The following is a 71,893-nucleotide window of genomic DNA, read 5'->3' as shown; positions in this document are numbered from 1 at the left end:
TAAAGGACGTATGGGGGGGGGGGGGTGGGATCTGTGTGTGTGTGTGTGAGCAGGGTTCCGGTACACGTCTGTGCGCGGTGACAAGGTGGACATCCTCTACAACAACATCAAGCACGCGCTCTTCCAGCCGTGCGACGGCGAGATGATTATCGTGCTACACTTCCACCTCAAGGTGCTGACCCCCCCCCCCCGCACCCCCCACGACCCACTCAGGGCACCGAGGCCTCGGTCTCCCCCCCCCCCCCCCCCCCCCCATATCACGAGCGTTGCCACACTCGCCACACAACACTCACTGCCGCCTCCCTTGTCACACCATACCACGCGGCACCGATCTCTCGCTGTCCCCCATATCACGAGCGTTGCCACTTGGCATACTCGCCACACTACACTACCACTCACGGCACGCGTTACCACCGCATTTACTATTCACCGCCCTCACAACCACCTCCTCTACACTCGCCACCTTCACCACCTCTACACTCGCTACCACTTCCTTCACTGCATCACGCGCTTTCAAATGCGATTCTCCAGCCATCTGAAACGCTCTGCCTTCCGATATTAGGAAGCCACTGGAGCTATGGACTTTGAAATCATGCAGATTAAAAATTGATTTATTCCGTATTTAATTTCTTATCCTTTCCCCGCAACTCCGATTAACACGGTTGGCTTTGCATGGTGCGAAAGAAGTTCTACACATACATACTTTCCACCGTCATTACCACCTCACCCCACCCCACCCAACGTAGCGGGTAGTCATGATCGTCTTCGCGTTATTGTCGCGCGTTGCTCGAGTCTACCGTCACCCCTCGTGTTTGCGCAGAACGCCATCATGTTCGGCAAGAAGCGGCACACGGATGTGCAGTTCTACACGGAGGTGGGAGAGGTCACCACGGATTTGGGCAAGCACCACCACATGCACGACCGCGACGACCTCTACGCCGAGCAGGTGAGACCGTCACACGCTCTCCTCCTCCTCCTCCTCGCCTTGCGCTCTGACGGCCGCCAGGGTGGAGCTTGCTGGCTCCCTCGCCCCCTCTCCGTCGCGCTTGTGCTAACGCGGGCGCCGCGGCGGTGTGTCCGCCGCTCAGATGGAGCGCGAGCTGCGCCACAAGCTCAAGACGGCGTTCAAGAGCTTCATCGAGAAGGTCGAGAACATCACCAAAGAGAGCCTGGAATTTGAGGTGCCCTTCCGGGAACTCGGGTCAGTGGATGCACACCCCCTCCCATCACCTGGTCGCTGTGGTGTCTGTATGGTAGCTGTGGCTTTGTGGTAGCTATGCAAGTGAGTGTAGGTAGCTGTGTGTGTGTTGTTGGTGGCGGTAGCCGTGAGCGTGTGTTGTTGTTGGTATCCGCAACGGAGGATTGTGTGCCCTGTCCACGTGCAGGTTCCAAGGCGCCCCCTACCGCAGCACCACCCTGCTGCAGCCTACGAGCAGCTCCCTGGTGAACGTCACCGAATGGGTAAGCCCCTGCACCGCATGCGTCCGCACTGCACCGCACCCGTCGTTCCGTACCCTCGGATCGCGCCGGTCGGCTACGTACGGTGCGAAAGATGTTCAGCATACATGCACACGTGTACCGTGCTGCGCACGTATCATTGACCCTGTTCCCCGTTCCGCGACTTCTGCAAGTTGCAGGGTGGGTGTCCCGTTCACTGCAGGGCGGGTGGTCCCGTTCTCCGTTGAATCTCGAAACGCGGGAGTGGTTTGCGTTAATGTTATTTAGCGAGGCGTAGCGCCACTGTTTTTAAAGACGTTGTTTCTCGCGATGCGGAACGACTGCCGCAGTCTACGATAGCTGGTGCCAAACTGTGCCACACGCCCCTCCCGCACGACTTTTTAAATTCCGATTCCGGAAGAAAAACTGATGACGTACACGTATGTCTTAGGAACCGGTTAGAGTTTGTGTTTAACGCGCTGATTATTGCTTTGCAAATCCTAGTAGCTTGATCGATCGTTCTAATTATCCGTGTGTTTTTTGGCTGTTGCTGAAGCTTCTGTTTATCTGACGGACCTTGTTGTACTCCCTCTCTCCCTCCCTCTCGCCTGCTTGGCGGTGGCGGCGCTCAGCCCCCGTTTGTGGTGACGTTGGACGAGCTGGAGCTCGTGCACTTTGAGCGCGTGCAGTTCCACCTCAAGAACTTCGACATGGTCATCGTGTACAAGGACTACAGCCACAAGGTCACCATGGTCAACGCCATCCCCACCAACTCGCTCGACCCCATCAAGGAGTGGCTCAAGTGCGTAAAGCCGTTGGCCAGCTCGCCCAACAGCGGTCTGTTAACGGCGATACGGAGAAAGTGGTGGTAGGGGGTGTGGGGGGGTAACGATTTTGTTTGTGTGGCAGTGGCCGGCACGTGAAGGTTTATTTTTTGACCGGTGTGGGGGGGGGGGCGGTTGTGTTGCCCGCGTGCGTGTCCCGACAGTTCGTGCGACATCAAGTACACGGAGGGGGTGCAGTCGCTCAACTGGACCAAGATCATGAAGACCATCACGGATGACCCTGAGGGATTCTTTGATCAGGGCGGCTGGTCCTTCCTGGACCCCGAGAGCGACGTGAGTGGTCGTGTCAGCCGCACACTGTGGGGTGGGTGGTGGGGATTGGGGGCATGCCCCTCGCTCGCCCCCCACCCCACAACCCCTCCCCTTCCTTCTAGATTTGAAGCTTTCGTGACTGCAAGGATTCATACTCTTAGTTCTTTCGGTAAAGTCACGTAGGTAAAAAATTAAATAAAAATTAATAAAAATAAAACAATAAAAAATAAAAATCACGACGTTTCGGAGGCAACACAAGTGTCCGTCATCAGGTGGGACCGTCACAGCCCCTTCCATCTACCAACCCTCTTTCTCTCTCCTGGTGTCATAACCCTTTAGCTGTTTAAGCTGTTTATTCATTTCAAGACGTTGGCCAGGTGGTGCAGTGGTCAGAGCGTGCGATTTTTCACGTGAGTTTGTGTTCCGCTTTGTGCGTGATGTTGACGTGTAAAGGGGGTTTTCCTTTTGCAGTACGCTGAGATGGTCCCGTGGTTATGTGCTTTGCAGATCCTAAGTAGCTTGATCGTTTGATATAATGATCCATCTGCGTTTTTGGTTGCTGCTGAAGCTTCTGTCTTCACATTGAGCCACTCTGTAGGATGTTGGTGCGGTTGTGACCCCCCCCCCCCCCCGGTTGTGTTGGCGTGGAGTTTGTATCGGAGCCGTGGTCGATATGTGAACCGCAAAAGATTTGTTTGCGGATCTCGGGAAAAATTGTAAGGAACACGTGAGCCCAAGGCTATGTTCGTTCCAGCTGATGGCAAAAATAAAAATCCCCAACCTAATAATTCGTACTTAAAAAATTATATCTAGATGGCACGTTTACTTGGTATTGTCTATCCAGGTAGTTGTTGGTCAGTGCTGTGTTTAACACGTAGGCTTTTCGTGACCAATATTATTCATAATCAACGTTTTTGGGTTTAGATCGCGTTATTTATAAATGTGTCGTAACCCTCCACCACCCGACACGGCCAATCAGCAAAAAAGTGTCACGTTGACAAAAGAGAAATAGTTCAATTCTGGCGAATTGCCCGATGATGCTGGATGCAATTACGAGCGAAACGTCGTACTATTCAAAAATTGTAAATGTTGTGGTTTCACGCTTCAACACACCGGTGAGCTAAAGCAGTGAACTAATTGTCTTTTTTCAACGTGACACTTTTTTACTGATTGGCCGTGTCGGGTTACGACACATTTATAAAACAGGTCCCTGCGGGGTGGGCTGGTAGGAACGAATAACCAAAGAATATAAACATAATGTATGATTACACTTGTTTAGCCAGGAAAGCCTGACTGAGTGTAAAGGTTTTTGTAGGGTCCTGCCAAGTGTTTGCAGTAGGGGGCGATGTTGCTACACCTAATCGGACATCGGGCGGACGGACGATATAATCTATTGTAGGCTGGTTCACTTCGTTCCTACCAGTATAACGCGATCTAAACCCAAAAACGTTGATCGTTGCTGTGTTGATGAATCCACTCTGCCGGAGCCCGTTGAGTTCCTGCAGAGTGGACCGCAGTGATGGTGGATTGGCTAGCGCTGTTCTAACGCGAGGAGGGCGGAAACATCTGCAGGGCAGCGGCGGTGGCTCGGACCAGGATTCTGACGAGGCGGAGGACGAGGACTTCAACCCCTCCGAGAACGAAGATGACGAGGAAGAGGAGGTGGACGACAGTGACGAAGACTACTCGTCGGAGATCGAGGAATCTGGTCAGATGCTGCTGCGCATTCCCCTCCCCCGACTCTCCCCCCCAGCCCCCCGTCCACGCCCCCCATCCCTCTGCGCACGGCAGTGCCAAGCTCGGCCCTTGTTAACGCAAGCGCCCGGCCGCGGTTTATTTGAGCGAATGCTTTTACACGTGACTTTGACACAGTTGGAGCAGCACCGGATCCACGAGGGAAATAACGAATTGACTGAATGCATGTGGACGTCGATGTTACGCGCGAGTGGACGTCAGCCCACGCAGCCACACCTCCGATTGGCACGGTTGGCTACGTACTGTGCGAAAGAAGTTCTACATAATGATAATTGTTTTTTTACCCTTCTATCTGGCAACAAAACTGACACCTTGTTTACGAGGAGTCGTGTTTGCATAGACCACAATACCTGCAGTCATAATGCAAACAAAAACATAACTCTGATAATGTATGCACTGTCTACATACCTACATGGCAACAAGTCCGCCCAGGCTTGCCCTGACGGACTTCACAGGCGGAGACGATGTGCGTCTCGTTCTCCCAGTTACACCTGCTGGCCGCTGTGAGCGGTTTGCGCTAACGCCGTTACCCCATCCGGCTGGTTTCTTGGCTCAGGCTCGGAGTTCTCGATTGGCAGCGAGGAGGAGAGCGGCAAGGACTGGGATGAGCTGGAGGAGGAGGCGCGGCGAGGTGAGTGGTGGTGGTAACGCACGTGTGCGCGTGTGACCTTGTGGTCTCGTGTTCTCTCGTTTCCTCATGTCTCGGTGTGCTCGGGGGACACGTGTCCGTGTTCTCACATTCCCTTCTCCTGTCTCCCTGTGTCCCGTTGTCTCCGTGTCCTCATGTGTCTACGTCCCTCTGTTTCTTGTCTCTCCATATCCCCATTTCCCCACTGTCCCCCGTGTTCTCGTTGCTATGTCTTTAAGTCCCAGGGTTTGGCGCCCGTGTCCTCCTCTGTCCCCATATCGGTGTGTCCTCCTGTTCCTGTTTCCTGCCTCTGTGTGCCCTGTGCTTCCCGTGTCTCTGTGTATTCCCTTGTGCCCGTGGTTCTGTCCCTTTGCCAATGGGCGAGTGACCCTGTGACCCCCCCTCGCCCTGCTGCGCCGACGCGTGTCTCCGCAGCCGACAAGCAGATCCTGGAGAAGGAGGAGGAGGACCAGCGGACGGCACCAGTTTCTCGCAAGCGCAAGAGCTCCGGCGGCCGCGACTCGAGGAGCAAGAACAAGCGGCGCCGCAAGTGAGACGGGGACAATAGCCCTCCCGCCGGCTCCAAGAGCCAGCTCGCCAATTGCAGCCATCCACATCTACCTACTACCCCTTGCCTCGCCCAGTTTCCACGAATATCACAGCCACGGAATGGCGGCAATGGCGGCGACGCGGAAATGAACACGTGGAGCGCTTGGGCCCCCGTGCCCAGCCGCATCGTGTCGCGGCCCAAGGGGGTGCCAGCCTCAACACCAGCTCACCACGCTCCTCCCCAGCACGGCGCCATCAGGCGACTCCACGCGACTCGTTCCCGCAGGACAACGTGATCGGGCCCGACCGCTCGTGCCAGCCTCTAGCATGGAACCGGTTCCTAGCGGGGCTCGCTGTGGGCAGTGGGTTCCTTGATGGAGGGCAGCAGAAGCACTGCCCGTGGGCCCCCCCCCCCCCCCCTTTGGTCACCGTGATGGACGCCCCTCCCAAGAGCATCGTGCCCGGCATAGTCCCCCCCTCCGCCCCACCTCACCACCAGTCCGTGCGTTAGGTCAGCAGTGCTGGCTTGCGCAATCTCTCCCAGGGTCGACCCAGGAGCTGTGACCTCTGCACCGTTGCAGAGTCTCAGAGTTGAGCACCGCGCAGCAGTTGCTGGTGAATTGGCTGTGCCGCTGAGGTCAGCCCACGCGAGCTCTCCTTTTCAAGAAGATCGGAGCCAGGAGCGTCTTTGGCAATTGCCAGGCCAGAGAGCGTTTGGCAGGGTGATGGCCGATGCCGAGGTTGAGAGCGTGACGGTGGGGAGAGTTTCCCTTGTGCCCTCCACTTCACGCTCTTCGACTGCTTTGTAGGTTGTTGCGGTTTGTTTTTTACTAAAGAATTGGCGCCCATGCTGGTGTTTAGTGGAGGCTCTCTCTCCTTCACGATGTCACTGCGGACGTGACCCAGAGTTTTGAGTCGAACGTTAAATAAACCCCTCCACTTTGACTCGTTTTGCGCGCGCGTGTGTAGGCTTTGCCATAGTTGGTCAGTCGCAGTAGTTGCCGGCGTTTGTTGATAAGTTCCTTGTTGGTCATTCTGTCCGGTCGCCTGAATCCATGTGTGTGGGGGGGGAAGGGGGTGGGGTAGATGGAGGGAATGGGGAAGGGGTCCACCAGGGGTCGGGTTCTCACCGGAACGTGGCGGTGGGGGTTCTTGTAGTTCAGAAAGCAATCTTGGCAGCCCGTGGCAATTCCACTAAATCCTTAGCCCCAACAGCTTCAATCCTGCTGCTTTGTCCACCGCCGTCACTGTTGATATGGCGGTCGTCGCTGTCGGTCGCAAGTTGACAAACGGAGGTTAAGTGTTGGCGGAAACACTTAAGGCGTGGGTCGAAGGAGCCGTGGCCGAAGGGGCCGTGGGCCAAATGCCCCGCGGGGGGTTGGGGGGGGCCGACTCAGAGGTCAGTCACGGCGCTGCCGGGCCACGTTTGACCCCGGTGGTTGTGGGAACCCCCCCGACCAATCTCAGGTTGTTTGTGTGCCACGTGGTCCCCCTCCTCCATGGTTGTCTGGGCCATCGCCTTCCTCCATTCCTATCGATTTTTTAAGTCGGGGAGGTCGTGAGATGCCACCTTTCTCTCTTTTTTACGCATTGAATCGTGGTTCATGTCGTGCTGCAGTGTATTGTAGTTATTGTGGGGGAAATAAAGCTTCGTCGTTTGTTTTTGCTGTCGGGTGTCTGTGTATGTGGGGAGCTGAGGGTGTAGTGGTTGGCGCACTGCGCTATGAACCCGACGGCCCGAGTGATTCCCGCTCACGGCCAACACCAGTGACGATTATTTGAACCGATCCTGGGCCTCCCCTAGGTCGACTCAATCTCATTAGTGTACCTGGTGCGATGTGTATCAGCACTGGGGAGCCAAGGGTGTGGTGCTGGGCACCCACCCCCCCTCGTATGCCGTGCCAGCCTTCTGCCTTCATAGGTGCTGCTCGCTAACAGCACTTGCCCCTGTCTGTTGAGAATATTTGTGTATGGGGAGCATTGATTGCGGTGGTTTGTGCTGTGAAGAAACCTGGTTACCCAAGTTCTCCGGGCCAACATCATTGGCGAGTGAAACAAGAGTGTGTTCTGGGCCTCCCCTAGGTCGATTCGGCCTTAAATTCGTACTGGGTGTCGATGTCGGCAAGGGGAGATGGACAGCTGACCACACAGTATCCTTGCGTGCTGTGGCAGGCCTTAATAACGTCACTTGTATTAAACGGTCTGCTCAGAATATAAACTGTAGCCTGTGTGAGCACACCCGTAATTACACTAACTCAATTTTTGTTCCTGGGTAGTGTTATTTCGTAATTGCTTATGCCTAAAAAGTATAGAAAGTGGCTATTATTACCCACACACTTTACTTTTGTGACCAGGACGGTGATATTTAAAAATTTACCTATTTTCAGTGGGAAAACGGGAGAATTTGTGTCTTTTTGTTCACAAAGTCAGAAAAAAACATGAATCAAAATTAACATGTATTTATACTAAAGTAATACAAAAATGACTACAAAAGATTTAGAAGTGAATAGTTTTTTGAGATTTACGATTATACTGTAAATCACTCACGAATCAGCCCCCAAATGTAGTCTCCCTTCATGTTCTCGTTTTACTGTCCTTGGTAGCTGAATTCAAAGTCCAGTCTATCCTGGTTGAAGCGCTCGCCTGCTGCTCCGAGTACGCTCCCATGTTCTCCTTGAATTTATCAAGATGAGTATCAAGGATATGGACTTTGAGGGACATCCTACAGCCCATTGTGCCGTAGTTCTTCACCTGTCTCAACCAGCTCCACAGTTTTCGACGTTGTGATTGCCCAGGAAGCCACGAATCACTGCGACAAAGCTGTTCCAAGCAGCATTATCCTTACTAGTGAGCTAATTCTGTCTAGATCTTACGTTTTCGTGACTGCAATGATCCATCCTCGTTAGTTCTTTGGGTAAAGTCACGTAGGTATAAAATAAAATAAATTAAAAATAAAACAAGAAAAATACTCTTTTTTCGGTAAAGTCCCCTTTTAAAAAAAATAAACTAAATAAAAAATGAAAACAACTAAATTAAATCATGACGTTTCGGGCGCAACACAAACGTCCGTCTCCAGGTGCGGACAACGCAGCGAAAGCACAACCGCTTCAGTGTGTCGGAAGCGACACAAGCTTCCGTCATGGCTGTCCCACCTGATGATGGAAGCTTGTGTTGCTTCCGAAACGTGATTTTATTTACGTTATACCTACGTGACTTTGCCGAAAGAACTAAAGAGTATACAGCTAATTCTGCTCTTCGGCAAGTCCACTCAGCTCCACATCCTCCTGCACCGCATCAGCTCCATCTCTTCCCCAGCCCGTGCCACGCCCGTTTAAGCCCCCTCTGTCTGGCCGGCCATGCGGTTATGTGGCGCAACGGTGGCGAGATGTTATCTTTCTCTCCTGGTATACAGGAGGGGGTGGTGGGTTAGAACTCTTGACGCCTGCTGTATACGTTATAGCAAAAACGTGGTCTGCACCTGCTGCATCGAGATGGGATAGTGTGTTTCCCCCCTCCCACGCGTGGATTTCCTCACATAGAGACACTCATTCTTTGGCTGACACCTAATGTACTGGGTGGCCCAAAAGTCAGGACACACAGGGTTATTCTATTTATTTTAAACAAATGTTCAAACGGACTTCCATGAACAATAATGCACGCACGAAAATTTTCTGTTGAAATTAGTGTAGGATTTTTTTTTTAAGATTACGGGTGTAACCTTTGAACATCCATCAATACGACTTTGTCGTTTCAATACATTCCGAGCTCTTGGTCGCGTTTTGTTAAACGGTGGATTTGATACAATGTGAACTTAAAGAATATACGATCAACATGTTTTAATGCCTGGGGCAGCGAGTTCGTTCAACAATCTTTCTCTCTTCCCCGCGTTTTATAAACCGGTTTAGTTTGTGGTGACGACTTGTTGCCTCAATGAAATATAAAAAAATTTAAATGCCAGAGTGGTCAAGACTGAGACGATAGATGGAGTCCTATAACAGGTCGCAAACGGGTTTTGATTCCTTACCCGTACCCGGCCGCACCAGGGTCGCAAACGGGTACCCGTACCCGGCCGTACCCTACCCGTACCCGGCCGGGTACGGGTATCGGGTACCTGATTGCGACCTCTGGGATGAAGCCATGTTGCAGGCGCGGGTGGGTTGATTCTAGGAACTTGAATTGTGAGAAGAGACAAGACGTTGGGAAATGAGTGACAAACGGTGACTCACCAGTGACTCACGGCCTACCCGTACCCGGCCGCACCAGGGTCGCAAACGGGTACCAGTACCCGGCTGGGTACGGGTAGCCGGGTATCGGGTACGGGTATCACTATGAGATCTCTTTTACCAGTGCCAAAATATAGTAGGTTGCCACTGGTAAAAGAGATCTCATAGTGTAAATGCTTACCCCGAGCTCTCAATACTCTGATATTGCACTGTGTTTGAGTTGTACGCCTCCTGGTATCATCTGGTCCAACACCAATTGGGACTAGGCTCTAAAGAAAGCCGTCTCGGGTGTGGACCAATCAACTTCAAGGACAGTGCATATCATTATCAGAGTTGCTTCTTTTTGTTTGCTTTTTTGACTACTTGTGTTGTGGTTATTGCAAACATGATGCCTTGAATAAAGGTGTCAGTTTTGTACCAGTTTAAAAGGGTAAAAACCTACTACTACGACGGAATCATCGCGCGCCACGACGGCGAGCGTCGTGCCGACTGGTCATCCAGCAGTGGACAAAACAGTTGCAACGGCCATAGAGCACCAAGGAGCCAGCCGCCAGCGCACGAGTGCACGAGCAGCACCAAGCCCTGGGCGCCATCAAGCGCCAAGCGACAGAGCCTCTTCAAGGACCGCATCGTGCCGACGCCACTCATCTAGCAGTGGAGAGAGGGAGCCAAAGGCTGCAGACACGCCCGCGCGAGCAAGCAGGGAGTGAACCCGCTGTGTGTAAGCCCCTCCACCCCCCCGCAAGCTCACCACACAACTCCCGGCTCTAAAAATAATCATAATTATCTTCTTGGTTCTTTCGGTAAAGTCACGTAGAAGGGAAATAATACAATAATAAAAATAAAATAATAAAATAAATCTCACGACGTTTCGGCCACAACGCAAGCAGCCGTCTTCAGGTGAAGAACAGGTCTGTCGGAAAGACAGCGTCTGACAGACCTGTTCTTCACCTGAGGACGGCTGCTTGCGTTGTGGCCGAAACGTCGTGAGAATTATTTAGTTATATTTTTATTATTTTATTATTTCCCTTCTACGTGACTTTACCGGAATAACCAAGAAGATGAATCCCTGCAGTCACGAAAGCTTTAAATCGAAATTTAATATGAATTAATTCACCAAGGGGACAACGCGCACACAACACGCACATCGAATAAGACTTAAAAAAAGTTATCTTTGTGTTTCGAAAAGGGTTGCCAATTCAAGGTGGTGCGTTCAATATCAACTGATCGTGCAAAGCAGTTGCTGCCGTCGAGTTACATGAATAAGAAGTGTTTCAGTCATTTATTTTCGTTAATTGCATAATCTTGCCGATGAATCTATTGACGTATACTTTTGCCCTCGGGATATAATTTGCTTATTGCCTTTCGTATGAATATCATAGTAGAGTGTCATATGTTTATTTAGAATTAAAATTGCTTAACATAGAAGTGTTTGAGTGTTTCTTTCCAAGTCCATGCAAAACTCTTATTTATAAGAACTATATCCTGCGTTGAGATATGAATTTGGAGACCTAACATAACATAAACACTAAGATAATCAATACATGTTTAATCCAAGATAATTGTTTTATCCCGATTGATACAACTCTGGATAACGAAGCTAAGCCTAATTATCATAACTGCCAACATTAACATTGTAAGCACTCGCATAAATTAATACGATTATCTCCGTGATGATCATAATTCATGCATATAATTACATACATTAGCATAATTTCCGTGATTTACGCATTTTTAATTTTTTTTTGATCAAAATTTAATAATCCGACATATACAACACCTCTTAGCCCTCTCTCCACTCTGAAGGACCAGTGCTCGGAACATCATCAGCCGACTGTAGATTCGCCTGCTGCGATGGCTGCCGTTTGTGACAAATGTGAGACTTTTGGAGCTGTGACAGTCGGCCACTGCCAAGGGAAGCCCCCGTTCCTTAAATCTCGCGATGCCGAAAGTCACCCTTCCCTGGTGAAGGTCTTACTCGCCAAAAACAAATAAGGCTATGTTGTTGCCGTGCAACATTCATGCCTCCGGCCAACCCCCTTGTATGTGTTCAGGATTAAAGTCTTCTGGACTGCCAAATCTGTGGATCTTAGCACGGGGATTTATACGGCTCTTGGAAGCATACAGGAACGCTGCTACTTGCGCACATTCGACTTAACGAGAGATACATCTGCAGAACGTGAAGAACCAGTGGCATCTACATCTGCAGAACGTGAAGAACCAGTGGCATCTTCATCTGCAGAACGTGAAGAACCAGTGGCATCTACATCTGCAGAACGTGAAGAACCAGTGACATCTACATCTGCAGAACGTGAAGAACCAGTGGCATCTTCATCTGCAGAACGTGAAGAACCAGTGGCATCTACATCTGCAGAACGTGAAGAACCAGTGGCATCTTCATCTGCAGAACGTGAAGAACCAGTGGAATCTACATCTACAGAATATGAAGAACCAGTGACATCTACATCTGCAGAACGTGAAGAACCAGTGGCATCTACATCTGCAGAACGTGAAGAACCAGTGGCATCTACATCTGCAGAACGTGAAGAACCAGTGGCATCTACATCTACAGAATATGAAGAACCAGTGACATCTACATCTGCAGAACGTGAAGAACCAGTGGCATCTACATCTGCAGAACGTGAAGAACCAGTGGCATCTACATCTGCAGAACGTGAAGAACCAGTGGCATCTACATCTGCAGAATGATGAACCAGTGGCATCTACATCTGCAGAATGATGAACCAGTGGCATCTACAGGAGATTGTGCAACTTTTTAATCCATTCCTCGTGTTTAGTGTACACGCCGTACATGATTGCAATCGACACGAGTTAAGTTGAACTTACCAACAAATCGACTTACGAACAGACCTCTAACTCGTCCCTGTATTTGGTTTGCTATCACCGGTGTCTGATCCCAGGCATCGCAGTGGGTACACTGTGGACAGTGGCTGGCGTTCCAAGGGCAAGAGGCTCTCTGTCATTCTTGAACCTAATTTATCTGCCCAGAGACGATGATGGTTTCACATCGCACTTCCAGTGTGCTTGGGTCTTGCCTCGGAATTCCAAGTTCCCTCCACAAGTTACCAACATGCTCAAGAAACGTCAGGTTAAATATGCCACGCAGAATTGAACGAAAGAAAGCCAAGTGGTGGGGTTTCGTGATGTTGATTTAGAAGAAATATACATTTGTGTTTTATTAAGTCAATTCTGCTTAAGAGGGATTAAACATAATTTTATAAAGAGAAATGTACATTTGAATCTCAAACACTGCTTGACATTGTGGCGGACAGGCCTGTTCAGAGATGCATCACCGGGCCACTGAGTTTGGGAGACACAGATGCAGCTTCTTGGTTCTTTCGGTAAAGTCACGTAGAAGGGAAATAATAAAATAAAACATAAAATAATTCTCACGACGTTTCGGCCACAACGCAAGCAGCCGTCCTCGAAACGTCGTGAGAATTATTTTATTATGTTTTATTTTTATTATTTTATTATTTCCCTTCTACGTGACTTTACCGAAAGAACCAAGAAGATGAATCCCTGCCGTCACGAAAGCTTTACATCGAGACACAGATGCAGTTCACTCTTTACCGAGGGCTCATCGGTGAGCCGAAGTGAGCTGCAGACTGCCACAGAATATGCAAAATGTACAGCCGTGTTGTCAACCTACCACTGAACCACTGCTCTCCTGATGCCTGCGCGAGGTTGTGCACATTTACACTTTGCGTACCGTTGAAGTAAATTGCGAGCAGCTGGACATCTGCGAAAACGAGCTTCATAGCTCATCGGATTCCTCCAGTACAAATAAATATTCCGAGTGTGATGATTGGGGAGTGAACAAGACGGCACAAAAAGCAAACAACGCAAAGTTGACGGCAACCCACGAAACCTAAAAACCAGCGCCTTTGTTGAAGTGAACAATCGCGCGAGCACGCTTCACCGCCCTGGTCACCGACAGTTGCTGCTGATGGTGGTGGTGGGGAAAGCGCAGAGTTGGGGACGTGGCGGAACAGGTCAAGGGATGTCTGCACTGCCCCGTGTAACCCCCGCAACAATCCGTTGTCAACTCCGTGGTCTGTGGAAGAAGACAGCCATTCAGACTTGCCTTCCTTTTCATTGATGACATCTTTATTTACCGATTACCTTTAGGCTATCCATTGTGCTCGGTTGCCAAGTTACTTTGCTCGGAGTCAGCCGCTGAGGTCGTGACGGGTTTCCATTTCATTTCTCTGGCTCCATCGCCCCCTGTACCGTTCCCGTTCTGCTGCAATGTGCGACGACGATGCCCATTTTATCGACGGCGTGGTGGCACGTAAAATTAGAGGGTTGAATATACTCTTGGTTCTTTCGGTAAAGTCACGTAGGTAAAGAAAATAAAATAAATAAAATAAATCACAACATTTCAGGCGCAACACAAGCGTCCGTCATCAGGTGGTGACAACCACAGCAAGAAACAACTGCTGAAGTAATTAATCCCTTGTCACAATCAGCTCTTCTGCCGGCTTCAGCAATTGTTTCTTGCTGTGGTTGTCACCACCTGATGACGGACGCTTGTGTTGCACCCGAAACGTCGTGAGTTAATTAATTACATTTTTACATTTGTATTTTCTTCACCTACGTGACTTTACCGAAAGAACCAAGGGTATGGATCCTTGCAGTCACGAAAACTTCAAATCTAGAGGGTTGAATGAACGCGGGCCCGCGAGCCCTTGCGACAAACCGCTGTTTGTGCCGCGTCGGTCACCATCACCCAAGCAAAAACCCCGGGGGCTCAACTCCCGCTTGGGACCGAGCCGTGACGAGGTTGGGCGCTGGGGACACGTAGGGAGGCCCACGAAGCGACTGCGCCCTGCCGGGTCTGGGTGCGCTCCCACGCATGCCCCGTGGCTGTTCTCCGGACACTTTCCCAATTTCCTTGCACGTGCCGTGAGAACGCTCTCAAATGAACGCGCTGGTCAAACACCCCCCCCCCCCTCGCAGTTGGTAGCCGTCTGGGAAGGGAAAACAATAATCGCGACGCTCAGGCGAAGTTTTCCTTGGCGAAACAAATTCAATTTAGTGACCGCTCAAGACGCACGCGCACGTCACGGCGCGTGACGCCCTTCGCACGGCGAGCCCCAAGCTTCAGCGGCAACGTCGAGCGACGTTGGAGGGGAAATCTTTCCCGAGGGCCAAATAGGATTTACGCGTTGACACACGCAGCCTGGCGCTATCCAATAACGCAACGTGCACGTCAACCGGGCGTAAAGGAGACAGAGACAGGCAGTGACCGAGCGTGATGTGGCCAGGTCAAAGATTCATCTTCTTGGTTCTTTCGGTAAAGTCACGTAGAATGGAAATAATAAAATAATAAAAATAAAACATAATAAAATAATTTTCACGACGTTTCGGCCACAACGCAAGCAGCCGTCCTCAGGTGAAGAACAGGTCTGTCGATAAGACAGAGTCTGTTTAATTTTTATTATTGTATTATTTCCATTCTACATGACTTTACCGAAAGAACCAAGAAGATGAATCCCTGCAGTCACGAAAGCTTTAAATATAAAGTATGTTTTATTTTTTAAATTTTATTATTTCCATTCTACGTGACTTTACCGAAAGAACCAAGAAGATGAATCCCTGCAGTCACGAAAGCTTTAAATCGACAGGTCAAAAGATATTTTCCCCTCGAGTACCCCATTTATTAGTGCGGCTAAACTGCTTGCAGCGACGGATCACTATCGTCCCTGCGGGCTGTACATGACCACGAGTCTCGTGAAATTAAGTTGTGGGTCACATCAGGCCCGTGGGCCAATGGTTCCTCAGCCCTGAGCTAGAACAACAGCTGGTGGGCAGAGAGACGAGGGAGGGGGGGTCGCCGTGTGGGGGGCCGCTGTTGGTTTGTTTCATGGTCCACCGAGCGAGGGTCGGTGTGGGTCGCGACGAAGGCTGACGGAGGGATGCAGGCCGGCGATTTGAAGGGAGACGTGAAGACGGGGGGGGGGGGGCTCTGGCAGGCGACGTCAAGGCCCCCCTCCCCGCCATCCCCGGAGAGGTTCAGAGGCGCAGCGTGAGCGAAGTCTGCGCCATCGCGTTGTAGATGAACGTGTCGTTGAACGGCACGAACTGGTGCGTGATCACTTTGATGGCCTCCTGCGCGGCCGTTCCTGCGAAGGTGGGGGGGCAGGGGTGGGGGACGAGCGAGACGGTCGCTTTGGTTGCTCCGCGCACCGGACTACGCATACATTTCGATGTAAAGCTTTCGTGACTGCAGGGATTCATCTTCTTGGTTCTTTCGGTAAAGTCACGTAGAATGGAAATAATAAAGTAAAACATAATAAAATAATTCTCACGACGTTTTGGCCACAACGCAAGCAGGTGAAGACCAGGTCTGTCGGGGAGACGCTGAAAGAACCAAGAAGAAGGACTACGCAGTTGAGGACTCGGCAGTTTTCCACCGCGCAGCCGACCCGTGCCGCGACCGCGTCTAGCCGTGCCCGGCGCGGGTCCGGAGTCGCCAGTGTTTACTCTACATTCTGCTAAAATCTGAAAATGATTAACCCTGACCCCTAACCTTTAGATTTCAGTCGGGTATGTTCTGGTAAGAGAACTGAGAAGCATTTTTGCATCCGGCACGGCACATCCATTACACTGGTCAACACACTTTTTCTGGCATAAGCTATTCCAAATCTGGCATCAGTTTTTGTCTATCACATCAGGTGTTTGAGATATCAAATAATGCATTTTCAATAAAAACTGCAGAAGAAAAATATTAAATGAATGTGGATATCTACATAATATGATATTATAAACACACTATCCAAAAAATACAGCACCATATTTTAACACTAAAGCAGTCACTGACTCGCAACAACTTGCAACCATAAGTGACAGAGTTAATTTTGGGTTAAAATCAATGAAAATGGGGTATGCCGATAGCATAAAAATGAGATGTGATAGAGCAAATCTGAGATCAGATTTGGAATCAGCACCCTGAAATTAGTCTAAAACAGCTGCAAAAGTCCAGGCCAGAAAAAAATGTTTTTTTTTGTTGACCATTGTTGGAAGTGCCGTTAGCATCCGCCACTTACTCCAGTCTACCAGCGACTGAATGAAACATTTTCAGTCACCATCCGTCACACGCTCCTGCGACTTACACTCCAACTAGCACCTGCACGTCAGCTACTCTCATTGCTCCATAACCACGGCAGATTTCCCATTTTGAGGCCGCTCCCTCCCTTTGCCTGCAACTCTGTCGTCAGTCTCGACCACCGACCATCATCCCCGCTCGCGACCGGTCCTGGGCAAAGCCCACTAACTTTTCATTACAATCAACACGATTCCTCTAACTTGCGTGGTCTCTCTCTCTCTCTCTAATACGAGCGTTGCTCTCCCTCGTCTGTCAGTGCAATTCCCCGGGCCGAAGTGCATTGGTGGTTCAAGCTGCGATGAAGTCTCGGCTGCTGCGCGCGCAGCACACACGAGTTGAAATCGTTCGTCTCAATCGCTCGCACCTCCGATGAAGGAGGCGACGGTGTGAGGCTCCGCCGCTCCGTAACGACAGCTGCAAGACAACAGCAGAGACACGCGGCAGCTTGCTCAGACACCCGTGGTTAAACAGGTGGTTAAACACGTGGTTAAACAGGTGGTTAAACACGTGTTTAAACACGTGTTTAAAGACATGGTTAAACAGGTGGTTAAACACGTGGTTAAAGACGTGGTTAAACACGTGGTTAAAGACGTGGTTAAACACGTGGTTAAAGACGTGGTTAAACAGGTGGTTAAACAGGTGGTTAAACAGGTGGTTAAACAGATGGTGAAACAGATGGTGAAACATGCAACCCGGGGGACAGGGGAGGGGGGGGCAAATGGGCAGTTGACCCCCCACCCCCTGCAATGTCACAGAGGATGTTTGAGATTCATCATGAATGTAAAATTGTTGCACATAACGTAAAAGGAGAGTGTGCGTGGAGGGGAGTGGAGTGAGATGAGAGGGTAGAGGGAAGAGAGTGCGTATAGGGGAGCGGAGTGAGCTGAGCGGGGCGAGGTAGGCAGGGGCGAGTCTACGGAGCATCTAGAAGGTGATGAGCGGGAACTCCGGAGCTCGGCTCGTGCGACCGTAGGATGGGAACCGAGGGACGTCGGACGGCGAGACGCTGCACGTACAACTCGTGCAGGTACTCGTCCTTGACGGTACAGCGGAGCCCCCACTCCTGCAGCAGGCCGGCCACGCACGCCCGCAGCTCGGCCACATCCCGGTCCACGTCCTCGGCACGCACACCTAGCCAGGGACAGCGGTCGTGAGCGCTGCAGGTGGGTGACATGGTAACTACCTCGCCTGGTATGCAGGAGGTAGTGGGTTCGATCCCGACACTGACCCCTGTATATTTGAAGTTTGCGTGTCTCTCTGCCCGTGGATTTTTCTTCGGGTCCTCTGGTTTTTTCCCTCCAGGTTTAGGAATACGCGTTTAGAGTATTTGTCTTGCGATAAATTTCCACGTGATAAGCCACGCAGTTGAGCTACCATTTGTGGCCAGGTCACTTCTGAAAAAGAGCTACGTAGCTCAGTAAGCCTTAACTTGGTAAAATAAAAATAGTTTATATTTTTTTATAGTATATTAGTTTCAAATGAGTACCTGGTGTGGTGTGTAAACACAGCCACCGGGGAGACAAATGGGTGGTGCTGGCCACTCACCCCCTGGTGTGCCATGCCGGCCTTCATAGGTGCACATTAACAGCACTTGCCCAAACAGTCTGGCTATACGGGGGGGTCTTTGTACACATGCGGCACGTTGGCATAGTAGGGGGTACAGCTGATGCATCTGCCAGTCACATCAGTCAGTCAACCCCATAGCACTTGGGTCTGCCCCGTGACCTCCAGCCAGCCGGCATTCGACACTTTACGTGCCTCAAAGTGCACATAGCCTGGCACAGGCGCCGTGGTGACGTCACGGCCACTTAGTGGCGAACGGCTGTGGTTTGTGTGGACACGCGGTACGCGCGCTCAGACCTGGGTAGCGGCTGTACTGCTGGTAAAAGCGGTCCACTGCCCGCAGCATGACGTACAGCACCGCCTCGCCTTCCGCCGACTCCAGCTGACTGCCTGTACAAACGCGCACAACAAAGATCCCCCCCCCCGTATAGCCTTAACAGAATGTTGTGGCGAGTGCTGTTTGCGACATGCCACCTATGAAGGCCGGAACAGCACACGAGGGGGGTGGGTGGCCAGCACCACGCCCGGCCCACTTTGTCTACCAAGTGGCGATGCTTACACATCCCACCAGGTATAGTTCTCGTTTGAGGCCGAGTCGACCTGGGGGAGGCCCAGGATTAGCTTAGATATCGTCACTGGTGTTGGCCCGGGAACGGGAATCCAACTCGGATCGCCGGGTTCGTAGCGCAGTGATGCGCGCACACACACACAGCAACAAACATGGGTAAGATCAGCTTGGCCAGGGGTACGATATGACCAGGCCGTGCCCTCCCCTCCCTCCAACTAAAGTTGAAAGTATTATCACGCAAACTCTGTCGCTCTACGCTCAGCATCGTCCAATATGAACGATATTTGACTGTAAATCTGCGTTGCTATATAGAAAACCGGTCACGTTGATCAAAGCGCTTTTATTAACACTTTGCGATAAACACGGCCAGCACCAAAAGGAGAAGCCTTGTCGGCCAGTGCGACGACATCACACGCCGTGCGACTCCCTCCCTCCCACCCACCCTCCCTCCTCCCACCCCACCCACCCCCACCCTCCCTCCCACCCACCCTCCCTCCCTCCCACCCACCCCCTCCCTCCCACCCACCCTCCCGCCCCACCCACCCCCACCCTCCCACCCTCCCTCCACCTCCCCACCCACCCTCCCCTCCCTCCCACCCACCCTCCCTCCCCCACCCTCCCTCCCTCCCTCCCCTCCCTCCCTCCCTCCCTCCCACCCACCCTCCCTCCCACCCTCCCTCCCTCCCACCCCACCCCCCTCCCGCCCTCCCTCCCTCCCCCACCCACCCTCCCTCCCACCCCTCCCTCCCTCCCACCCTCCCCTCCCCACTCCACCCACCCACCCTCCCTCCCTCCCCCGCACCCTCCCACCCTCCCTCCCCCCACCACCCTCCCTCCCTCCCCTCCCTCCCACCCACCCACCCTCCCCCTCCCTCCTTCCTCCCTCCCACCCACCCTCCCTCCCACCCACCTCCCTCCCCTCCCCACCCTCGCTCCCCACCCACCCTCCCCCTCCCTCCCACCCACCCACCCCCTCCCTCCCTCCCTCCCCACCCTCCCTCCCTCCCTCCCCCCCACCCTCCCTCCCTTCCTCCCACCCTCCTCCCACCCTCCCTCCCCACACCCCTCCCTCCCACCCTCCCTCCCTCCCTCCCACCCACCCTCCCACCCACCCTCCCTCCCTCCCACCCTCCCACCCTCCCTCCCCCCCTCCCACCCCTCCCACCTCCCTCCCACCCACCCTCCCACCTCCCACCCTCCCACCCACCCACCCTCCCACCCACCTCCCCCCCCCCCCTCCCACCCACCACCCACCCCCACCCTCCCTCCCACCCACCCACACCCTCCCACCCACCCACCCTCCCACCCACCCACCCTCCCACCCACCCACCCACCCCACCCACCCACCCACCCACCCCCCACCTCCTCCCTACCCTCCCTCCCTCCCTCCCTCTCCACCCCACCCTCCCTCCCTCCCTCCCTCTCTCCCACCCTTCCACTCCACTGCACTCCCCTCTCCGCGCGCACTGCAGATGAACAGCCAGTCAACCCGCGGCGCTGCAGACGAAACAACCGCGTGAACACGGAGAATGTCCAGTCGTGGGTTAGCAACTCGCGGCAGGTCACCTATGTCGGCGGTGAGGGCGGTCTCAGCGTCGTACTCCTCGGCCAGCGAGCGACACCTCACCACGCGCAGGAAGGCCGCGTGCTTGCCTGCGAGAGGAGCAACACGACAACAATCTCCACGTTAAATGTGCTGGGTGGGTGGGGGGGGGGGCGGTGGGGCCTCCACGTCTCACTGAATATTTGTTGAGGTCACTGCTATCACTCGCTGGACAAAGTAGCAGGTGACACGTGGCTAGTAGCCATAGCCGTAGTAGCGAGAGTTTTGTTGGATGTGGATATAATGAGTTAAGCCATGGATATAACGCTTTGTACCCTGTGTAGGGTTAGCACAAATTGTGGAAGGTATATTGCATATCAACAATAATAATATTTATATTTATTATAACAGTGTAATGGAATCAATATACTTTTCCGGGAGTGTGCTGCCAAGTTTCTGTAGTGGGGGTGATGTTGCTGCTGGGTCGAGTAAGATGCAGGCTACTTATTTATCAGCATTGGCATAAACTTAATTTGGAACTTTCGTGACTGCAGGAATTACTTTTTGGTTCTTTCGGTAAAGTGACGTATAAAGATAAAATAATAAATAAAATAATAGCATACGACGTTTCGATTGCCTATGTGTGTCTCTCTCTATGTATCTCTGTGATATCTGTCTGCTTATATGTCTGTCTATATGTCTCTGGTTCTGTGTTTCTATATCTCTCTCAAATTTAGCATTCTCAGGAAGAACGTAATCAACCAGATAGGGTGCTGACTGTTATGTTATCCGACTCTCTGTTGAATTACATTACATTTCTAAGTATACTAGATTTGTGTTTCCATTTCATTTATACCTGATGATGATTGCTTGTGTTGCAATCGAAACGTCGTATGCTAGTATTTAATTTATTATTTTATCTTTATACGTCACTTTACCGAAAGAACCAAAGAGCATTTGGCATATTTTGCGTGAATGTACGTCGCCCTTCCTTGGCACCGTACGTAGCCAAGCGTGCAAATCGGATGTTGGGTTTTTATTTATTTTTAGCCCGAGGAAGAAACCGGAGCACTTGGGAGGAAACCCATGCTGAACAGGGTGTGTGAAAGAGAGAGAGAGAACGCACCAACTACACACGCAGAAAGGCACCCTAGTCGGGATTCTAACCCGAGCCCCCCTCCCTTCTTCGCCGTGTTATCCATTAGATAAAAGGGTCGGCTTCAGCGCACCCAAGCGGTGGCCGAGCACGGCTACGGATGCTGTGCCACGTGACGTTACTCACAAAACAGCCTCACGTCTCCCTCCGATATGCCGTCCGCCGGCTGCGAAACACACAAGCGGCGGCCGCGTTAGTCCTCCGTGCTCGGCAATGCGAACCTCAAGACACGTTCACCGTCCATTCATAACAACTCATCACAACTGAGCACGTTCGGTATCTGTGCCACGCGCCTCACCCGCCCCAGAGATTGCAGCAACGAAGCAGTGAGCTTCCCAACAGCATCAGCGTCTTGCTTCGCTTTTTCCCGGTACCTGCAACAGCAAAATGTCGTCACACTGATGACCTATTCACACTGATGGAGTACAGGAGGTATCGATGTGGCCCAACAATGCTGATGAGTTTGGGGAGACATATTTCTGAAGGCTTTACAATTAAATTTGAAAGCATTATCAACGTACGCTCTGTCGCTCTACGCTCAAGCGTCGTCCACTATGAGCAATACTCGATTGTAAATCTACGTTGCTATTGGTGACCTACCCTGCAGAAAAATGGGTCACGTTGATCAAAGGGCTTTCCCAACACTTGGCGATAAAACGTCGAGCACCAGGCGATAAAAGGTCCAGGATTAAGAGGGTAAAAGCCTTCATAATAAAGGTTTTTTGGGTTAGATCGCGTTATTTATAAATGTGTTGTAACCCTCCACCACCCGGCATGGCCAAATAGTAAAAAATGTGTCACGTTGACAAAAGACAAATAGTTTACTACTTTAGCCCACCGGTGTGTTGAAGAGTGAATCAACATCATTTAAAATTCAACACACCGGTGGCCTAAAGTAGTGAACTATTTAGTCCTTTGTAAACGTGACACATCTTTTACTGTTTGGCCGTGTCGAGCGGTGGAGGGTTACGACACATTTATAAATAACGCGATCTAACCCAAAAAACTTCATTATTAATAATATTGTTCGCGAAAGCCTACGTGTTAAACAGGGTAAGCCTTGTCGGCCAATGGGATAGCATCGCGTGCGCCGTGCTACGTGGTCTCTCTCCGCGCGGCTCGGAACGTAACGTCGCCGCTAAATAACCGCCTGCCAGGACAAACGCACATTGCGGAGTGTTTCGGAATCCGTCCAAACGCACGACTCCTTCTTCCTAGCTTACGTTGATCCCGAGGCGGCTCGGTGAAAAGACAAACCAGGACACGGCACGTCTGTCTAAGGGGCGGGGGTCAAAGGTCAGCGACGGGCGCCCCAGGGCGGAGGGGCTCGGGGGTCACGCACACGTTCTGGAGGCGCACGAACTTGTCCGAGTCGGCGATCATGTCCGGGATGGAGCCACGCAGCGGCAACGCGCCCTCCGCCCCCTCTGCCTCCACGAAGTCTCGCAGCGCTCGCACGAGCACCCAGAAGTCGGCGCTCTGGCGGCGGGAACGTCAGAGCGGGAAGAGACCGTTACATGGCGGTGGCCGGGGGAGCTGTGGGCGCGAGAGAGTTTGGGTGTGGGCGAGCGGCAGGTTGGGTGTGGGCGAGCGGGAGGTTGGGTGTGGGCGAGCGGGAGGTGTGGGTGAACGGGAGGTGAGTGTGGGCGAGCGGGAGGTGAGTGTGGGCGAGTGGGAGGTTGGGTGTGGGTGAGCGTGAGGTTGAGTGTGGGCGAGCGGGAGGTTGAGTGAGTGAGCAGGAACTGAAGCGCAAGTGAGCAGGTTGAGTGTGAGTATGAGGTTGAGTGTGGGTGACCAGCAGGTTGAGTGAGTGAGCAGGAGGTTGAGTGTGGGTGAGTGTGGGTGAGTATGAAGTTGAGTGAGTGAGCAGGAGGTTGAGTGTGGGTGAGTGTGGGTGAGTATGAAGTTGAGTGAGTGAGCAGGAGGTTGAGTGTGGATGAGTATGAGGTTGAGTGTGTGTGACCAGCAGGTTGAGTGTGGGTGAATTAGGTGAGTAGGAAGTTGAGTTAATGAGCAGGTGAGTGTGGGTGAGTATGAGGTTGAGTGAGTGAACAGGAAGTTGAGTGAGCACTCGGCTGACATTTCCGCTCACCTTGGCCGAGAGGCTTTGACAGCTGGGGTCACTGAAGAGTTGCCGAATACCATCAGGAATCTGGACAAAGCGCAGTCGAAAAAAATAAAAAATGTGATTGTGCGTGCGATTTAAACGCCACACACGCAATCCATATTTTGATTGCGGAAGGCACCCGGATACGGAGCTCACGGTGGGCTAAGTTGCGCGCTGGTCGCAGGAAGGGGATAGCCCCTCACCAACTACGATCGACGCCTGCGATCAGCACGGTTGGCTACGTATGGCGCGCAAGAAGTTCAACATACATATGTAGTGACACAGCGCCGACTGCTGTCCAGCAGCGGCAACTGCGGTGGACAGTAAGCGCACACGCCGTGGAGCGTGTCTACGGCGTGTGTGCCCCGGCAGGGCAGAGGAACTGGGGCAAGGGTCACGGAAGACCTCATCGGGAGGCACCTGGAGCCCGCTAGTAGGTTCGTGAAGGGAGGCGCGGCCAGGGCAGAGCCAGGCTGCGCCGAGGGGAATAAAAGCTGCGGAGAGCGGGAGCTCCGGGCTGCCGGTTCTGGGAGTGGACTCGTCTCGTCTCGTCGTCTTTGCCGCCTTTGTCGCTGCCGCCTTCATCGCTGCCGCCTTCGCCCAATAATTGTACGGCCGGAGAGTATTTGGCTGTCTCGGTCGACGCCGTCGGTGCAACGCGGTCAGGGTTGTGTCTAGGCCGGGCTGTACGGCAACGTGGTCGAGAGAGGAGGCGATCCGTGCGAGTGTGAACGGCCGGAGTGGTGTAACGGAAATAAAAGAGAAGGTGCCTGCTGCAACTACCTCGTCTCCGACTGCGTGCGCTACACACACACACTGAGGAGGACACTACACATATGTAATAAAAGACTTCGTCACACACTGCTGGTCTCCGTTGCTCTTTTTATTTAGCTTCTTGCTCGCACCCCGCTGGTCCTGACAGCGGACCAGCGTCTCCTCACGCGCGCCCCGCACGCGCTCCCTCGTCAGCTCTTCCACTCCCGCAGTCCGCACACCGCTGGCCGACGGTGTGCCGAAGCTCCTCCAGCCACGTGGCCGATGGCGCGGATCCCCTCCGGCCACCCAACGTGGTCCAGCTTCTTCACTCCAACTGACCCGGAGCCCTTCCGGGCTCCCACCTATATCCCCTCTACCACGTGATCCTGTCTCCTCCCCTTCCAGACCATCAGATCCGGCCTTCCCATAGCGCCCTGCTGGCTCCACCCCCCGTTTACCTCGCTTCCGATTGGACCCGAGGTGAACGGCGGGCCCTCCCATATGCCCCCATACTGGGCTCCGCCCCCCAATACCCCGGGCCGTATGATTGGGCCAGAGCCCAGCAGCGAACCCCATTTACGCTCGCATTACACATACATACACGCAGACGCAGGGAGCAGCCCTCGCTCACCCGTGTTGGGTTGAGAGCGGTCGTCGTGTTCTTGATGGCCTCCTCAAAGTTCTCCTCGACAGACGACGCTCCGTGCTCGTTCTTGATCATCCCTGCAAGAACGCTCCGCACAATCAGCCGCTAGCAGGGGGCGTCTATCCATATGTAATGTGAGGATATATCCGGGTTGCTGATTGATCACACCTCGTTACGATGATTGGCTCTACCGGTCCTGGCCCATAGCCAATGGGGTGAAGTCTAGGGGCGTGGCCCTGACGTCATGGGAAGGTGACATCTGTAAGTAGAGGATTGGTTCTGCTGGCTTTAGCCACAGCCAATGGGGGGACGAGTCAGGGGCGCGGTCCGGGAGCGTACGATGGAGTCTAGAAGATTCCATAGAGGGTAACTAGGATTGGCGGAAAGGTACCACGTGACCCGGGTATTAAAAGGGGTGGAGACGAACAACACGTGGTCAGATCTGGAACGAACGGAGGGTGAGGCCACGCTGGAGCGGGGTCCAGGCAGCCACGTGGCCATGCGTGTCTCTCTCCCTCTCACGCTGTCTGTCAGCAGCGTGAAGGAGTAAGATGGGAGTCTTGTGAACGAAAGACAAATAAAGACCGGATTCCAGAAGTCGCTTCCACGACCTTTATTACACACACACAACAAAAACTCACAGCTCACTGCATTCGGGATGTAAACTTACGGATAACACAAAAGGGGATTTTCCCAGAACAGCTGCATCCAACCTCAAGGCAGCAGTATTCTGTCCGGAGATGTCTATCCAATGGGGTGCTGCGGTGGCGAGATGTTAACTGCCTTGCCTGGTATACAGGTCATGGATTTGATCCTAACCCTGACACCAATACTCTTAGGTTTTTTCGGTAAAGTCACGTAGGTAAAATAATAACAATAAATTAATAAATAATAGAACAATTTATCGAAAATAAATAAAAGTATTTCTATTTTTTTTATTCTATTATTTTCTATTATTTGTATTATTGATTTTTATTATTTATGTTTTACCTACGTGACTTTACCGAAAAAACCTAAGAGTATGAATACTTGCAGTCACGAAAGCTTCAAATCTAGAACCGACACCAATATACATGGAGTTTGCATGTGTGATCGTGTGGATTTTTTAAATCCTTTATATTAAGTTCACTTGCTTGCTTGCTTGCGCGCTTACGACCGTGCAAATCTTTCGGTCGTTTTTTAACCCACTTCCCGTGATCCAATCGAGCTGACATTTTGCACACAGACTCGTTGTGCGTGACAATTTATTTTCGTGACAATTTTTTTCCAAAATTTTACACGTTTTAGGAAAAAATAAATTATATTTAATTACCAATTGCTTAATGGTGGCAGCCATTCATCTGACCCATAGGTGGCAGCCATCTCAAGCCAGAGGACGAGAGGACTCTAGCCGCCACGCATATAAAGGATTTATAGTGAAAAACTTTGTTTTTACGGGTTAATTTTCTCCGCGTCTTCCCTATTTTTCTCTCCACAGTTACAAACGTGCATTTAGAGTATATGGCTGCTCATACATTTCCACATGATAAGCAACCTCTTTGAGCTATCATTTGCGATAGCCAGGTTACTCCCTGAAAAAAAGAACCCGTAAAAACAAATTTTTCACTATAAATCCATTATATGCGTGGCATCGGTTTTATTTTATTATTCATTTCTGTTTTCCTTAAGTAAGAGTTTTATTTTTATCACATTGGTATTTTAAATTAAATATGAATTTTTTTTTCCTAAAAAGTGGAAAAATTTGGAAAAAAAATTTCACGAAAATAAATTGTCACGCACAACGAGTCTGTGTGCAAAATGACAGCTCGATTGGATCACGGGAAGTGGGTTAAAAAACGACCGAAAGATTTGCACGGTCGTAAGCGCGCAAGCAAGCAAGTGAACTTAATATAAAGGATTTAAAAATATCTACGTAGCTCAGTGGGCCTTAGCCTGGTGAAATAAAACAAATAGTTCACTCTGCAGTAGCAGGAGGAAAACCCAGAGCTAAACCAGCTTTTATAAGAGTGGACACCACACGGAGGTGTGCAAGGACCGGTAATTACAGGTAGTCTTCTACTTACGATGTGGATGCGTTACGACGACCCTATCGTAAGTCGAAAATATCGTAAGTCGAAGATGGCCTAGCCTACCCAGGAGTCTTAAAAAATGGTGATAATTTAGCAAAACAGCAATTTACAGTACCGTACTGTATAAACTCTATGTATTTATTAATTACAATACTGTAAAATGTAAAGTAAAAAAAGCAAGGTAAATTCTTAGCCTACCTTTGTGAACTGCAATTTAATAGAAAGTTTTTTTCAGGAAACAATCCTATCTGCTGTAAAAACTTTAAACATGCATTGAACGTATCGTATCGTGGTAACCCTAAAATGAAATCGCTAAAGCTACGTATCACACCATGCATTGAACGTATCGTTACGTATCACATTGTACCATACTCACCAAGATTCTGTCCGTCGTCTGCACACTTGAACGATGTTAAGGTTGTCGATGGCAATTTTTTCGCATCGCTATCGCCATCGTAAGATCGAAATATCGTAAGTCGGACCCCATCGTAACTCGGGGACTACCTGTATTATAAAATCCGCGTGATGCGTTGCCATGCTCTCTAAGTTTGGGAGTGTTGTAGTGGGGTCACCAGCCGTACTGGGAACGAAGCCCCCCCACCCTCCCCACCCCCAAGGCATCACAATCTAATTCTAGATTTGAAGCTTTCGTGAGTGCAAGGATTCAAACTCTTAGGTTTTTTCGGTATGTTAGTTTTTTATCTAACCCCCTCCATCTCTCTGCCACCGCCCCCTCTGCCTATTTAAGGCGACCCCACAGAGACGATCCCCCTCTCTGTACCTGTGTCACTCTCTCTCTATGTATCTTGGTGATATCTGTCTGCTTATATGTCTGTCTATAGTTTTTCTGGTTAGAATTTTTTGTTGCTATTTCATTTATACCTGATGATGATTGCTTGTGTTGCAATCGAAACGTCGTGATTTTTATTTTACTTTTATTAATTTTAATTTTTTACCTACGTGACTTTACTGAAAAAACCTAAGAATATAAAGTCACGTTATTATACAGTATTATACAGTCAATTCAGCTGTGACGGTCCCACCTGATGACGGAGACTTGTGTTGCCTCTGAAACGCCGTGATTTATTATTTAATTTCGATTATTTTCACTATTTATTATTTATTTTTACCTACGTGACTTTACCGAAAAAACCTAAGAGTGTGCATCGCAATCTGTGATGGTAGCAACTCCACCAGACACCTACACACGGAGCTGGCACGGACGAGGAGAAGCGCTCAAGCGATTGCCATACCTTGCCTGATCAGCTCCTTAAACTGGTCCTTCTCCTTGTAGTTCTTGGGCAGACTGCCATCGTGCTGCAAGAACACGCACAGGGTCACAGTGTAAGAGAACGACACGGGCACAGGAGAAAGAGAGAGCGAGAGAGAGACGGGGTAACGTTTAAGAAACAAGCAGCGAGCACGGTGACGGGAGGGAACCGGGCGAAGGACGACCATCACCTGCGACCTCCACACGTCCAGATACTTGGCTACCACCACCAGCCATGGCGTATGACTGTGCTCCTGTTGATCACACACGCACACACACACAGAAAGACAATGATCACAAGCGTATTCTAAACAGTCTATTGGTGGCAAATGCAAGTGACAATCTACTGAGATCAGAAGTATAATTTTTTTCAAGAGACCTGCGTACTCAATTAGCAAATTACTCATTTAAGGCTGAATCAACCTAGGGGCGGATCAGGACACGGTTCAAATGCCACAAGCTACTGATACTATCCATGACTGCTGAACAAACTTCGGCCATCGGGAGCGTAACACGGTGCCACAAGCCATCAATGCTTGTGTACACGTACAAACACACGCGCACGCAAAAAATAACAACCGCTTAACACGTAGGCTTTCGCGACCAATATTATTCATAATCAACGTTTTTGGGTTAAAACGCGTTATTTATAAATGATTTCACGCTTCAACACACCGGTGGGCTAAAGCAGTGAACTATTTGTCTTTTGTCAACGTGACACTTTTTTGCTGATTGGCCGTGTCGGGTGGTGGAGGGTTACGACACATTTATAAATAACGCGATCTAAGCCAAAAACGTTCATTATGAATAACAACCGCCATTCGCTACGCACAAAGACACGCACACACATGCACACGTAATTCTGCCACGTGGGATAAGACGACGAAGGCGGTCGTGAAGCTCTTATAGCGGGAGATGGGGCGCAGCGGTGGCCAGATGTTAACTCCCTGGCCTGGTGTGCAGGAGGACGTGGGTTCGAGTTTGCGTCCTTCCACATTGAGAATCAACATCCGTGTTTAAGAGTATTTGGCAGAATTTTTTTTTTGTCAAGGCTCCCTCCTCTAACCCAGCTTAAATATACGCTGCCAAGCTTGGTGGTGTTTCATTCAGACGCTGTCTTTCCGACAGACCTGTTCTTCACCTGAGGACGGCTGCTTGCGTTGTGGCTGAAACGTCGTGAGAATTGTATTTGATTATGTTTGATTTTTATTATTTTATTATTTCCCTTCTACGTGACTTTACCGAAAGAACCAAGAAGAGGAGTATTTGGCTGCTATAAATATCCACGTGATGATAAGCCACCTCGTTGAGCTATCATTTGTGGCCAGGTCGCTTCCGAAAAAGAGCTAGACAGCTCAAATTAGTCAAGAGTTTACACCATTGGAACCTCATTTGCCAGTAAAAAATATGATAATTGGTTTTTTACCCTTCTATCTGGCAACAAAACTGACACCTTTTTTTACAAGGAGTCATGTTTGCATAGACCACAATACCTGCAGTTATAATGCATTATGACTGCTGGTATTGTGGTCTATGCAAACATGACTCCTTGTAAAAAAAGGTGTCAGTTTTGTTGCCAGAGAGTTATAATGCATTATGACTGCAGGTATTGTGGTCTATGCAAACATGACTCCTTGTAAAAAAAGGTGTCAGTTTTGTTGCCAGATAGAAGGGTAAAAAACCAATTATCTTAGTCAAGAGTTATTTTTTTAGTTTTGGCCATAATCTAGCCTCTGCTGGGATGAAGGCCTCCCCAAAGCCCACTCCATCTCGCACAGCAAGGCAGCCCCATCATCCATCCACCTCCTGCGCACGACGTCCAATTGTGTGACACGGAGTTCACCGAGAGTGTGTGTGTGGGGGGTGAGGTGAGGGTGGCGGGCAAGTGTGGAGCACCTTCTTGTCGAGGAGGGCCAGGTCGCAGGAAGCCAGGTGTTTGACGAGCGCCGGGAAGGGACGGTCGAGGCGCAGGTCCTCGAGCGCGTTGTCCGGGTGCGACTCGACGACCGTGTGCTCGCGAAGTGCCACGCGCATGTAGCCCGCCATGCCGTAGGCTCGGCACGCCAGCAGCGGCACGCTCGCCTGCCACAGCGCCGCCGCCAGCCGCAGCAGCGTGCTGTCGGACGGAGGGTGCGGACGCGGCGGAAACGTGCGTACGTTGAACTGCTTCTTTCGCGCCGTGCGTAGCCAACCGTGTGACGACGCGAGGGTTGGAGGGGTCGCCGCGAGGGGTCGCCGTGTGACGACGTGAGGGGTCGCCGTGTGACGACGCGAGGGGTCGCCGTGTGACGACGCGAGGGGTCGCCGTGTGACGACGCGAGGGGTCGCGGCGTGACGACGCGAGGGGTCGCCAGGTGACGACACGAGGGGTCGCCGTGTGACGTCACGAGGGGTCACGGTGTGACGACGCGAGGGGTCACGGTGTGATGTCGCGAGGGGTCGCCGTGTGACGACGCGAGGGGTCGCGGCGTGACGACGCGAGGGGTCGCCACGTGACGACGCGAAGGGTCGCCGTGTGACGTCATGAGAGGTCGCGGTGTGACGACGCGAGGGGTCGCCGCGTGACGACGCGAGGGGTCGGAGGGGGAACGGTGAGGAAAGCGCGGCGTGAGGCGAGGTTCCGGGCGGCTGGTGCATTACCTTTGCGGCAGCTGTGTGGTGATGACCACGGTGAACTTGTGAAAGAACGTGGGCTCCTTTTCTAAGACTTTCTCCACAGCCTGTTGCATTAAAAGACAAAAATTCACGTCGGAAAATTTCCGCGTGAACGTTTAAAATCTGTAAACGTTTCATGATTTTTTTTCCCACACCGATCTTTCTGCATGTAAAATGTTTGCTTCTCATAAGTATCCGAGGTCTCAATGGAAATAAATAAAAAATTAAAAAATACTTTTTTCTAAACACGCTTTAATGAAATGTACTGTCCGAGCTGCCCCTCCCCCTGCCCCCTTCCCCCATCGCCCCTCCCCTCCTTCCACATCCCCCTCCCCTCGGCGTGGCTCCCCGAGGCTTGCCGTGAAGTCAGGGACCCCGTGGTGATTTACAGCCAACGTGAGTTGAGCGTCGACAATTAGGGCGTAAAAAAGATTGTTAAAAAATATTTATTTTTAATTTTCAATGATAGAATATAGTACTGTCATCAGTATGACACAGCTATACCAAGTTTGCAGTCGATACGACATTGGGATTACGGTTGAAATTGAGTTACAAGATTTTTGGATACGACAACACATACAGTAAGTTAAATAAAAGCGTGTAAAAAGTTTTAAAATACATCTTTTGGATTTTCAATGATAGAATATCGTGTTGTCATCAGTATGACATAGCTATTTTAAGTTCGCAGTCGATAGCACATTGGGAAGTGGGTAAAAATTGAGTTACAATATTTCTTTTTTGAGGATACAACAGACGAAGTGAGTTAAATAAAAGCGTGTAAAAAAGAGCGGTCCCGATGATGCCCTATCGCCTGCTACTAAACAATAAACTTCCTCAAACGAGCGACTTAAAACTCCGTCTGTCGTCTTACCTCCTCAACAAAGTTTCCAGACACGTCGCTGTTCAGCTCCTGGATGAGATGCATCGCCGTCTTCGCTCGACTCTGCAACACAAGCACGGCCTAGAATGTCCTTCTCTATACAAGTGTAGAGGAGTAGAGGAGAGTGGTGGCGTCGTGTGCGCTGTCCGGTGCGGTGACATCACGGGACGTGGGGTCGCACGCGCCGGGCAGTGCACGTGACGTCACGCCTCAGAGGGTATTTAAGGGAGACCCCGTGACGTAAGCGGGGTCACTGGAGGAACGGGGATAGTGGAAGGGGTGAAGAGGGAACCCTTATAGTGATACTTGTTAATAAACCCTGGCGGAAGCCCCTAACTCACCTCCGTCTCCGAGTACGTCCATCGCAACTACTCAACACATGCATCGTAACCTACGACCTTGGTCACAGCCCTTGGTCATCACAAAACTCTGACCCTAGCCCTCGTAAGATTACTGATTATGTTACGAGAAGAAAACCCAATTTTTGAGCACTAAACTCATGAACGCACGGCCCGGCCCATCGTTGCGTGCCACGTGGTGGTCAATTTCTCAACATTTTTTATAATATCCCTGAGCACAATGGCAGAAACATGTCCAGGAGATAAATGCCGGTGTCGAGGTCTGCTAGCCACGACGGGAGGACTTCAGGAGAGAGTTTGTGTCGGTTTGCTGTTCCTCCTCCGTTGAAGGAGTGCAGACCAGTCGCTTTGCTATTTGGGTCCCTAGTTTTGGTTGCTGGCCACAAACACATTCCTGCGGAGGGAGCTGGTAGGAACGTTGGGTTGCTCGGTCAATGGCCAGGGTCAACGGCGGCGTGGTGTATTCCGCAAATATGCCCAACTGTGAGGGCGGGCACAAGCCGGCGTGAGTAGGTTAAACGTTGAGTTTTATAAGGGCACCACGGTGTGACCAGCCCCTCCCCATCCAGCCCCACCCCTCCCACCCCCCACCTAGCCCCACCCCTCCCACCCCCCACCCAGCCCCACCCTCCCCACCCAGCCCCTCCCCACCCAGCCCCTCTCCACCCTCTCCACCCCTCCCCTCCCCACCCTCCCCTCCCCACCCAGCCCCACCCTCCCCTCCCCACCCAGCCCCTCCCTCCCCACCCAGCCCCTCCCTGCACGACGGACGGACATACACAATAATCCCTGTGGGCTGGTGTAACCAGGAGGTTCCTACCAGTATTAAACTGCTGCAGCTTGTCTTTATTGAATATCTCTATGGGTCTCTGTATCTCTTTCATGAGTACAGACTACAGTGGTGTACTTGGCTTGCATGGCCACAAATGCACTGTGGCTTGTTTTGCATTGGAGAAAACCGTTCAAACACTGCCATGCTGTACAAGACAGAGACTTGTGTTGCCTCCGAAACGTCGTGATTTAATTATTATTTTATTTTTATTATTTTTTACCTGCGTGACTTTACCAAAAAAACCCTAAGAATATGAATCCTTGCAGTCACGAAAGCTTCAAATCTGCCACTGACCAATTACATTGAGCATGCGCCCTGCACTTTGAATATTAGCCCGAGCCAATCGGTTCAATCGTTCCTACAACAAAACAGGATTGGACTATCTAGTTTGTGAAATTTTCATATCCGATTGCCAAAATAATAATAATTAAATGATGATGTCACCCTGATGCTGCTCTATTTAAGACCGGAAGCAACAGGAGAGCTTCACCATTCTTGCCCGATGAAGCTGATTGTAATTATCAGCGAAACGTCGTGCTACTCAAATTTTAAAATGCTGTTGATTCTCTCTTCAACACACCGGTGGGCTAAAGAAGTCAATTAATTTGTCCTTTGAAAATCGTGAGACATTTTTTACTGTTTGGCCGTGTCGGGTGGTGGAGGGTTACGACACATTTATAAATAACGCGATCTGACCCAATAACCTATATTGTGAATAATATTGGTCGCGAAAGCCTACGTGTTAAAATAATAATAATCGAAAAATCTATAAATGATGAACGACCCTTACAAAGGACACCCCAACATGCATTTCATTACCTCGCCAATGCTGCTCTTGTCCAAAAAGAAACTGTTACAACAAAAACAGAAAATGTTTTAGGATCACACAAAGCTGCAATCGTCGTGTATTTAAATGAATAGCACTGCGATGAGAAGGCAAATTCAACACGTGTAAGAAACCTTACTTGTTGCCAATATCTTCCCCACTGACTTTGTTCCCATCCAAAATCGTAAAGGCGCCAATGCCTGAAACGGGAACAAGAAATTAAAGTGTCAACGCACAACCTTCCTCTCAAGTTTTACATTTCACCCACCCGTTGTTGTGAGCGCAATAGCTGGGTTTTAACCCCCCGCGAGCAGAGTTTTTGCCTTGTCAATGAAATTCATGAATTCGATAAGGGAAGCATTTATCATGGGCTCGAAGTGTCCTTCTCCCTTCCCTGCCTCGATGCGAGAAGGAGTGGACGGAGGCACGCACCAGGCAGCACCAGGTTTTTCAGGATCTCGGTTCCCGTGGCGCTGGCGTTGATCAGACACACGTGGGCGTTCTCCAAGGCTTGCTGCCCATGGTCACCCCACAGCCTGTCACACGCCCAACGTTGATGAAAAAAAACGGAGTGGTCAGTCTTTGGCTCTATGAAGAGGGACAACGATTGAAGGGGAGACGCGTAAGACGTGTATTGAAATGCAGGCTCGCTGCCTCTCCTCTCTCATCTCACTCCACTCCCCTCCACGCACTCTCCTACCTCTCCCCTCTCATCTCACTCCACTCCACTCCCCTCCACGCACTCTCCTGCCTCTCCCCTCTCATCTCACTCCACTCCCCTCCACGCACTCTCCTACCTCTCATCTCATCTCACTCCACTCCCCTACACGCACTCTCCTACCTCTCCCCTCTCATCTCACTCCACTCCCCTCCACGCACTCTCCTACCTCTCCCCTCTCATCTCACTCCACTCCCCTCCACGCACTCTCCTACCTCTCTCATCTCACTCCACTCCACTCCCCTCCACGCACTCTCTGACCTCTCCTCTCTCATCTCAATCCACTCCCCTCCACGCACTCTCCTACCTCTCCCCTCTCATCTCACTCCACTCCCCTCCACGCACTCTCCTACCTCTCTCCTCTAATCTCACTCCACTCCCTTCCACGCACTCTCCTACCTCTCCCCTCTCATCTCACTCCACTCCCCTCCACGCACTCTCCTACCTCTCATCTCATCTCACTCCACTCCCCTACACGCACTCTCCTACCTCTCCCCTCTCATCTCACTCCACTCCCCTCCACGCACTCTCCTACCTCTCCTCTCTCATCTCACTCCACTCCCCTCCACGCACTCTCCTACCTCTCCCCTCTCATCTCACTTCACTCCCTTCCACGCACTCTCCTACCTCTCCCCTCTCATCTCACTCCACTCCCCTCCACGCACTCTCCTACCTCTCCCCTCTCATCTCACTCCACTCCCCTCCACGCACTCTCCTACCTCTCCCCTCTCATTTCACTCCACTCCCTTCCACGCACTCTCTGACCTCTCCTCTCTCATCTCAATCCACTCCCCTCCACGCACTCTCCTACCTCTCCCCTCTCATCTCACTCCACTCCCCTCCACGCACTCTCCTACCTCTCCTCTCTCATCTCACTCCACTCCCCTCCACGCACTATCCTACCTCTCTCATCTCACTCCACTCCACTCCCCTCCACGCACTCTCCTACCTCTCCCCTCTCATTTCACTCCACTCCCTTCCACGCACTCTCTGACCTCTCCTCTCTCATCTCAATCCACTCCCCTCCACGCACTCTCCTACCTCTCCCCTCTCATCTCACTCCACTCCCTTCCACGCACTCTCTGACCTCTCCTCTCTCATCTCAATCCACTCCCCTCCACGCACTCTCCTACCTCTCCCCTCTCATCTCACTCCACTCCCCTCCACGCACTCTCCTACCTCTCTCCTCTCATCTCACTCCACTCCCTTCCACGCACTCTCCTACCTCTCCCCTCTCATCTCACTCTACTCCCCTCGACACACTCTCCTACCTCTCCTCTCATCTCACTCCACTCCCCTCCACGCACTCTCCTACCTCTCCCCTCTAATCTCACTCCACTCCCCTCCACGCAACTCTTACCTCTCCCCTCTCCTCGACACACTCTCCTACCTCTCCCCTATCATCTCACTCCACTCTGCTCCACGCACTCTCCTACCTCTCCCCTCTTATCTCACTCCACTCCCCTCCATGCACTCTCCTGCCTCTCCCCTCTCATCTCACTCAACTCCCCTCCACGCACTCTCCTACCTCTCTCCTCTCATCTCACTCCACTCCCTTCCACGCACTCTCCTACCTCTCCCCTCTCATCTCACTCTACTCCCCTCGACACACTCTCCTACCTCTCCTCTCTCATCTCACTCCACTCCCCTCCACGCACTCTCCTACCTCTCCCCTCTAATCTCACTCCACTCCCCTCCACGCAACTCTTACCTCTCCCCTCTCCTCGACACACTCTCCTACCTCTCCCCTATCATCTCACTCCACTCTGCTCCACGCACTCTCCTACCTCTCCCCTCTTATCTCACTCCACTCCCCTCCATGCACTCTCCTGCCTCTCCCCTCTCATCTCACTCAACTCCCCTCCACGCACTCTGAGCAGAGGTCAGTGAAGGAAACCCCCATTATTGCACAGTACCTCCATGTACCCACGTGTGTGCTACCCGCATTCAACCCGCACTGACCGGCGTGGTGAAGTATGGTGAAACAAAAACCCAGCAAACCCACCGGCGTGGGGAGGCTCTCATCCAGCGGTGGATTGACAAAATACAAGAAACATTTATACACCGCGGCAAGTGTGATGAGCCGGGTCGACTCTGCCCATCACACCAACCATGGTCGTTAAATCAAGAACCACTTTGTGGGAATCCCAAGCGAGTTGATTTCCCTACTGACAAGAGCCCGCTCGCGCCAGAGCAATGTGGAGTTTCCACCAATGTCACGGGGCTATATAAACAACAACAACAACAACAAAAACTCGTGATAAAAAAAACATTGCGGCCGAGACTTTAAAGAGGTGGACTCCGGTGGACTCCGAAGCGAACCGACCCCAACAACACTCGACCCCGATTCTAGATTTGAAGTTTTCGTGACCGCAAGTGGCATCTATATCTACAGAACGTGAAGAACCAGTGTCATCTACATCTGCAGAACGTGAATAACCAGTGGCATCTACATCTGCAGAACATGAAGAACCAGTGGCATCTACATCTGCATAACATGAAGAACCAGTGGCTTCTACATCTACAGAACATGAAGAACCAGTGGCATCTGCATCTACAGAACATGAAGAACCAGTGGCTTCTACATCTACAGAACGTGAAGAACCAGTGGCATCTACATCTACAGAACGTGAAGAATCAGTGGCATCTACATCTGCAGAACGTGAAGAACCAGTGGCATCTACATCTACAGAACGTGAAGAATCAGTGGCATCTACATCTGCAGAACGTGAAGAACCAGTGGCATCTACATCTACAGAACATGAAGAACCAGTGGCATCTACATCTGTAGAACGTGAAGAACCAGTGGCATCTACATCTGCAGAACGTGAAGAACCAGTGGCATCTACATCTACAGAACGTGAAGAACCAGTGGCATCTACATCTACAGAACATGAAGAACCAGTGGCATCTACATCTACAGAACATAAAGAACCAGTGGCATCTACATTTACAGAAGGTGAAGAACCAGTGGCATCTACATCTGTAGAACGTTAAGAACCAGTGGCATCTACATCTGCAGAACGTGAAGAACCAGTGGCATCTACATCTACAGAACGTGAAGAACCAGTGGCATCTACATCTACAGAACGTGAAGAACCAGTGGCATCTACATCTGCAGAACACGAAGAACCAGTGGCATCTACGTCTGCAGAACGTGAAGAACCAGTGGCATCTACATCTACAGAACGTGAAGAACCAGTGGCATCTACATCTGCAGAACACGAAGAACCAGTGGCATCTACATCTGCAAAACACGAAGAACCAGTGGCATCTACGTCTGCAGAACGTGAAGAACCAGTGGCATCTACATCTACAGAACGTGAAGAACCGGTGGCATCTACATCTGCAGAACATGAAGAACCGGTGGCATCTACATCTGCAGAACACGAAGAACCAGTGGCATCTACATCTACAGAACGTGAAGAACCGGTGGCATCTACATCTACATAACGTGAAGAACCAGTGGTTTTTTCGGTAAAGTCACGTAGGTAAATAAAATAGAATAAAAACTAAAATGAAATTAAATCAAATCACGACGTTTCGGGCGCAACACAAGCGTCCTTCTTCAGGTAAGGACAACGAAACGTCAGCACAACAACTTACATTTTTGACCCCCAACAACACCGGCCCCCCCACCCCCCACGCTACATTTCGCCTGCGGGGAAACATCGCCCGTCCCCGGCACAACTTTCAGGCAACGCCGCAGGCCTACCGGCGTGCCCGATTCACAAACAAGCGCCGGTTCTCGCCGCCGGCTTCCCGCGCCTCCCTCAAAAACAAAACACAAAACGGAGAGCGCGCGAGACCGCGGACGTCGCAATGGATGGCATTCACCTCAGCTGTCGGTCATATTTCCTCTCTTTCTCTTTCGCGAGCGTGCAGCTCTTGACGGCTAAGGCCATGGCCGCCGTTGGCTGGTTACCGTCAGGGGCAGTGACGGCGCGATTCGCGCGCTGCAGATTCGCCGCCGCCGCCGCAACGCCGATTGGCTATCACGAGACTCCTCTACTTACGAACGGGTTAAGGTTCATCATGGGACCTCCTTTGCCAGTACCAAAATATACTAATAGGGGGTTTTCCCCTTTTTTCTGGCAACAAAACTGACACCTTTTGCAAGGAATCATGCTTACATTAACCACAATACTTGCAGTCAAATGCAAACAAAAAACAATACTCTGATAATTTATGCATTGTCTTTGAAACTGATTGGTCCACACCAGAGACAGCTTTCTTTAGAGCCTAGTCTCATATGGTGTTCGACCAGATGACGCCAAAAGACAATGCATAAATTATCAGAGTATTCTAGATTTGAAGCTTTCGTTGAAACTGATTGGTCCACACCAGAGACAGCTTTCTTTAGAGCCTAGTCTCATATGATGTTCGACCAGATGACGCAAATGCAAACAAAAACAATACTCTGATATATATTCTTAGGTTTTTTCGGTAAAGTCACGTAGGTAAAAGATTAAAATGAATAAAAGTAAAATAAAATAATTTTAATGTTTTACCTACGTGACTTTACCGAAAAAACCTAAGAATATGAATCCTTGCAGTCACGAAAGCTTCAAATCTAGAATACTCTGACAATTTATGCATTGTCTTTTGGCGTCATCTGGTCGAACACCATATGAGACTAGGCTCTAAAGAAAGCTGTCTCTGGTGTGGACCAATCAGTTTCAACGAAAGCTTCAAATCTAGAATACTCTGATAATTTATGCATTGTCTTTTGGCGTCATCTGGTCGAACACCATATGAGACTAGGCTCTAAAGAAAGCTGTCTCTGGTGTGGACCAATCAGTTTCAACGAAAGCTTCAAATCTAGAATACTCTGATAATTTATGCATTGTCTTTTGGCGTCATCTGGTCGAACACCATATGAGACTAGGCTCTAAAGAAAGCTGTCTCTGGTGTGGACCAATCAGTTTCAACGAAAGCTTCAAATCTAGAATACTCTGATAATTTATGCATTGTCTTTTGGCGTCATCTGGTCGAACACCATATGAGACTAGGCTCTAAAGAAAGCTGTCTCTGGTGTGGACCAATTAGTTTCAACGAAAGCTTCAAATCTAGAATACTCTGATAATTTATGCATTGTCTTTTGGCGTCATCTGGTCGAACACCATATGAGACTAGGCTCTAAAGAAAGCTGTCTCTGGTGTGGACCAATCAGTTTCAACGAAAGCTTCAAATCTAGAATACTCTGATAATTTATGCATTGTCTTTTGGCGTCATCTGGTCGAACACCATTTGAGACTAGGCTCTAAAGAAAGCTGTCTCTGGTGTGGACCAATCCGTTTCAAAGACAATGCATAAATTATCAGAGTGTTGTTTTTGTTTGCATTTGACTGCAAGTATTGTGGTTAATGTTAGCATGATTCCTTGCAAAAGGTGTCAGTTTTGTTGCCAGAAAAAAAGGGGAAAACCCTATTAGTAGGGTTAAGGTTCGTAAGAGGTTTCTGTTCGTAAGTCGATTTGTTTGTAAGTCCCAACTTTAGTCCCTGTCAAGGCCGTAATTATAATATATATTCAAATATGATCAAAATGCCCCCCCCCCCCCAATATATTGCTATAAACAATATTTAAATAAAAATAATAATTGCTATGCTGTGTAAATAAAAACAACAATTTGCTAAACCTTGGCCACAATATCTGGACTCGTCTTCATATAACAATGCATAGATTTCTGTTTATATGATTATGGTTGTACTTTATTAATCCCTAATGTCTGCCATTACATACAATGAAACAAGAAAAGATAAAAACAACAAAGCAATGTAATACAATACACAATGAGACATTATTGTAAAAAAATAATTAAAAGTCCATCCCATGTGTTAGTTAATTTTTTGACATTTTAGTCAGGAAATTAGTTTTCAAATTTAGATTTTTTTTCTGGGGGGGGGCCCCTAGACCCCCTGGAAGATTTGGTCCCCCCCCCCCAGTGTTGACTCCATGGCTACGGCCTTGGTCCCTGTCGATGACACACGTGTTGTACGGCGTGTACACGAAACACGGCGGTGTGGATTTAAAAGTTGCATCACCTCCTGTAGATGCCACTGGTTCTTCACGTTCTGCAGATCTAGATGCCACTGGTTCTTCACGTTCTGCAGATCTAGATGCCACTGGTTCTTCACGTTCTGCAGATCTAGATGCCACTGGTTCTTCACGTTCTGCAGATGCAGATGACACTGGTTTTTCATGTTCTGCAGATGTAGATGCCACTGGTTCTTCACGTTCTGCAGATGTAGATGCCACTTGTTCTTCACGTTCTGCAGATGTAGATGCCACTGGTTCTTCACGTTCTGTAGATGTAGATGCCACTGGTTCTTCACGTTCTGTAGATGTAGATGCCACTGGTTCTTCACGTTCTGCAGATGTAGATGCCACTGGTTCTTCACGTTCTGCAGATGTAGATGCAACTGGTTCTTCGTGCTCTGTAGTTGCAGATGCCACTGGGTCTTCGTGTTCTGCAGATGTAGATGCCACTGGTTCTTCACGTTCTGCAGATGTAGATGCAACTGGTTATTCATGTTCTGCAGATGTAGATGCCACTGGTCGTCGTGTTCTGCAGATGTAGATGACACTGGTTCTTCGTGTTCTGCAGATGGAGATGCCACTGGGTCTTCGAGTTCTGTAGATGGAGATGCCACTGGTTCTTCACGTTCTGCAGATGTAAATGCCACTGGTTCTTCACGTTCTGTAGATGTAGATGCCACTGGTTCTTCATGTTCTGCAGATGTAGATGCCACTGGTTCTTCACGTTCTGCAGATGTAGATGCCACTGGTTTTTCACGTTCTGCAGATGTAGATGCCACTGGTTCTTCATGTTTTGCAGATGTAGATGTCACTGGTTCTTCGTGTTCTGCAGATGCAGATGCCACTGGTTCTTCATGTTCTGCAGATGTAGATGCCACTGGTTCTTCATGTTCTGCAGATGTAGATGCCACTGGTTCTTCACGTTCTGCAGATGTAGATGCCACTGGTTCTTCATGCTCTGCAGATGTAGATGCCACTGGTTATTCACGTTCTGCAAATGTAGATGGCACTGGTTCTTCACGTTCTGTAGATGTAGATGGCACTGGTTCTTCATGTTTTGCAGATGTAGATGCTTATTCCCTTTGGTGATCGTGTTTACTCTCTACTCTCTTGATAAACTTACCAAAAGATGTCTGCACAGTTGCGCTCAACCTGTAACAGGCAACAGCATCGTGAACAGATGCCGACACCTAAGTAAACCTTTCACTGTTTGGGTCCTGAGACTCAAAACCACTCTCAGGCAACTGGACATACGGACAGGTTTGTTCATATCTCTGAAAAGTGTGTAAGTCAAATGTTCGTAAGTAGAGGAGTGTATGTACAATGCAAACAACGTTGTAATTATTGACGCACGACCAAAAGAATTAACCGAAGCCCGCTCAATTGCATTTGTCATTCATACCACTGTGCCCTGAACCGAAACGAAATATATAAGAGACGACGTTTCTGATAATGGCTCTTATTCATAAGTGCTATGAAGTAGAGTCGCTACCCGAAACGTCGCCGATTTGATATTTCTCCCCCCCCCCCTCGTTTTTAGGCCACACACAGCGACAGCGTCATTGACGAATTGGTTGAGTAATTTTTTCTTAAGATGTGCATATTAAATCAGGCACGCGGATTTCTATAGCAGTCTGATAAATACTGTTTTGGGGTCAACGTTAGCATGGTAAAACGTTGGTCAAACGTTCCATGCTGACTGGGCAGACGCGTCTTGGATTGAATGACGACCACGTACGTGTCGATTGTTTCAACGGTGTTGCAAGATCCACGGCCTGATTGTATGCCTGTATTCTATGGGCTACACGCAAACGAGAGTGTGCGATTTTAACCACCAGATGGCAATGTCTGATTGGGAAGAGCGTTTTTCCAATTCCTCCACCTCACCATCACCACTCACCGAATAACGAAATATCAGTCATTGGCGTTCTCAGGATCTCATCTTTTTGGTTCTTTCGGTAAAGTCACGTAGAAGGGAAATAATAAAATAATAAAAATACAACATACTAAAATACAATAATGTTTTATTTTTATTATTATTATGTTTTATTTTTATTATTTTATTATTTCCCTTCTACGTGACTTTACCGAAAGAACCAAGAAGATGAATCCCCGCAGTCACGAAAGCTTTAAATCGAAAGTTCTCAGGGTCGTTCGCACTCGAGTCCAGAGACCCGTTGTTTCCACGAGGTCCCTGCATTGGGCTGTTTGCCCGGTTCCATTCGTGCTCTAAGGAGTAGTTGGTGAATGGTAGGAAGACAGATTTTAACTCGCCACTGATGCGAGCCGTGGCCGGGATTCCAACTCAGGTCCATGGCGCACTACGTATTCCCTCCCCCGCACCTTATTTCATTATCAGCCGTGATGAATCCACTGCTGAATGAGGTGCTCCCCAACCTGCAGCCACGTCCCTACGATCTTCGCGATGCAGTAATTCGTCCAGCAAGCTGCCTGCAATCGCGATCCGATCTCATCGCTCCATCTCCTTCCGCGGAAGACGTCCTCTCGGCTGAGTTCCAGTCCCTGGCTACCACTCCGTTCTTTTTCTGAGCCATCATCGTCCATCATCCCTTGGAGTGTCCTCCTGTCCCGAGCCCCGGGATCAAACCCATGACCTCCTGCATACCAGGTGAAGTAGTTAACATCTTGCCACAGTGCCACCCGAAACTTGTACGCCAGTTCGTTCATGGGCAGGTCGCGTGTGATGAGGTCACCTACTCACCTACTCACCCACCTACCCACTCACCTACACACCCACCCACCCACTCACCCACTCACCCACCTATCCACTCACTCACTAACCCATTCATTGACCCACTCACTCACCCACCTACCCACTCACTAACCCACTGACTCACTCACCCACTCACTCACCCAAATGTTATTTGACGTTCTGGCTATCGCCTGATGAAGTTGGTTGTAAACCACCAGCGAAACGTCGTACACGAATTGGAAATTTCGATTTAAAGCTTTCGTGACTGCAGGGATTCATCTTCTTGGTTCTTTCTTGGTTCTTCAGACGCTGTCTCCCCGACAGACCTGGTCTTCACCTGAGGACGGCTGCTTGCGTTGTGGCCGAAACGTCGTGAGAATTATTTTATTATGTTTTATTTTTTATTATTTTATTACTTCCCTTCTACGCGAATTGGAAATGTTGTGGGTTTACTCTCCAGCACACCAGGTGGTGCTGAAGTAGTAACTAATTGACACATTCTGTTTATCTTCTTGGTTCTTTCGGTAAAGTCACGTAAAATGGAAATAATAAAATAATAAAAAATAAAACATAATAAAGTAATTCTCACGACGTTTCAGCCACAACGCAAGCAGCCGTCCTCAGGTGAAGAACAGGTCTGTCGAGAAGACAGAGGACGGCTGCTTGCGTTGTGGCCGAAACGTCGTGAGAATTATTTTATTATGTTTTATTTTTATTATTTTATTATTTCCATTCTACGTGACTTTACCGAAAGAACCAAGCAGATGAATCCCTGCAGTCACAAAAGCTTTAAATCGAAACGTTCTGTTTACGCGACGAACCCTTACGAATTGGCTGTGTCGGGTGGTGGCGGGTTTAAAGACACATTTATATTTACGCTTCCAAACCCACTCAACGTTCATTGTGGATGTTTCTTTAATAGTTTGGATGACCTCGTAACCCTGCGTGTCTCCCCTAGGCCCACGCCTTCCTCTTAGTACAGACGATGGCGAATGTGAGCACAAGCCAAACGAATCCCCGAAATAGAGACGCGAATTCTTCACGTCTGAACGCATTTGCGGTTTCAAAATTAATACGCACATATTTAATAGCATGGGATTTATCAAGAGGGGGAGGAGGCTGGATGGAGGGTGCGGGGGGGTAAATAAATATGAAGTTAAAACGAATCTAGCGCTCTCACGGTCTGGCTGTCGACAACAATAACTGACTCACCTACCCACAAACACCACCACGACATTCCTACATAGTGGCGTCACCGACTCATTTGCCAGCGTGATTGTTCACCGACCTTCTCCACTCCCACTCCGAGCTCCCCCCCCCCACCCACCTACCCACTTCGTGGGCTCAATGCCACCACCGTAGCTGCTGCCCAGGAAGAGCCGTGGTGTCATCCGATGCTACCCTCTGTGTGGGGGAGGGGGGGGGTACAACACGGCCCTTGCCACAATAATACATACATCTGGATTGAAAACTCATTTCTTACAGAAATGCCTCCAGTGTGTTTCGTTTGTTGTCCACCCCCGCCGCCGCCGCACCTCCCATTAGCACCGGTTGACTACGTACGGTGCGAAAGAAGTTCAACATGCTTACTTACAAACCATCGAACAAAGACGGCCCAACTGCATCGCGCGCTTTCAGATGCGCTTCTGCGGCCGTCTGGAACGCTCTTCCTTCCGATATTAGGAAGCCACTGGAGCTGTGCACGTTTAAATACAGATTGAAAATACTAATTTCTTTAGAACTGCTTTCGGTGTTTAGTTTGTTGTCCTAACCCCCTCCCGCACCTCCGATTAGCACGGTTGTCTACGTACGGTGCGAAAGAAGTTAAACACACATACATACATACACAGACTCATATGGAGACCCATATACTCACACAGAGACCCATAGACTCACACAGAGACCCATAGACTCACACAGCAGCGACCCATAGACTCACACAGAGACCGATAGACTCACACAGAGACCCATAGACTCAGATAGAGACCCATAGACTCACACAGAGACCCATAGACTCACACAGAGACCCATAGACTCACATAGAGACCCATAGACTCACACAGAGACCCATAGAATCACACAGAGACCCATAGACTCACACAGAGACCCATAGACTCACATAGAGACCCATAGAATCACACAGCAGCGACCCGGAGACTCACACAGCAGCGACCCATAGACTCGGGTCGCCGAGTTTGTAGAGCACTACTACACGCCTACTACAAAGACCCCCCATATAGCCTTAACAGACTGTTGGGGCAAGTGCTGTTAGCGAGAACCTATGAAGGCTGAAACGGTACACGAGGGGGTGCCTTTATCTCCCTAGTGGCGATGCTTTTACGCACCGCACCAGGTGCTCATTTGAGGCTGAGTCGACCTAGGGAAGGCCCAGGACCGGTTCAGCTAATCGTCAGTGATGTTAGACGTGAGCGGGAATCGAACTCGGGCCGCCGGCTTCGTAGCGCAGCGAGCAAACCGCTACACTACCAAAGACAAAGACCCCCCATATACTCTTAGGTTTTTTTTCGGTAAAGTCACGTAGGTAAAACATCAAAATTAATGAAAATAAAATAAAATAAAAAACAAAAATCACGACGTTTCGGAGGCAACACAAGTCTCCGTCGTGATTTTTGTTTTTATGTTATTTTATTTTCATTAATTTTGATGTTTTACCTACGTGACTTTACCGAAAAAACCTAAGAGTATGGTTCCTTGCAGTCACGAAAGCTTCAAATCTAGAATTAATACCCCCCATATAGCCTCAACTGACTTGTTAGGGCAAGTGCTGTTAGCGGGCACACGCACGCGCGTGCGCACGTGTCATTTAGCTTCGTGGCGCAAACCTTGTGCCCCCCCCCCAACTCGCAAAGCCCCCCTCGCTCAGCCCCGGACAGCCGCCGTGGAGTTGTACGAGAGCGCGCTGGGCCCTCGCGGGATATGCATTTTGTATTCTTAGGTTTTTTCGGTAAAGTCACGTAGGTAAAAAATTTAAATTAATAAAAGTAAAATAAAAATAAAATTAAAATCACGACGTTTCGGAGGCAACACAGGTGGAACAGTCACAGCACGACTGCTGTATCAAGTGAGAGACATTCCAAGAAAAACCGTCCTTGTATATATACTGTTTTTTTTGGAATCGCTCTCACTTGATAGAGCTATCGTGCTGTGACGGTTCCACCTGAAGACGGAAGCTTGTGTTGCCTCCGAAACGTCGTGATTTTTATTTTATTTTTTATTTTACTTTTATTAATTAAATTTTTTTACCTACGTGACTTTACCGAAAAAAACCTAAGAATATGAATCCTTGCAGTCACGAAAGCTTCAAATCTAGAATCATCGGAGCCGTTCCACTGTGCTGCTGCAGCTGACGACGCGGTTATCCGGCGTAGACCACCTGAATGTGAAATTGTGGTCGATGTTCTGCAACGACATTTCATTTTTCAAGTTTCATTAATTAGGTATAGCCCTGTGAGCCATTCGGCTCTTGAGTCGGGTGCAACCGCAACAAACTAAATATGAACAGAGAAACATCTTAAAGCGACGGCGCGCAATAGAAACATCCTGGATAAACCAGCAAATCATCCAGAAAAAAACACCGAATTACAACGCTGTGTGCAAAACTCCCAGTGCGATGCCAGTCAAACAATAACAACCATAAGACAAATTTCGATTTAAAGCTTTCGTGACTGCAGGGATTCATCTTCTTGGTTCTTTCGGTAAAGTCACGTAGAATGGAAACAATAAAAATAATAAAATATAACATAATAAAATAATTCTCACGACGTTTCAGCCACAACGCTGATGACGGCTGCTTGCGTTGTGGCCGAAACGTCGTGAGAATTATTTTATTATGTTTTATTTTATTTTATTATTTTTATTGTTTCCAACCACAAGACAATTTAGATTCGAGTTATCAGGTCAACTCCGCACTTCCGCAAAGAGACGTAGCTGTGAATGGACGAGACGCAGCGAGGAGCGAGAAGATCGCTGCAGATATTCCGAACACAAAAAGTGCTCCACACGCACCGCGTGGTGGGGCGTGGCGGTGGTGGTGGTGGTAGCCTCCGTCCTGCCGTGGAGTGGCGAGCTCACGGACGCGTCCGTGATGCTGACACACGCACGCCGATGCTGGCTGGCCGGCTGATTTGAATGTGGGGCGAGAGTCTTGTGGTGTCATCCGACCGACCTCCGCGTGCCGATGACTAAAGGCGGGTTGATTCACCTTCTCGGCAAGTGGATTCCACTCCCTCGACAACAACAGCAGTGGCAGAGGCCGCTTTGCCGGGGCTACGCGTGGCCTATACGACCCCGGGGAGGATTAGATGAGGTCGCACAGAGAGAGAGAGCACTTGCCGTAGTTTAAATAATTTTCATTCGCGTCGAGCAGAGCCTCCGAGCCGTGAGAGAGGATGAACCCAGGCACCGAAGGCACAGATCGAGTGCCGTCAGTGGCGGATGATCCTCGAAGCGAAAGTGGCCACAAATGTAGAAGCTACACATGTAGTAGTAGCTACACGTGTAGTAGTAGCCACATGTGTAGTAGCTACATGAGTAGCTACTGCACATGTAGTAGTAGCTACACGTGTAGTAGTAGCCACATGTGTAGTAGCTACATGAGTAGCTACTGCACATGTAGTAGTAGCTACACGTGTAGTAGTAACCACATGTGTAGTAGCTACATGTGTAGTAGCTACATGTGTAGCTACTACACATGTAGTAGTAGCTACACGTGTAGTAGTAGCCACATGTGTAGTAGCTACATGTGTAGCTACTGCACATGTAGTAGTAGCTACACGTGTAGTAGTAGCCACATGTGTAGTAGTAGCTACACATGTGTAGCTACTACTACACATGTAGTAGTAGCTACACACGTGTAGTAGTAGCTACTATACATGTAGTAGTAGCTACACATGTAGTAGTAGCTACACGTGTAGTAGCTACACATGTGTAGCTACTACACATGTAGTAGTAGCTACACATGTAGTAGTAGCTACATGTGTAGTAGTAGCTACACAAATGTAGCTACGGGCCCCGCACTTTCAAGGGCCCCCGCGCTAAATTTTATCAAGCTATCAATTCCGGTTCGGTGATTCTGCACTTGCTCTATTACTATAGTACTATACCGCCTTCGACTTTTACGAACGACAACCGGGTGTTTAAGGTTAGCGATTTGTCGTATTATCTGGCTGTATAGCGAATGAAAAAATGCAATTACTTTACTACGCAAGTAGCAAAAATTGTGTTTGAATATTGGTGTGTTTTTTTTGTTAATTTAATTTCGGGCCCCTGTATAGTATCATGCTACAGGCCTCGCAAGAGCTTAATCCGGCCGTGCCCGTTTATTTATTACTAAAAATAAAACATAATAAAATAATTCTCACGACGTTTCGACCACAACGCAAGCAGCCGTCTTCAGGTGAAGACGGCTGCTTGCGTTGTGGCCGAAACGTCGTGAGAATTATTTTATTACGTTTATTTATTCCCAAACTTATGAATGCCGAGCGCTCATCCTTCAGGGACGTATCCGTCTGACTTTGCCGTGGGTGGTCAGCCTCCGCATAGGGGAGGATTCATTTTTAAATCCTTTATATTAAGTTCGCTTGCTTGCTTAGGACCGTGCAAATCTTTCGGTCGTTTTTTAACCCACTTCCCGTGATCCAATCGAGCTGACATTTTCCACACAGACTCGTTGTGCGTGACAATTAATGTTCGTGAAAATTTTTTTCCAAAAATTTTACACTTTTTAGGACAAAAATATATTTAATTACCAATTGCTTAATGGTGCAATGCAATCATCTGACCCATAGGTGGCAGCCTATGGGTCAGATGATTGCATTGTTTTTACGGGTTATACTTATTTGGGGAAAAATTAATCATGCTGGGGTGGGGGTGGGGGGAATTTGGCCGGAGCGGCTCAGGTCCATGACCACCGAAGGAATTAACTGGACGAGCTGCTGAGTGTGCGGACCACGAGGATGCAAGAAGGAGCCGTGGGACAGAGACGGTGGCAGGGGAGAGAGACGGTGGTGGCGGTGGAGACACGGAGGCAGAGAGATACGTTCCATTCATTGGCTACCACTATTCTGATAAGCCCCTCCCCTCCCTCCCCCCGTAACTGGTACTTAAGAGCTTACATCTTATAGTAGTAGGTTTTTACCCTTTTTAAACTGGTACAAAACTGACACCTTTATTCAAGGCATCATGTTTGCAATAACCACAACACAAGTAGTCAAAAAAGCAAACAAAAAGAAACAACTCTGATAATGATAATAATATGCACTGTCCTTGAAGTTGATTGGTCCACACCCGAGACGGCTTTCTTTAGAGCCTAGTCTCCATTGGTGTTGGACCAGATGACACCAGAATGCGTACAACTCAAACACAGAGCTCTCAATACTCTGATATTGCACTGTGTTTGAGTTGTCCGCCTTCTGGTGTCATCTGGTTCAACACCAATGGGGACTAGGCTCTAAAGAAAGCCGTCTCGGGTGTGGACCAATCAACTTCAAGGACAGTGCATATTATTATCATTATCAGAGTTGTTTCTTTTTGTTTGCTTTTTTGACTACTTGTGTTGTGGTTATTGCAAACATGATGCCTTGAATAAAGGTGTCAGTGTTGTACCAGTTTAAAAGGGTAAAAACCTACTACTATATTTTGCCACTGGTAAAAAGAGATCTCATAGTGTAAAAGCTTACACCTTGAATCCCTGCCTCACTTGATGCAGCAAATCTGGCTGTGACGGTCCCACCTGATGACGGAGACTTGTGTTGCCTCCGAAACGTCGTGATTTTTATTGTTTTATTTTTATTAATTTTAATTTCATTTTTTACCCACGTGACTTTACCGAAAGAACTAAGAGTATGGATAAGGGGCAACTCAGAATCAAAACTATATATTCCTACAGACTGCAGGAGGAATCCGATGAGCTATAAAGCTCTTTTGCACAGATGGCCAGTAGGGGCACGGGGTCATAAATACGGGAACGAAGAACCTGACAATAAAACTAGCAACACGAGTCTGTGAATCTCTGCGAATCTACAAGGATCTGAATAACCCTACTGGGTCTGTTGTGTGAGTCTGTAGGGCTCTGTGTAGCTGTGTGGGTCTCTGTGTGAGAGTATGGGTCTCTCTGTGAGTCAGAGGGTCTCTGTGAGACTCTCTGTGGGTCTCTGTGTGAGAGTATGGGTCTCGCTGTGAGTCAATGGATGTCTGTGTGAGAGTATGGGTCTCTCTGTGAGTCAGTGGGTCTCTGCGAGACTCTGTGGGTGTCTATGTAAGAGTATGGGTCTCGCTGCTGCTGCTGCTGCAGCTGCTGCTGCTGCAGCTGCTACTGCTGCTGCTGCTGCCCAGTAGACTTCCAAGGGCAGTCTACCGAGGGGCATCCTGACCGGGTGCCACCTCAACTGGCTCCTCTCGATCGGGAGGAGCAGCGGCTCGACTCAGCCGGACAGCCCCCAACAGATCCGGCTGAAATAATGAGTTAATTACTGGCACACATATATACAAAACTGGTCAACACACTTTTTCTGGCATAAGGTATTCCAACGGTTTTAAGGTAATTTTGGGGTGCTCATTCCAAATCTGGCATCAGTTTTTGTCTATCACATCAGGTTTTTGAGATATCAAATATTGCATTTTCAATAAAAAACTGCAGAAGAAAAATATTAAATAAATGTGGACATCTACATAAAATGACATTATAAACACACTATCCTAAAAATACAGCACCATATTTTAACACTAAAGCAGTCACTGACTCGCAACAACTTGCAATCACAAGTGACAGAGTTAATTTCGGGTAAAATCAATGAAAATGGGGTATGCCGATAGCATAAAAATGAGATGTGATAGAGCAAATCTGAGATCAGATTTGGAATCAGCACCCTGAAATTAGTCTAAAACAGCTGCAAAAGTCCAGGCCAGAATTTGTTTTTTTGTTGACCAGTGTAATAAAAAAAAATCTGTATACAAACTCATTGTGTTGTTCTGGGGCATTTTTCGAGATGGAGGGAAACGTCTCAATCTCAATCCACGTCTCAAACTCAATCCACGTCTCAATCTCAATCCACGTCTCAAACTCAATCCACGTCTCGATCTCAATCCACGTCTCAAACTCAATCCACGTCTCGATCTCAATCCACGTCTCAATCTCAATCCACGTCTCAAACTCAATCCACGTCTCAATCTCAATCCACGTCTCAAACTCAATCCACGTCTCAAACTCGATCCACGTCTCAAACTCAATCCACGTCTCAATCTCAATCCACGTCTCAAACTCAATCCACGTCTCGATCTCAATCCACGTCTCAAACTCAATCCACGTCTCGATCTCAATCCACGTCTCGATCTCAAGCCACGTCTCAAACTCAATCCACGTCTCAATCTCAATCCACGTCTCGAACTCAATCCACGTCTCAAACTCAATCCACGTCTCAATCTCGATCCACGTCTCGATCTCAATCCACGTCTCAAACTCAATCCACGTCTCAAACTCGATCCACGTCTCAATCTCAATCCACGTCTCAAACTCAATCCACGTCTCAAACTCAATCCACGTCTCAATCTCAATCCACGTCTCAATCTCAATCCACGTCTCAAACTCGATCCACGTCTCAATCTCAATCCACATCTCAAACTCGATCCACGTCTCAAACTCGATCCACGTCTCGAACTCAATCCACGTCTCAAACTCAATCCACGTCTCGAACTCAATCCACGTTTCAAACTCAATCCACGTCTCAAACTCAATCCACGTCTCAAACTCAATCCACGTCTCAATCTCAATCCACGTCTCAAACTCAATCCACGTCTCAAACTCAATCCACGTCTCAAACTCAATCCACGTCTCAATCTCAATCCACGTCTCAATCTCAATCCACGTCTCAAACTCAATCCACGTCTCAAACTCAATCCACGTCTCAATCTCAATCCACGTCTCAAACTCAATCCACGTCTCGATCTCAATCCACGTCTCAAACTCAATCCACGTCTCAAACTCGATCTACGTCTCAATCTCAATCCACGTCTCAATCTCAATCCACGTCTCAATCTCAATCCACGTCTCAATCTCAATCCACGTCTCAATCTCAATCCACGTCTCAAACTCGATCCACGTCTCAATCTCGATCCACGTCTCAAACTCAATCCACGTCTCAATCTCAATCCACGTCTCAATCTCAATCCACGTCTCAAACTCGATCCACGTCTCAATCTCAATCCACGTCTCAATCTCAATCCACGTCTTAATCTCAATCCACGTCTCAATCTACGTTTCAATCTCAATCCACGTTTCAATCTCAATCCACGTCTCGATCTCAATCCACCTCTCGATCTGAATCCACGTCTCAATCTCGATCCACGTCTCAATCTCAATCCACGTCTCGATCTGAATCCACGTCTCAATCTGAATCCACGTCTCAAACTCAATCCACGTCTCGATCTCAATCCACGTCTCGATCTGAATCCACGTCTCAATCTGAATCCACGTCTCAAACTCAATCCACGTCTCGATCTCAATCCACGTCTCGATCTCAATCCACGTCTCGATCTCAATCCACCTCTCGATCTCGCGTGTTAGAGAAACGGAGTAGATGGAGCAGAGCTGCGTCTGAGTTCCACAAAACAACAACAACAACAACCTCCTACCCACCCCCCACCATCTTCATCCTGAGAGTGCATCGCTCTGGAACGATCTCCGTTTCCTCCAGACAGCGATGAGCTCAACAAAGACAAACTCAGACACAAGATGACGACTTGTTCTGTTTGGCATTTATTTTTTTTGCGCGCGCGCGTCAAATTCGGAAATTAAAATTCCGTTCGCTCGACGTTTTTTTTCGGTGGCCGCGGACACAATTTTTTTTCTTTCCTGTGGAGGGGGAAGGGAGCCGTGATGGTCTCGGCGGCGGTTGCGGAGATTTGCGGCGGCGTGGGGGAAAAAAAGAATAACTTTCAGACTATTTATTATTTTATTAATATTCTTCGCGACGTTTTATTTTCTGCTCCGACAACAATGGCCTTGGTGTGTGTCTCACTGCGCCGGTCGAGGGGGGGCTAGAGGGGAGGTGTGGGGGGGGGGTCTGTCTCGGCAATTCTCGTAGCATCAGCAGCAGCAGGAGCAGGAGTCGGGCGGGCGACGTTTTGGCAAAGCGTGCGGGAAGCGATGCCTCTGCACCTTCATTTTCGCCGGCGTCGCCGGTTTTGTCTTGGACCAGCCGGCGAGTTCATGGAAGGACAGCGCCTCACTTCCCCCCCACCCACCCACCACCACCACCACCACCCAGTAGCACCACCACCACTAGCACCACCCACCACCCACCCAGTAGCACTAGCACCACCCACCACCCACCACCCACCACCACCACCCACCACCACCACCACCACCCACCACCACCACGACCCACCACCCACCACCACCCCCCCCCCACCCACCACCACCACCACCACCCACCACCACCACCACCACCCACCCACCACCACCCAGTAGCACCACCACCACCCACCACCAGCACCACCAACCACCAACCCACCACCACCACCCACTACCACCACCACCCACCACCACACACCACCACCACCCACCACCACCACCCACCACCCACCAGCACCACCACCCACCACCACCCACCAGCACTACCACCACCTACCACCCACCACCCACCACCACCACCACCCAGTAGCACCACCACCACCCACCACCACCCACCACCACCCACCACCACCACCACCCAGTAGCACCACCACCACCCACCACCCACCAACCCACCACCACCACCACCCACCACCACCACCCACCACCACTCACCACCACCCAGTAGCACCACCACCCACCACCACCACCACTAGCACCACCCACCACCAGCACCACCACCACCCACCACCACCACCCAGTAGGTGATGATGGTGGGTAGAGGGGGTGAGGAAGGGAGGGAGGGTGGGGGAAGTGGTGGAAACGTTTGCGACGTTGTCGTGGCGAGACTGCGGTGGTGGCTTGGTGGTGGTTGTTGGTGGTTGGTGGTGGTGGTAGTGGGTGGTGGTGGTGGGTTGGTGGTGGGTTGGTAGTGGGTTGGTGGTGGGTTGGTGGTGGTGGTGGTTGGTGGTGGGTTGGTGGTGGTGGGTTGTTGGTTGGTGGTGGTGAGTGATGGTGGTAGGTGGGTTGTTGGTGGTGGTTGGTGGTGGTTGGTGGTGGTGGTTGGTGGGTTGTTGGTTGGTGGTGGTGAGTGATGGTGGTAGGTGGGTTGTTGGTTGGTGGTGGGTTAGTAGTGGTGGTGGTTGGTGGTGGTGGTTGGTGGTAGTGGTGGTGGTGGGTTGGTGGTGGTGGTTGGTGGTGGGTTGGTGGTTGGTGGTGGTGGTTGGTGGTGGTGGGTTGGTGGTTGGTGGTGGTGGTTGGTGGTGGTGGTGGTTGGTGGTGGGTTGGTGGTTGGTGGTGGTGGTGGTGGTTGGTGGTGGGTTGGTGGTGGTGGGTTGTTGGTTGGTGGTGGTGAGTGATGGTGGTAGGTGGGTTGTTGGTGGTGGTTGGTGGTGGTTGGTGGTGGTGGTTGGTGGGTTGTTGGTTGGTGGTGGTGAGTGATGGTGGTAGGTGGGTTGTTGGTTGGTGGTGGGTTAGTAGTGGTGGTGGTTGGTGGTGGTGGTTGGTGGTAGTGGTGGTGGTGGGTTGGTGGTGGTGGTTGGTGGTGGGTTGGTGGTTGGTGGTGGTGGTTGGTGGTGGTGGGTTGGTGGTTGGTGGTGGTGGTTGGTGGTGGTGGTGGTTGGTGGTGGGTTGGTGGTTGGTGGTGGTGGTGGTGGTTGGTGGTGGGTTGGTGGTGGTGGTGGTTGGTGGTGGGTTGGTGGTGGTGGTGGTTGGTGGGTTGGTGGTTGGTGGTGGTGGTTGTTGGTGGTGGTTGGTGGTGGTTGGTGGTGGATTGGTGGTGGTTGGTGGGTTGGTGGTGGTGGTGGTGGTTGGTGGGTTGGTGGTGGTGGTGGTTGGTGGGTTGGTGGTGGTGGTGGTGGTTGGTGGTGGGTTGGTGGTTGGTGGTGGTGGTTGGTGGTGGTGGGTTGGTGGTTGGTGGTGGTGGTTGTTGGTGGTTGGTGGTGGTGGTTGTTGGTGGTGGTGGTTGGTGGTGGTGGTGGTGGGTGGTGGTGGCCACGTCCCGCGAGCCGGTGGGCAGGAAAGACAAGAGACGCGGCAGAGGCGTTGCTGGCTCACAACGAGAGTCGTGCCCATCGGGGCGTGCTGATGGGTCTGATGTATCTGCTGCTGTGTCTGCTGCTGCTGCTGTTGCTGTGTCTAATGCTGATGCTGCTGTTGCTGTGTCTAATGCTGCTGCTGTGTCTGCTGCTGCTGTGTCTGCTGCTGTGTCTAATGCTGCTGCTGTGTCTGCTGCTGCTGCTGTGTCTGCTGCTGCTGTTACTGTGTCTGCTGCTGCTGTGTCTGCTGCTGTGTCTAATGCTGCTGCTGTGTCTGCTGCTGCTGTGTCTGCTGCTGTGTCTAATGCTGCTGCTGTGTCTGCTGCTCCTGTGTCTGCTGCTGTGTCTAATGCTGCTGCTGTGTCTGCTGCTGCTGTGTCTGCTACTGCTGTTGCTGTGTCTGCTGCTGCTGCTGTGTCTGCTGATGCTGCTCTGTCTGCTGCTGTGTCTGATGTTGTTGTGTCTGATGTGTCTGATGCCCTTGTCTCACCCGACCGACCCCAGGCAGCGTGCGCGCGCCTGTCTCGTCGTGTGGTGGGAAGGAGGAGATGGGTGAGTGGATGGGTGGGTGGGTGAGTGGGTGGGTGGGTGAGTGAATGAGTGGGTGAGTGAGTGGGTGAGCGAGTGGGTGGGTGAGTGAGTGGGTGAGTGAGTGAGTGGGTGGGTAAGTGGGTGGGTGAGTGTGTGGGTGGGTGGGTGAGTGAGTGAGTGAGTGGGTGAGTGAGTGAGTGGGTGGGTGAGTGGGTGGGTCGGTGAGTGGGTGGGTGTGTTGGTGGATGAGTGGGTGGGTGGGTGAGTGAGTTGGTGGGTGAGTGAGTGAGTGTGTGAGTAAGTGGGTGAGTGAGTGGGTGGGTGGGTGAGTGAGTGGGTGGGTGTGTGAATGAGTGGGTGGGTGGGTGAGTGGGTGGATGGTGGGCGGGGAGTGGGAGCGAAGTGGTCTCCCAACTCGGGCGGACCTCGGGCGAGGTCCTGCTGGGCCACCCACCCACCCACCCACCCCTCGTGTGCCGTGCCGGCCTTCATCGGTGCTGCTACTCGCTAACACCACTTGCCCCAACAGCCTCTGCTCTCTGCGGTGGTGGCACACGCGCCTGTTGTTGTTGATGTTGTTGTTGGGGGGAGGGGGCGCAGTGGTTCCACTCCACTGCCGAATCCGGCGAACCAAAAAAGACCGTGCCGAATATTTGGAACCGCGAGTCTCTGATGCGTCGTCATCCTCGGACCCCCCCGGGGGAGCCGGTAGCCGCGTGCGGCTCTTTCATGACCTGCCGCTCCGTGGCAGTTATTTCTAAAGGTGCAAAGACAAAGATCCCCCGTGTAGCCTGCAACAGACTATTGGGGCAAGTGCCGTTAGCGAGCAGCACCTATGAATGCCGAAGCGGTACACGAGGGGGTGGGTGGCCAGCACCACGCCCGACCGCCTTTGTCTCCCCAGTGGCGATGTGTTTACACACCGCACCAGGTCTTTATTTGAGGCTGAGTCGACCTAGGGGAGGCCCAGGATCGGATCAGATAATCGTCACCGGTGTTGGCCGTGAGCGGGAATTGAACCCGCGTCGCCAGGTTCATAGCGCAGCGCGCTAACCGCTACACCACCGCTCCCCACTTATTAAAAATACATCCCCCGTATAGCCTTAATAGAATGTTGGGGCAAGTGCTGTTAGCGAGCAGCACCTATGAATGCCGGGGCGGTACACGAGGGGGTGGGTGGCCAGCACCACGCCCGACCGCCTTTGTCTCCCCAGTGGCGATGTGTTTACGCACCGCACCAGCTACTCATTTGAGGCCTAGTCAACCTAGGGGAGGCCCAGGACCGCTTCAGATAATCGTCACCGTTGGTGTTGACCGTGAGCGGGAATCGAACCCGGCTTCGCAGTGCAGCGCGCTAACCGCTACACCACCGCTCTCCCACTGATACAGGTACTGACACACACACACAACGAACACACACGCGCGCGCGTGCACGCGCACACACCCCTCGTGCACGTTCTAAAGCTGGAATGTGACACGTCTTGGTATGAGCCAATCCCCGGTCTCTCGGCTGCACCCCCCCCCCTACCCGCCTCCTCCTCCTCCCCCCTCTCAGGCGGCACGAGACGCCCTGTCGCGATGACTCACCAATGTCGGGATTTCACGTTGCACCACCAAACACAAAAATGCAAAGGCCCCCTCCCCCCCCCGTATAGCCTGCGACATGACAATCGCTGGGGCAATTGCTGTGAGCGAGAGCCTACGAAGCACGGCACACCAGCGCCACGCCCGGCCGCCTTTGTCTCCCCCGTGAAGAATGTTGACACAGCGCACCGGGTGCTCATTTGAGGCTGAGTCGCACCAAGGGAGGGGCCCAGGACCAGGTCTGAAATTCGCCACCGGGAGCGGGAATGGAAACTCCGCTCGCCGTGTCAGTAGCGCAGTGTGTGCCCTAACCGCTGCGCCACCGCTCGTCACTCACACGCTCGCACCAGGACAGAGGGGGGGGGGCAAAACCTCGCACAGAGAAGGCAGCAGGACATGGGAATCGAACTCAAGGCCCCTTAAATTTCGATTTAAAGCTTTCGTGACTGCAGGGATTCATCTTCTTGGTTCTTTCGGTAAAGTCACGTAGAAGGGAAATAATACAATAATAAAAATAATAAAACATAATAAAATATTTATATTTAAAGCTTTCGTGACTGCAGGGATTCATCTTCTTGGTTCTTTTGGTAAAGTCACGTAGAAGGGAAGTAATAAAATAATACAAATAAAACATAATAAAATAATTATATTTAAAGCTTTCGTGACTTGAAGGGATTCATCTTCTTGGTTCTTTCGGTAAAGTCACGTAGAAGGGAAGTAATAAAATAATAAAAATAAAACAATAATTCTCACGACGTTTCGGCCACAACGCAAGTAGCCGTCCTCAGGTGAAGACCAGGTCTGACGCTGTCTCCCCGACAGACCTGGTCTTCACCTGAGGACGGCTGCTTGCGTTGTGGCCGAAACGTCGTGAGAATTATTTTATTATGTTTTATTTTTATTATTGTATTATTTCCCTTCTACGTGACTTTACTGAAAGAACCAAGAAGATCAAGGCCCCTTTCTTGCGTTACCACTGCCGCCCTTAATTGGCAGACGCGATTTTAGGTATGGGGTGCCGCGGTGGATAGATGTTAACTACCTCGCCTGGTATACAGGAGGTCGTGGGTTCGTTCCCGACCCTGACGCCTGCTGTATATTTGGAGGCTGCGTGTCTCTCTCTCATCATCATCATCACGGTGGCTAGGAGATGTTAACTACCTCGCCTGGTCTACAGGAGGTCGTGGGTTCGTTCCCGACCCTGACGCCTGCTGTATATTTGGAGGCTGCGTGTCTCTCTCTCATCATCATCATCACGGTGGCTAGGAGATGTTAACTTCCTCGCCTGGTGTACAGGAGGTCGTAGGTTCGATCACGATCCTGACGCCTGCTGTACATTTGGAGTTTGCGTGTCTTTCATCATCATCACGGTGGCTATGAGATGTTAACTACCTCGCTTGGTGTACAGGAGCTCGTAGGTTCGATCACGATCCTGACGCCTGCTGTATATTTGGAGGCTGCATGTATCTCACTCATCATCATCACGGTGGCTAGGAGATGTTAACTACCTCGCCTGGTGTACAGGAAGTCGTGGGTTCGATCCTGACGCCTGCTGCAGTATATTTGGAGTTTGCGTGTCTCTCTCTCCCTGTGGTCGCGTGGATTTTTCTCCCCGTTTGGAATCAACACCGCGCGTTTCCAGTATTTGACCGCTGCGCTACAAATCCCCTTGTAGGCCACTTCGATGAGAAATCATTTGTCGGCCAGGTCGCTTCTAAAAAGATAGCCACGTCGCTCAGCGGTCCTCCTTGCCTGGCGAAACAAAACTCGGCAAAACATCGCACGCACGCGCGCGCACGCACACGCACGCACGCACGTGCACGCGCGCGCACGCACACGCACGCACGTGCACGCGCGCTGGACTTCTTTCACACCGTACGTAAGCCAACCGCGCCGATCGGTGAGGTGCGTGTCCGGCGGGTCGCGTTGACGGCGATGGCTCGAGGCGAGCGAGGTGACACGCTCCAGTACATTTCGATTTAAAGCTTTCGTGACTGCAGGGATTCATCTTCTTGGTTCTTTCGGTAAAGTCACGTAGAAGGGAAGTAATAAAATAATAAAAATAAAACATAATATTTCATTTTATTATGTTTTATTTTTATTATTTTATTACTTCCCTTCTACGTGACTTTACCGAAAGAACCAAGAAGACGCTCCAGTAACTTCGCTCCCGGCCTCCCCACGGGAAACAGACTCGGGGAGGAGAGGCTGCGTCAGCTCCAGTGAAGCCAACGGGGAGAGCGGCTGGCATCTTGACAAGGGGTCATATTCTTTCTAGCTTTGAAGCTTTCGTGACTGCAAGGATTCATGTTCTTAGATTTTTTTTTTTCCGGTAAAGTCACGTAGGTAAAAAAAATGTAAATTTAAATTAATAAAAGTAAAATAAAAATAACATAAAAATCACGACGTTTCGGAGGCAACACAAGCCTCCGTCTTCAGGTGGAACCGTCTCACTCAGCACGCTTGCTGCATCAAGTAAATGAGAAATTCCAAGAGATACTACCCCGTATATATACTGTACTGGTTGAGGGGGTTTCTCTTTCGCTGCACGAAGACGTCCGCGTTTGTTTGTTTGTTGACATGTTTTAGCTTCGCGATCCCACCCCTCCGAACCAATGACAATTATAGAGCTGTGGGTGGTCACCCTCCCAACTGTGCCCCCCCCCCCACCACCACCACATACACACATCAGTGCAACAGCAACAAATATAAACGAACGCCGAATGACAATTACAGCTTTTTTCTCTCTCTCGAGCGCTCGTTTTGGTGGCATTGAGCCGAATGCGGTGGCGGTGGTGGTGGTGGCAGTGGTGGCAGTGGTGGTGGTGGCGGCGGTGGCAGTGGTGGCAGTGGTGGTGGTGGCAGTGGTGGTGGCAGCAGTTGCAGTGGTGGTGGCAGCAGTGGCAGTGGTGGCGGTGGTGGTGGCGGTGGCAGCAGTGGTAGTGGTGGCGGTGGTGGTGGCGCTGGTGGTGGCGGTGGTGGTGGCGGTGGTGGCGGTGGTGGTTGCAGTGGTGGCGGCGGTGGTGGCGCTACACCCCGAGTTCGATTCCCGCTCCTTGTCGTTTGCCCGCGCCCGTGATCCCAGAGAGCTTCAAATGAGACGAAAGTTGGCGGGTCGCGCGGAGATTTTGGCCCACCCCAAACAAAAAAACCCCAAAGCACCCGCCTGGGCACTTGGTGCAATTGAAGACTCCACTCCATCTAGTGCCAGATGATCCTCGTTGCAAAAGTAGCTACGAATGTAGCTACGGGCCCCGCACTATCAAGGGCTCCGCGCTAAATGCTTTCAAGCTATCAATTCCGGTTCAGTGATTCTGCACTTGCTCTATTACTATAGTACTATACCGCCTTCGACTTTTATGAACGACCTGGTGTTTAACGTTAGCGATTTGTCGTATTATCTGGCCTGTATAGCGAATGAAAAAAATGCAACTACTTTACTATGCGAGTAAAAAAATTAGTGTTTTAATATTTACGTGGTTTATTTTAAATGTATGGCCCCTTCATAACATATCCTACAGGCCCCGCACTTAGCTTAATACGGCATTGACTCCAACCCAACTCCCGCACAAAACACGACCCCGCGAGTCACGAGGGCGGTTGCAAAGAGGGTGGAGGAGTTTCCGTGACTGGCTGGGGTTGGTCCTACACCACCACGGGGTTTGATCTCACACTCTGGCGATGCCTGTTGGTGTATATTCGTAGTCTGTGTGCGTGCTCTCTTTCTCGCCGCGGTGGTCGCAGCGTGGATCCGTCTCTGGGTTCCTCTGCCGGGTTTTTCCTCCCCCTCCTCCACCTCCTCCTCCACATTTCGGAAACAACACGCGGTCAGATGATTTGGCTGCTGCTATAAATGATTCCCAGGTGTGATGATGATGAAGATGATATCCTCTCACTTGATACAGCTATCGTGCTGTGACGGTTCCACCTGAAGACGGAAGCTTGTTTTGCCTCCGAAACGTTGTGATTTTTATTTTTTATTTTACTTTTATTAATTTGAAATTTTTACCTACGTGACTTTACCGAAAAAACCCCTAACAATATGATATCAACCACTGAGATGATGAGCTTGTCATCAAACGTGGCCAGGTAGCCTCTGAACAAGGGTTCATTGCTCAGAGGGCTTTACCTGTTAAATACAATTATTCACAGTTCAGTTTAGATTGTTTACATTATTTGACTGCTTTGAATGTTCACGTGATAAAGTCGCTTCGTTGAGCTATCGTTTGTGGCCAGGTCGCTTCTGAAGAATAAACCAATAACTCAGCGGGCTTTAAATTTCGATTTAAAGCTTTCGTGACTGCAGGGATTCATCTTCTTGGTTCTTTCGGTAAAGTCACGTAGAATGGAAATAATAAAATAATAAAAATAAAACATAATAAAATAATTCTCACGACGTTTCGGCCACAACGCAAGCAGCCGTCCTCAGGTGAAGAATAGGTCTGTCGAGAAGACAGAGTCTGAATGAAACAACCCGAGGCTTGGAGCGTCTATTTAAGCTGGGTTGGAGGGGGAAGAGCGCCTTGACAAAATAATTTGCATATCAAGAGGAATTTAGCATATTTATCGGAAATGCAGATATGGGATTAGTACTACTTGTGAAATGCGTAGGAGGTGGGCAGGGGGTTTAAAGTCATATTATGCCCGTGCATTATGTAGGATTAGCAGCATCAAAGGGAGGGGATGGGGGTAGCATTAATAAAGGGAAGGAATGTTAATAGTATGTAGCTGCAGTAAAAAATAAACAAACACATATTTTTATTCTAGTGATTTGTTGACCTTTCCTATGCTTTGCATTCGCTATCGTGTTTTATTTTAAATCGATCGTTGCCTAACTTTCTGAGCAGCCCCTACCGGACATCTGCGAAAAAGAGCTTCACAACTCATCGGATTCCTCCTCCTGCAGTCTCAACAATTAAAGATTCTCATTCCGTTTAAACCGCCTCGCGCCTCCGCCCAACTCTTGTGTGAGGGGCAGTAATGGGGCAGTAATGGGGCAGTAAGGGGGCAGTAAGAGGGGCAGTAAGGGGGCAGTAATGGGGCAGTAAGGGGGCAGTAAGAGGGGCAGTAAGGGGGCAGTAAGGGGGCAGTAAGGGGGGCACCTCTGCGCAAGCGGCTGCCCGCGACAACAATCATTGGAAGTCTCCCCTCCTCCCTCCCCTCTCTCTCTCCGCCTCCAGCGAGGAATCGGTGTGGATCTGAAAGCGCCTTGCCGACGACAAGTCGCTGCTTTGTCGGTGGTGGCTGCGTAACGGCGCGCGAGTTAAGGTGGGTGGTGGTGGTGGGGGGTAGGGGAGAGGAGGAGGAGGTGGAGGAGGCGGAGGAGGAGATGGAGGAAGAGGTGGAGGAGGGGGTCACGGGAGGCCAAGCAGCCATCTATGAATTCTCCCACAAAGCATCAGCAGCAGCAGCAGCCGCAGCAGCAGACGCCGCGGTGTCGCGAACATTCCCCGCGTCGCGAATTCAAAACCGCACGGCCGCGTCTCTGGCTCGTTTGGCGGCTCCTACCGCAGCCTGCTGCCTCGCCACGCGTCTCCCCACCCTCCCTCCCTCCCTCCTGACGCCACCATCTCTCCCCACCATCTCTTACTCCACCATCTCTTACTCCACCATCTCTCACTCCACCATCTCTCTCCCTCGCTCGGCTCCGTCATCTCCCCTCCCATGTAGTCTTCTGCACCATCTCTTAGTCCACCATCTCTCACTCCACCATCTCTCACTCCACCATCTCTTACTCCACCATCTCTCACTCCACCATGTCTCTTTCCACCATCTCTCTCTCTTTCCACCATCTCTCTCCACCATCTCTCCATCTCTCTCCACCATCTCTTACTCCACCATCTCTCTCCACCATCTCACTCCACCATCTCTTACTCCACCATCTCTCACTCCACCATCTCTCACTCCACCATCTCTCTCTCCACCATCTCTCTCTCCACATCTCTCACTCCACCTTCTCTCTCTCCACCATCTCACTCCACCATCTCTTACTCCACCATCTCTCTCTCCACCATCTCTCTCTCCACCATCTCTCTCCACCATCTCTCTCCACCATCTCTCCATCTCTCTCCACCATCTCTTACTCCACCATCTCTCACCACCATCTCTCTCTCTCTCCACCATCTCTCTCCACCATCTCTCACTCCACCATCTCACTCCACCATCTCTCACTCCACCATCTCTCTCCACCATCTCTCTCTCCACCATCTCTCTCCACCATCTCTCACTCCACCATCTCTCACTTCACCATCTCTCTCTCTCTCCACCATCTCTCTCCACCATCTCTCACTCCACCATCTCACTCCACCATCTCTCACTCCACCATCTCACTCCACCATCTCTCACTCCACCATCTCTCACTCCACCATCTCACTCCACCATCTCTCTCCACCATCTCTCTCCACCATCTTTCTCTCCACCATCTCTCTCCACCATCTCTCACTCCACCATCTCTCACTTCACCATCTTACTCTCTCCACCATCTCTCACTCCACCATCTCTCATTCCACCATCTCACTCCACCATCTCACTCCACCATCTCTCACTCCACCATCTCTCACTCTACCACCTCTCACTCCACCACCTCTCACTCCACTATCTCTCTCCACCACCTCTCTCACTCCACCATCTCTCGCTCCACCATCTCTCTCCACCATCTCTCACTCCACCATCTCTCTCTCCACCATCTCTCACTCCACCATCTCTCACTCCACCATCTCTCACTCCACCATCTCTCTCTCCACCATCTCTCACTCCACTACCTCTCACTCCACCATCTCTCTCTCCACCATCTCTCACTCCACCATCTCTCACTCCACCATCTCTCACTCCACCATCTCTCTCTCCACCATCTCTCACTCCACCATCTCTCACTCCACCATCTCTCACTCCACCATCTCTCTCTCCACCATCTCTCACTCCACCACCTCTCACTTCACCATCTTACTCTCTCCACCATCTCTCACTCCACCATCTCTCATTCCACCATCTCACTCCACCATCTCACTCCACCATCTCTCACTCCACCATCTCTCTCTCCACCATCTCTCACTCCACCATCTCTCACTTCACCATCTTACTCTCTCCACCATCTCTCACTCCACCATCTCTCATTCCACCATCTCACTCCACCATCTCACTCCACCATCTCTCACTCCACCATCTCTCACTCTACCACCTCTCACTCCACCATCTCTCACTCCACTATCTCTCTCCACCACCTCTCTCACTCCACTATCTCTCTCCACCACCTCTCTCACTCCACCATCTCTCGCTCCACCATCTCTCTCCACCATCTCTCACTCCACCATCTCTCACTCCACCATCTCTCTCCACCATCTCTCTCCACCATCTCTCTCCACCATCTTTCTCTCCACCATCTCTCTCCACCATCTCTCACTCCACCATCTCTCACTTCACCATCTCTCTCTCTCCACCATCTCTCACTCCACCATCTCTCACTCCACCATCTCTCACTTCACCATCTCTCTCTCTCTCCACCATCTCTCACTCCACCATCTCTCACTTCACCATCTCTCTCTCTCCACCATCTCTCACTCCACCATCTCTCACTCCACCATCTCTCACTTCACCATCTCTCTCTCTCTCCACCATCTCTCACTCCACCATCTCTCACTCCACCATCTCTCTCCACCATCTTTCTCTCCACCATCTCTCTCCACCATCTCTCACTCTACCATCTCTCACTTCACCATCTCTCTCTCCACCATCTCTCACTCCACCATCTCTCACTCCACCATCTCTCTCCACCATCTCTCACTCCACCATCTCTCACTCCATCATCTCTTACTCCACCATCTCTCACTCCACCATCTCACTCCACCATCTCACTCCACCATCTCTCCCCACCATCTCTCTCCACCATCTCTCTCACCACCATCTCTCTCCATCATCTCTCACTCATCCATATATTTCTCCACCATCTCTCTCCACCATCTCTCACTCCACCATCTCTCTCCACCATATTTCTCTCCACCATCTCTCACTCCACTATCTCACTCCACCATCTCACTCCACCACCTCTCACTCCACCCCCTCTCACTCCACCACCTCTCACGCTGTCTCGCCCCCCCCCCCCGAGCCTCCCCCGCCGCCCTGCCGGGGTGTGGTGACTCACGGGGCAGGCATCGTCTGCTTCCAGTGCGTCTGTGTCTGTGTGTGTCTGTGTGTGTCTGTGTGTGTGTCGGTATGTGTCTGTGTGTCTGTGCGTGTGTGTCTGTGTGTGTGCCTGTGTGTGTGTTTGTGTGTGTCTGTGCGTGTGTCTGTGCGCGTGTGTGTGTCTGTGTGTGTCTGTGCGTGTGTGTCTGTGTGTGTCTGTGCGTGTCTGTGCGTGTGTGTCTGTGCGTGTGTCTGTCCGTGTGTGTGTGTCTGTGTGTCTGTGTGTATGTCTGTGTGTGTGTGTCTGTGCGTGTGTGTGTGTATGTGTGTGTATGTGTGTGTGTGTCTGTGTGTGTGTATGTGTGTCTGTGTGTGTGTGTCTGTGCGTGTGTGTCTGTGTGTGTGTCTGTGCGTGTGTGTCTGTGTGCGTCTGTGTCTGTGCGTCTGTGTCTGTGTGTGTCTGTGCGTGTGTCTGTGTGTGTGTGTGTCTGTGCGTGTGTGTTTGTGCGTGTGTCTGTGCGTGTGTGTCTGCGTGTGTGTGTTTGTGCGTGTGTGTCTGTGTGTGTGTCTGTGCGTGTGTGTCTGTGCGTGTGTGTTTGTGCGTGTGTCTGTGCGTGTGTGTCTGTGTGTGTCTGTGCGTGTGTCTGTGTGTGTGTGTGTCTGTGCGTGTGTGTTTGTGCGTGTTCCTGTGCGTGTGTGTCTGTGCGTGTGTTCCCTAGGCGTGTGTGTCTGTGTGTGTGTCTGTGCGTGTGTCTGGGGTAGCGGTAGTGTAGCGGTTAGCGCTGCGCTACGAACCTGGCGACCCGGGTTCGATTCCCGCTCACGGCCAACACCGGTGACGATGATCTGAACCGGTCCTGGGCCTCCCCACCCTAGGTCGACTCAGCCTCAAATGAGTACCCGGTACAATGTGTAAACATTGTCACTGGGGAGACAAATGCGGGCGGGCGTGGTGTTGGCCACCCACCCGCTCGTGTGCCGTGCCGGCCTTAATAGGTGCTCGCTAACAGCACTTGCCCCTACCGTCTGTTACAGGCTACACGGGTGATCTTTGCCTCGGAGGGGGAAGACCGCAGAATGTTGAACACCCCGCAACAGCAAGAAAAGCGACAACGCGTTTCATGAGTCAGCAGTAACGTCTCGGTAAACACGACGCAACCTTGGGCCGACGTTAGGACGAGGTTAGGCTGACGTTGGGCCGACGTTGAGTCCAACGTTGGACGATGAGGCCCCTTTGAATGGCCTCTACGGGGGTGCACAGCTCACCGCCAAAGGCAATTCACTGATCAGCCGCGGGAGAAGTGAGGCTGATTATTCAAATTAGCTCGGTGTAAATCGGTGGATATTTTGTGAAGATAAATATTTAAAGCAACTTTTTGTTTTTAAAACACGCTTTCATGAAATGTACTAAAGAGTTAAATAGTGATGGAAGAACTCCACGACTTCAGGACGTGGCCTCGAAGCTTGCCATAACTTAAGGGACCGTGGGCAAGTAGACCCAAGCCGAAACAGAACATATAAAAAATTCTTATGAAAAAAACATTTTTATTTTAATGATAGAATATAGTATTGTCATCAGTATGACATAAGTATACAACGTTTGCAGTGGATACCACATTGGGAAGTGGGTTCAAATTGAGTTACAAGATTTGAAGATACTACAACGACAGCAACGACGACAGAGTGAGTTAAATAAAAGCGTGTTAAATAAAAACAATGAAACCAACTTCACAATAATAATAATAATTTCGATTTAAAGCTTTCGTGACTGCACGGATTCATCCTCTTGGTTTTTTCGGTAAAGTCACGTAGAAGGGAAATGATTAAATAATAAAAATAAAACGTAATAAAATTTCGATTTAAAGCTTTCGTGACTGCACAGATTCATCCTCTTGGTTTTTTCGGTAAAGTCACGTAGAAGGGAAATGATTAAATAATAAAAATAAAACGTAATAAAATTTCGATTTAAAGCTTTCGTGACTGCACGGATTCATCCTCTTGGTTTTTTCGGAAAAGTCACGTAGAAGGGAAATAATAAATTAATAAAAATAAAACATAATAAAACAATTCTCACGACGTTTCGGCCACAACGCAAGCAGCCGTCCTGGTTTTCACCTGAGGACGGCTGCTTGCGTTGTGGCCGAAACGTCATGAGAATTGTTTTTTATTTTTATAATTTTATTACTTCCCTTCTACGTGACTTTACCGAAAGAACCAAGAAGAATAATAATAATATCCAGGGGCCTGCCTTGGCTCCTCCCACCCTCAACCAGTATATATACAAGGACGGTTTTTCTTGGAATGTCTCTCACTTGATACAGCAATCGTGCTGTGACTGTTCCACCTGAAGACGGAAGCTTGTGTTGCCTCCGAAACGTCGTGATTTTTTATTTTATTTTCATTTAACTTTTATTAATTTTTTACCTACGTGACTTTACCGAAAAAAACTTAAGAATATAATGGAACAGAAGTACAGCGCTGTCAAAATACGTCGCAATTATTATCAATGTTGTTTCCCTCGCTTCGCCCCATCGTGTAGGACCGCCTTGCCCGAGTCTGAAGACTCCCTCTGCAGGAGGATCCTGCCACGCGATGACAGCGAGGGCGATAATGCTGCTCGCTTCACGAGTGTGGGTCGTGTTGAACTTCTTTCGCACCGTACGTAGCCAACCGCCAACATCGGCGGTGGAATAACCCCAACCGAGTAACTTGCCGCGTTATAGAAAGATTGTTTGGTTCTTTGGGTAAAATCACGTAGGTATGAATGTGGTTTTATACATTTTTTTTATACATTTTATTTTATTTTATACATTTTATTTCATAATTTTTATTTTATAAATTTGATTTTATACATTTTATTTATACATTTTATTTAATACATTTTATTTTATAATTTTTATTTTATAAATTAGATTTTAAAAATTTAATTCATACATTTTATTTGATACATTTTATTTTATAAATGTAATTTTATACATTTTATTTTATACATTTTATTTTATACATTTTATTTCATACATTTTATTTCATACATTTTATTTTTCTAGCCACGTGACTTTACCGAAAGAACCTAAGAGTATGGATTCCTGCAGTCACGAAAGCTTCACATCAAGTTTGATATATTTATTGTTTTTCTTTTGCACTGGGATGTTTGGCCCCATGCGAGTCACGCTGTATGGGGTTTTTGTTTGTTGTTGTTGTTATATCCAGTGGTAAACAGAGTACTATAATCTCCACGGATAATTAATCCGTACACAAAATAGGTCACCTCGCCTTGCCCTTGCAAGAAGGAATGGGGGTGGAAACGGATCTCAACGGGCCCTCACCTGGTTAAATAAAGGGACATCAATCACACAATCAATCAATCGCCTTTAGTGCGCCAATTATTGCCTTGGAAGCCGCGCGTCCGAGGGGGATCGTAGCTGGGGGCTACAGTTTTACGTTCTGTGTCCCGGTGGTGAGGTCAGCGTCCCGGGAAAGCGTCCTCCTCCTCCCTCTCTCCTCCTCCCTCTTCTTCCCCCTCTCCTCCCTCCCTCCCTCCTCCCTCCTCCTCTTCCCTCCTCCTCCCTCTTCATCCCTCTTCCCTCCCTCCTACTCCTCCTCCTCCGTCCTCCCTCCCTCCTCCCCACTTCTCCTCCTCCTCCCCCTTTCCCCCCCTCTCCTCCCTCCTCCTCCTCACTCCCTCCTCCTCCCCTCTCCTTCCTCCTCCCTCTTCCTCCTCCTCCTCCCCTCTTCTTCCCTCCCTCCCTCCTCATCCCTCTTCCCTCCCTCCTACTCCTCCGTCCTCCCTCCCTCCTCCTCCCTCCTCCTCCTCCCTCCTCCTTCTTCTCCCTCCTCCTCCCTCCTCCTCCTCCTCCTCCTCCCTCCTCCTTCCTTCCTCCTCCCTCCCTCCTCCTTCCTTCCTCCTCCCTCCCTCCTCCTCCCTCCTCCTTCCTTCCTCCTCCCTCCCTCCTCCTCCCTCCTCCTCCATCCCTCCTCCTCCATCCCTCCTCCTCCGCTCATGACTAATTCTCAATATCGATCTCAACTCAGAACCACACCACCCTTGTCACCTTCAGTTCGACTCTCTCTAGCGGGGGTCACACAAAAGACGCCACGGTTGGTGTAGGAAGGGTTGTGGTTGTTGTGGTTGTTGTGGTTGTTGTTGTGGTTGTTGTTGTTGTTGTTTTGGTCCTTGAGGGCCCCATAGGGTCCGGAGATAGGTCATTGGCACCACCAAGGGCGGCGATTGGTCCCAACAATAGATCATTGGTCCCAACAATAGATCATTGGTCCCAACAATAGATCATTGGTCCCAACAATAGATCATTGGTACCAACAATAGATCACTGGTCCCAACAATAGATCATTGGTCCCAACAATAGATCATTGGTTACCAACAATAGATCACTGGTCCCAACAATAGATCATTGGTCCCAACAATAGATCATTGGTTACCAACAATAGATCATTGGTCCCAACAATAGATCATTGGTCCCAACAATAGATCATTGGTCCCAACAATAGATCATTGGTACCAACAATAGATCACTGGTCCCAACAATAGATCATTGGTCCCAACAATAGATCATTGGTTACCAACAATAGATCACTGGTCCCAACAATAGATCATTGGTCCCAACAATAGATCATTGGTACCAACAATAGATCACTGGTCCCAACAATAGATCATTGGTCCCAACAATAGATCATTGGTACCAACAATAGATCACTGGTACCAACAATAGATCATTGGTCCCAACAATAGATCATTGGTCCCAACAATAGATCATTGGTCCCAACAATAGATCATTGGTTACCAACAATAGATCATTGGTCCCAACAATAGATCATTGGTCCCAACAATAGATCATTGGTACCAACAATAGATCACTGGTCCCAACAATAGATCATTGGTCCCAACAATAGATCATTGGTACCAACAATAGATCACTGGTACCAACAATAGATCATTGGTCCCAACAATAGATCATTGGTCCCAACAATAGATCATTGGTCCCAACAATAGATCATTGGTTACCAACAATAGATCATTGGTCCCAACAATAGATCATTGGTCCCAACAATAGATCATTGGTTACCAACAATAGATCATTGGTCCCAACAATAGATCATTGGTCCCAACAATAGATCACTGGTACCAACAATAGATCACTGGTACCAACAATAGATCATTGGTCCCAACAATAGATCATTGGTCCCAACAATAGATCATTGGTTACCAACAATAGATCATTGGTCCCAACAATAGATCATTGGTCCCAACAATAGATCACTGGTACCAACAATAGATCACTGGTACCAACAATAGATCATTGGTCCCAACAATAGATCATTGGTCCCAACAATAGATCATTGGTTACCAACAATAGATCATTGGTTACCAACAATAGATCATTGGTCCCAACAATAGATCATTGGTCCCAACAATAGATCATTGGTCCCAACAATAGATCATTGGTCCCAACAATAGATCACTGGTACCAACAATAGATCATTGGTTACCAACAATAGATCATTGGTACCAACAATAGATCATTGGTTACCAACAATAGATCATTGGTTACCAACAATAGATCATTGGTTACCAACAATAGATCATTGGTACCAACAATAGATCACTGGTACCAACAATAGATCATTGGTACCAACAATAGATCATTGGTTACCAACAATAGATCATTGGTACCAACAATAGATCACTGGTACCAACAATAGATCATTGGTTACCAACAATAGATCACTGGTACCAACAATAGATCACTGGTACCAACAATAGATCATTGGTTACCAACAATAGATCATTGGTTACCAACAATAGATCATTGGTCCCAACAATAGATCATTGGTCCCAACAATAGATCATTGGTCCCAACAATAGATCACTGGTACCAACAATAGATCATTGGTTACCAACAATAGATCATTGGTCCCAACAATAGATCATTGGTTACCAACAATAGATCACTGGTAC

General features: G+C 49.9%; 2 protein-coding genes across 3 annotated transcripts in view; one reads left to right on the top strand and one right to left on the bottom strand.

Moving 5' to 3' along the window:
- The window catches only part of SUPT16H (SPT16 homolog, facilitates chromatin remodeling subunit), a 25,828-nt gene extending 20,215 nt beyond the window's left edge, over positions 1-5,613 (top strand). Inside the window, exons 18-26 of one of the 2 annotated variants that reach the window (XM_078619534.1) lie at positions 54-172; positions 821-946; positions 1,089-1,201; positions 1,386-1,461; positions 2,070-2,239; positions 2,426-2,555; positions 4,107-4,242; positions 4,846-4,920; positions 5,353-5,613. In XM_078619534.1, coding sequence (XP_078475660.1) covers positions 54-172; positions 821-946; positions 1,089-1,201; positions 1,386-1,461; positions 2,070-2,239; positions 2,426-2,555; positions 4,107-4,242; positions 4,846-4,920; positions 5,353-5,471 — 1,064 coding nt within the window. In that variant the 3' untranslated portion in view covers positions 5,472-5,613. Of the gene's footprint in view, positions 1-53; positions 173-820; positions 947-1,088; positions 1,202-1,385; positions 1,462-2,069; positions 2,240-2,425; positions 2,556-4,106; positions 4,243-4,845; positions 4,921-5,352 lie in introns of those variants that run through there. The other variant, XR_013588843.1, reaches the window with a different exon arrangement.
- Positions 5,614-15,256: 9,643 nt separating this feature from the next.
- On the bottom strand, positions 15,257-38,710 carry NAE1 (NEDD8 activating enzyme E1 subunit 1). Its single transcript, XM_078619533.1, has 19 exons — positions 38,607-38,710; positions 34,484-34,587; positions 34,191-34,251; positions 34,045-34,075; positions 32,026-32,097; positions 31,140-31,219; positions 30,396-30,615; positions 28,691-28,753; positions 28,483-28,546; positions 25,146-25,237; positions 23,744-23,803; positions 22,994-23,130; positions 21,950-22,025; positions 21,778-21,817; positions 20,519-20,605; positions 18,682-18,774; positions 17,838-17,952; positions 17,186-17,235; positions 15,257-15,838 (listed from the first exon to the last, which is right to left on the bottom strand). The coding sequence occupies exons 1-19, from the start codon at positions 38,672-38,674 to the stop codon at positions 15,729-15,731; spliced, it is 1,623 nt and encodes a 540-aa protein (XP_078475659.1). The 5' UTR covers positions 38,675-38,710; the 3' UTR covers positions 15,257-15,728.
- Between the last annotated feature and the right edge of the window lie 33,183 nt (positions 38,711-71,893).

This window comes from Lampetra planeri, chromosome 63 (assembly GCF_965212315.1).
Source record: "Lampetra planeri chromosome 63, kcLamPlan1.2.h2, whole genome shotgun sequence".
NCBI classification, from domain to species: Eukaryota; Metazoa; Chordata; class Hyperoartia; order Petromyzontiformes; family Petromyzontidae; genus Lampetra; species Lampetra planeri.
This window is presented reverse-complemented; position numbering and strand designations above follow the sequence as displayed.

What these genes read in the sequence shown, in the direction of transcription:
- NAE1 (XM_078619533.1), bottom strand. Translation starts at nt 38,674, where the DNA reads ATGGCCTTAGCCGTCAAGAGCTGCACGCTCGCGAAAGAGAAAGAGAGG. An exon ending in CCGCTCTCAACCCAACACGG is followed by an intron (nt 23,804 to 25,145) that starts GTGAGCGAGGGC and finishes CGCTTTGTCCAG; the next exon opens with ATTCCTGATGGTATTCGGCA. An exon ending in CGTCGCCTCCTTCATCGGAG is followed by an intron (nt 15,839 to 17,185) that starts GTGCGAGCGATT and finishes CCACCTTCGCAG; the next exon opens with GAACGGCCGCGCAGGAGGCC.